The 72,089-nt window shown below is 40.4% G+C and overlaps 2 long non-coding RNA genes across 2 annotated transcripts; both read left to right on the top strand.

Annotated features, from left to right (window-relative positions):
• Nucleotides 1-27,912: 27,912 nt before the first annotated feature.
• On the top strand, nucleotides 27,913-48,242 carry LOC134420957 (uncharacterized). Its single transcript, XR_010028471.1, has 5 exons — nucleotides 27,913-28,039; nucleotides 35,659-35,714; nucleotides 37,592-37,650; nucleotides 39,135-39,268; nucleotides 48,040-48,242. It is a non-coding gene; the product is annotated as an uncharacterized LOC134420957 (long non-coding RNA).
• A 6,257-nt stretch (nucleotides 48,243-54,499) lies between these two features.
• LOC134420956 (uncharacterized) lies at nucleotides 54,500-60,290 on the top strand. Its single transcript, XR_010028470.1, has 3 exons — nucleotides 54,500-54,717; nucleotides 54,965-55,044; nucleotides 60,186-60,290. It is a non-coding gene; the product is annotated as an uncharacterized LOC134420956 (long non-coding RNA).
• Nucleotides 60,291-72,089: the final 11,799 nt, after the last annotated feature.

Raw genomic sequence — 72,089 nt, 5'->3', positions numbered from 1 at the left:
CAATGCATCAGGACGGAGACAAATGTTTAATATCCACGTCGCTAATGGTAAAACTGAGACACAGCTTGTTCTAAGTGGCCAAGCCCAAGTGTTTCAGGCAGTGAGAGATCTCCATGTGGCTAGCAGCCCTGCTGGGTCCCTGTCACACCAGCCCTTGCTGGAACAGCCCAACTCCAGCCCCTGCAGACACCTCAGTGCACTCATCAATGATCTTGGGTGTGCTCTCAGCAGCTACTGTGGTGCTGCATTAAATCCTGCTTGAGATGACAGGAGGTTTATTCAGATATCAAGTTGGATGGTGAACTTTTTGCTGCCTTGCAATGGGATTTGGAGTGGGGAAAACGAGCTGTGGGCTTTAGTGTATTTGTGGATACTTAGCAGTTGGAGAGAGGTGCATGTAAATTGTTGATAAAAGAGTAGAGTTGCTAAAATTGCACATAAGCTACAAAAAAAGGTGAGCTGAGGCCCTGGCACAGAGTGCCCAGAGAAGCTGTAGGTGCCTCATCCCTGGAAATGTCCAAGGCCAGGCTGGACAGAGCTTGGAGCAACCTGTGATTGGGAAAGGCGTCCCTGCCCATGGCAGGGAGTGGAATGAGATGAGCTTTAAGGTCCCTTCCAATCCAACCCATTCAATGATTTTATAATCAATTGTAACCTTTATTGCCTGTTTACACTCTCCATCACAACTTTCAGTCTTATGAAAAGTCACTTATTCCTCAACATCAAGCTCTCTTCTGTTCATTTCTGTATTCATTTAAACTGAGAGATGAATCCAACCACGGGTTGGCCTGGGAGCACTCTATTGTTGTTGTCCTCAAAATTCCAATTCAGTTTGTACTTTGTTTTTACAAAATCTGATGGTATTGCGTAAAACATTGTTATGTTGTGCTGTTACTAGATTGTGTCAAATCAGGAAAATAATTGGAGGCTGCCATTCATCTCAGAATATTTTAATTAGTGGATTTCTTTATCTGTCTTAAATTACAAACAACTTCCTCCTTGAAACTAGAAAAGTGTGGAGGGCCTCATTAGTTCTGTCTCTGTATTGCACTTGAGCACTACTAGAGATTTAAGTTAGTGACTGAAATATGAGTTTTGCTTTCAGTACCTTTATGTTTTAATCTCCCCCTTCCTCCACCACCCCCCAGTTTTCCATTTGAAACACAATGCTTCTCTCTTCCCTTTTCTGTTAAAGGCTGGTTTGTAATGATGGCAGGATTATGTGAATACTAATACAGGTATTTGTATTCTCTAAAGGGAAGGCAGCATCGGTTCTGGTCTGTAAATATGTACAACAGTTTATGACTTCCATGAAATATTGGAGGAATGCAGAGATGAGAAGTTTAGTAGTATGGTAAGAAAGCCAAAATCCAAACAATGCTTCAAAGGCTTTAAAAATAAATCTTTATGTTGGTGTTGACAAAACTGAAGTAGTGCCATTTGAGACAGATTTTTCCATTGAGAGGCAATTTCAAAAGAGCAATTATATTCGTATTTGGCCAAAGTGGTGTCCTATCTGAGGCCACCTAGACGCAGAGCAAGATGAATTAATGCACCAGCCTCTATCCAGAGCCAAGGGACTTCTGTTGCTTCCAAGGAAGATTCCCTTCTCACATGCAAGCTTGTAGAAGAGCTCATGATTTATTCCATAGTAAAAAACCTCCCAGATTCTCTGCGATGAATAAATTTCTGTATTTCTGCTTTGGACCATTTTGCTCACCAAAATTTGGGTATCTGCTTGGCTGATGCATTAACCCTTGTTTGATACCAAGGTCTGAAAGTCATTAATGCAACAAATTAATAGTTTAGGGCAAACTTTTGGGGATTTTTTTTTAATGATAGATTATTTCTTCTTCATTCTCTTTGAAATTTTTTCAATCCTTGGAAATATTAGTGAGAAAACTGAACTGACTCAGGTTTTTACTTGAAAAGGATGATCTGATAGGTCCAGCCCCTGTGCTCAGGGGATGCTGAATGCCCATCTGGGAAATCCTGTGATCCACCAAATAAGGTGGTAAATTTTACCTGCCAGCCTCACAGATTGCAGAAAAGCAGAAGCAATTGAGATAATCAATGAAATTGGAACAAAAAAAATGGGGAAAAATGTGGGAAGCAGAGAATTTCCCTTTCAAATGTAAAGCTATGGATTTCCATCCTTACTCGTGGGGAGAGGAAGAGGAGGGGGATTAGATGAGGTGGCTCTGCTCTGCTCTTTTATTCCCTGGGGAGGAGGGGATGCAGCATCCTGGACCTTCAGACTTGTGGCTGTTATGGGATGGTCTGAGCACTTTGGATATTTGGTGGGAGCAGGCAAATTTTTACCAGTTTTTGTTGCCAAGCTACACACCACAAATGTGTCTGTAAGCCCTGAGAAATAAATATGACTGCAGCTTTGTTTGTAAGTGGCATAAAAACAACAGAGACAGCCAGTCAACCAGCTTTTATAAATTATAATTTTAAACTGAAAACATAATTTGAGGTCAAGGCTGCTGCTCTGATTTCCAGGAATTTTTTTTTCTTTTAATTCCCTGATTTTTTACCTCTTCCTCCATCATGAACTTTTACCCATGTTCAAATATTCAAAGCAGAAATAAATGAGGAATAAGGAGTACTATTCTTAGAGGGTAAAAAATGAGGATTTCAAATTAAATTGCGAGGTATTTGAGCTCTTTGAACAACTTCATGTTTTCCTGAGGTAAAAGGTGTGCAGCCCTTCAGATATTGTTGCTGTATTTTGGGACTTCAGCTGCAGACGTGTTTGTGTGCAGCCAAAACAGCCTTTGCAGCACATCGGGGAACAAAGATTTCAAATCAGTTATTTAAATTTAAAAAACCCCTAAATTCCTAACACCGATTCCAATACTGCTGTAAAATTCTCCCAAAATGAAAGGTGTGGTGCTTGCATCACTGATATTGGTAGCAGATATAAGAATTTGTATGAACTTTTACTAATTATTCTCAACTGTTTATTTAAATTGAACAATATTTGCTTTTGTTGTTTATCATGCAGATGTCCTCTCTTTAGGCTTTTTTTTTTTCCCTTTTTAAGCTTTTAAGGCTTTTTATTGCTGCCTAATCCCTTCCAATGTACTGTATATCACATTTATGAAATGTATGGGTAGCAGAGAGCAGCAGACAACTTTGTTTTTAAACAAAGACCCCAGGATAAGGGGCAATGTTTTTCCCCTCACAGGTGATGGAGTACGTACAAAGAATGCAGCGGATAATGGCAGTCCTGTCCTCTGAACAGATGGTGATGGTCCTGTTGCTAGGATAAGGCCTGAAGAATTTAGTTTTTAATTCCACATTATTTGCCTCAGTGCCATGAATATCCCTAGGTTTCCTCGGGCAAAAATACAACAAATACACAGAAAGAGAAAGAGAAGTGACATGCGGATAGAAAAGGAGACAGAGCACGGGAAAGGACTGGAGCCAGGTCAATAGAAGCTTTTGGGAAAATGTCTGCTCAGCTGTCTGCAATCACCTGGGTTTGAAAGGCAGGCAGGAAGGAAGATTGGTTTGGCATGAGAACGAGGCCTTTGATGCTTTAGATACCACAGAGAAAAATACGCATTTCTTCCCATTAGAAGTCTGTTGACTTTCCTAATTAAGATAAACATGTTTCTGAAGAAGTTAGCTCTCACAGTACTACATTTGTAAAAACAACCATGCTTTTAAAATATATACACAGACAAGGACGTGTGCCAAGAACTAGTGCTGGTGTGGTCTTACAAATCACTTTACAGGAATATTTTTAAATCATTGCTTTATTTAAAAGTGAGTGGATTTCATTCCCTCCAGTCAATTAAATATCTAATTTCAACTCAAGTAGATAATAACCAAAGTATTTTTATATAAATGAATGAACAGTTAGAAAACTGTTAAACACACAGCCCTCAAGCATGAAAAATATATTCGTTTAACTGTTTTATTCTTTTATCACTAATTTACTACAGAGATTTTTGCACTTACATCATTTTCAGTTTTGGCACTGGGGGAAAGAAATCTTATTTAAAAAAATTAATTCAGATTGAAATTCTCAAAGATCCCTGTGCCACCTGAATTATTCCATCAACCATATTAAGGATGTGGTGGACAGTGCTGGTGGAGTTGTGATTTTTCCACAATGGAAATTTTGAAAAAAACCCCAAAACTATGAAAACTACCAGTGACCCAGTTCCCACAACAAAGCACATGTTAAATGTTAAAAAACATGTTGAATTCATAAAAAGACACAGTGCCTGTAAAATGTACAGTACCTGAGGTTTGGGGGATTAATTGCAATATTCTCCTCTTTCTAGGTGCCTGCACAAAGCCAGACTGTATTAAGTGATTTAAAGGAGCCCCATATCAGATGCTCTGGGATTGGTGAGTGTCTGATTCAAATTGTTGATTTTTCCTCTGTAGTGATTCTGGTAATTGGGATGTGGTCCATGCCATCCTCATCACGATTTATCACACAATAATGTAATGAGAAGGAAGTTACACAATGCAAACATCTCATGTTTTGTGAAATATGATTTGCATGAATATTTTGTAAAAATAAGTTGAGAAAAATGTGGATATGCCTATATGGGACAGAGAATGCACTGTGTACCAAAATACATTATATATGTTATTTTCATTGTGTGTGTTTATGCATATATATAATTTATATTTTTGCCCTCAAAAATTTGACAGAATTTAATTTTATCACTAATGGGGTGTTATGTTTCAGGCAGGGTTTCAAAACCAGCTCATTTGGAACAGAAACTTTTCTTGGTCTTCAAGCAGTTTCTGTTTTCATTATCTTTCCAGAAATATTATTAAGTAATCTAAAATGGATCAGAATTAATTGATATTCAGTTCTCTGTGTGTCACATTGCCTTGGAACCTCATAATTACCAAATAGGCAAGAAAATAATCATGAACACACTTTTGCTAATATATTATATTTCCAAGCACCCCTTTATTTTTACCTCAGTTTTTGGTGACATTGGTGATTGGTTCATAGAATTCCTTCTCCCTCATCTTCATCATCTTGAAAAATATTCAACCAGATTGTTGAATATTTGTTTTCTTTCTTAGCACCTCTAGATGTTAGCTGGCTGTTCTCAATTCTCATTTTGTTCAGGGCATAGTCACTTGTTCTACCACATTCAGAGCATTAATAGAATTTTGCTCAATATTAGATGCCCATCAGAGAGATGTTTTGGGTGCAGATGCCATCTGACTACCTGAGGGACACAACTCCAACCTCTACATGTCTTGGTGAGGCTGCTGAATCGATGTATTTTTCAGTTTATTGTACGAAATGATGGGGTGAATTTGGTTCACAGCCCTTCATGTGTAAATAAATAAAAATACCTCTGAAACTTGATCGGAGATGAAAGAAACCATTTCCGTCGGAGAGAGGCAGAAGTGGTTTCCCATGCCGTGTGCTTTGTGATACACACAGAAGCCTTTGTGGCTCATCTTGTTTATCCTTCCTATTCTGAGCAGGAGTCAGACACAAGCCTTAAAATGGGATAATGTGTCACTTCTGACATTGCTCTTTTGCTGTAGTTTGTGTTCTTGCCTAAATATTGGCTGTTCTTTTAGAAGCCCGTTGTGAAGGGAGTTGTATGTGCTATTCTTCTCAATTCCTGGTTCTTACACTATCATACTCTGTGATCTTTTCAGATTATTAGGGTGGAATTCAGATTAGAAAATGTTTTATGTTTTAATCTCATCACAATGGTACATAAATTTCCTCAAAAACCAAGTTTTCTTTGCTTTCTAATCTTAGACCAATTTTTTTTTTAATACAAAAGCAAAAGGTGCCAGTGGCACAGCTACCCCATGTAATGAAACACATAGATTTCTCTTCTACTTATTTTATTTCTCGCATTCATCATTCATATTTAATGCCACAGGCATTTGACTTCTTAATTCCCTATATTGAATTGAAGAGGCATGCACAGCATGCACTCCAGTTTAATGACTGGTAATTCTTCTTCATTGATGACACACTTTTTCACCTGGGAAACTTGTGGTGCCAAACTTCCCCTCACATGTGTGATGCAGTCAGTATCCTTAACAAGGTGGTGATGGCTGGAGGGTGGAATGACTGGAAAGTGTAAGGTCCTAACCTTAAATGCCTCTTGGACTGAGAGAACATTAGTCTAGAGGTTTTTCTGGTGACAGATATGTACATAATTATTATTTTTTCTATAGTTGAACGTCAGTTACTGTTTTCTCTCCTGCTGGCTCTAGGACATGCCTCTTTGCTTATTCATTCTCTTTTTGTGAGCCAAACTTCGAGTAATACACAACTTTCCTACCCTGAGATAATTAACATTAATCTAACAAGTAGGTTTGGCAATAATATTTCTAACAAAAAGGTTTTGTAGACTTCAGCAGGACTAGAAGATCATATGAAGGATAAATTACAGTGTCTGACGTCAGTATTTTGGACAAAGATATGATGGACTAAGCACTATCCTGGACATTATTCTTTATTTACAGACATCTCACAGGACTGTTGTAGTTAAGGTTCGTTACTTGTAAAAGCTCAAGATTTTGGAATAAAATATTCTGTAGAACTACAAAGCATTAAGGCCATTATAAGAACATTGCACCTTTCCAGGTTTTCAAAGCACTTTATAAGCATTTGCCAACCCTCATAGCACTGAAACATGGGAAGTCTTATCTTTTATTGATTTCCCAAGTGGGTTGACTGAGACATTGAAGAGTCCTGGTTTGCTAACTGTGAGCACTCTGATAGCCAAATGCAAAGTCAGAAGGAAAACAAAAAATGACACTGAACTTCCCCTCCAACTATTACAGGGAAACCTTTTGGAGAGCTTCCCTCAGGAAAACAGAGGGAAAGACACAGAGATGAAGTCGCCTGGTTATTCAGGCAGAGCAATCCTGAATAGTAGCAGGAGAATGTGGAGGGATTTTGCCGTTAAATTCAGCTCCAGAGTAGAGGAAAATCCTTAATTCAAAACTTGCCAACATGTGTGTCCTTCGTGATGGCATGGGGAGGGGATTTTTTTGGGAGAGGAAGGCTAGATAAAATAATAAGTCCAGTTTGGTTCTTTGTGTTGCAGGAAAGGTGGACATTTCTGATCCTTTTCCATCTGACATCACTTTTTCAGCAAGCTCCAAGAAGTGAATGAAGTTATACTTGAGTGAGTGCAGTGATCATGAGAAAATAAGTGTTATTCTGTTCATGAATTTAACTGTAGTCTTGGTAGATGCCTTGCAGTTTTCCTTTGGCATATATCCTAAAGGAATAAAAACTAAATTAATGGTACATTGGAAAGGATCTGCAAACATTTCAGCATAGAAGTACGAAGCTGATGTCTGGGAGGGATTTCAGAGGTCATCTAGTTGCAACTCCTGTCCCAAGGCAGGAGCAGCTCTACCTAAAATGTGCTTTGGTTGTCAGGTGGTTTTTTAGCCTTGGAAATTTTCCATTATTTTCATAACTTTCCAATAGTTCTCCCTTCCACCCCCCGCCCTTGAAGATCTTAATGTATTTAGTGTTCTGATTTCTCTTTAGCAGTTAGAAATGTCTCAGAAAGTGGTTATTAATAAATCATTAAAAGTTTGCATCTCATTTCATTTCCTTGGTGCTCTACTACTCTTTATTTCCAACCACAGTGCAAAGTAATTTTGAAAACAGAAGGAGGAATCTTTCAAAACTGAATCACATCTAAATGATGGGTGTACACCCAGAGATTTTTTTCCTTTTCCTGGAATGCTCTTTGTTATTCAAGTTATTTGCTTAGATTAAAGATTTCTTAGCCTGATCTTGTTTTATCTGGCGTTGGTGAAGAAGAAATAATCATGCATGCAAGGCTTTACAAGCTGCATATCTTAAACGTGGAGTCACTTCACCAATAGGGCTTTCCTGGGAATAGGGAATAGCAAGGTTGAATATAAGGCTTGATAACTACAGATATTTTCAGTAGCACCAAAGGAGGTATGGGAAGTGATGAAAAAACTTATGAAAGGTAAACGGACTATAATTCATACTAAATATCTCCCCTTGTGCAGAAGCTCTTTTTAAATTACTCAGATAAATGAGCTCATTTATGGAATATTTTGTACTGCATGAACTTATATGGGCACCTGTCATGTATATATATTTTTAATACTGAACTCATATAGATGGCTTAAAGTCCCCCTTGCCCTTTAGTAAATTTAAATCTCCCACAAAGCTGCTGTACAGTAGTCATAAAGAAACATTTATGGTTCAACATAATTTCCCTTCATTTCTTTTTCTCTTTCTTTAAAAAAAAAAGGCAGTTTAAAAGTAATAAAGCACTTCCTTCTGTAAATCTTTGATCTTTTTTCTTCCTAAGGGAAGATTAATTTGTAAATATGCTAATGGATTTGTATAATATGAAACCTTCATAAGAAAAACTACATTAGTTCATATGAATGAACACATCTATCTTATTCAATTTATAAACTAATGGCTGAGAGCATCAACAATGCATTCTGCTCAGTCTCATGTCCAAAATCACTGCCCGTGTTTCAAAGAGAGCACCGAATTTTGTGAGAAAAAAAAAAAAAAAAGTTTGGCCAATTTTATTTTCCCTATTTTTTTTTAATTTCTTTGCAATAGTGAGATTTGCTGCTGCTACAGCCAGGTGAGAACCCTGCTCTGAAGAAATCCCATGTGGTGGGAGCTGCGTTATGTGGATATAATGCACCCAGCTGCACGCCCTGCTGATGGATCCTGGTGGTTTCCAGCAGGGTGCTGAGCCTGTGACCACAGGGCTCCCTCAGATCAGGTTGCTCACATGGCTGAGAAGCTGACCCTCACCAACTCCTCACTGGGATCATGATCCTGCCCATTTCCTTCCAGCTGGAAGCCTTGGAGGATGTTGGTTCCAGCACTGCAGCCGCCAGATGCAGTGATCCTTGTGGATCCCTGCCAGGGCTGCTGTGTCTCTCTACTCCCCAAGCCACTGTGGCTGCACTGGGCCCAAACTGCCCTCTCTGCTCTGTGGCAGGAGGAGATGGGACATGGGCAAGGATTTAATGGGGGGATTCCACTCAAGCTGCACACAAAAGCACACAAAAGCGGTTCACTGGAAAGTTTTCATTCTCTGTTTGGGTCCTGGGTGCCTCTAGGCAATGCGGAGTTCCTTCCTCATTCCCCTTTTCACCCCAAGCCCACATTTCACCTCTCCATGTGTTTTTGCCTTTATTTGTATTATTCTGGTGCTTGGCTGAGAAGCCATGGAGGGTTGAGGTTTACTCCAGTGAGGTGGCACCTCTTCTGAGACAATGGAACTGGCAGTGGAGAGGACACAGAGAGGCTGGGGCAGAACCTTCTGTGTCCATCATTTCCTTTCTGACCAGGTCTCTCTACTATTTAATTCTCTCTGTGATTTTTTCCCTCCTGGTTTTCCTTGCCTCTTTTCTTTTCTGAATGAAACAATCCTAATAGAAACTCGACATTATTAAGTGAATGTAAAAATCAGAGTTTGCGTGTTGACTCAGAGGGGTGCTGTGCATGGTCATGCTGTGGCACCCCAACCCACAGGGGAAATGCTGCTCTTAGCCGTGGGCTCATCTCTCTGCTGCTCCACAAGGAAGAAATCCACATACTTTGGTTCATTCCCTTCAATCTTTTTATTTAAAAAGTCTATGTGGAGGATTTAAATTGATTTTGAATTACGCCCTAATTTTGATCCAATTTTGTTTGCAGAATGAAGCTTAGCGCCGGCGAAGTCCAAGCGTTGCCCTTGCACCTCTAAGCACCTCTAAGCTTTACAGGGTGATTTTTCATGCCTGGTTTATTAAGGTAAGCACAGATATGCTGAACTTCAAGCCAGCATAGCCAATGAAGGATTGTTTGATGTGCTGGGGGTACTCAGTGCTGCCGTCGTTAGCAGCCTCTTTTCCCAAGGGCCGACAGATTTGTGTCCAGCTCCGGCTCGTGGCTTTCATCCTGCTGCCATAAACAAAAGGTGTGCGTTTCTTCAGGCCTGGAGCTTACCCAGGCTCCTTCCCGCATTTGATGCTATCGTGCTCTGGATAAGAATGGAATTGCAATGTGCACCTTGAGGCTGGAGAGAAGGAGCGCAGGGAGGCAACCCACAGCTGATTCCTAATAGGGGTGGGTGGGAAGGAAGTGTCAAATGCTGCTCAGAATAGATGAATATTGCAAAGGGGTCTGGAAAGAGCAGAAATAACAACGATTCAGACCTTTTTTTCTTTTTTTTCCCTTTCTTTTCTGTCCAGGAAATTCTTTCCAGGACTTCTCAATAAGAGTGGGGATGGAGGATGAGCAGAGGGAAACTGGTGGGAGAGACGTGGCTGCTGTAATGAACAGAGCTGAGCCTGCCATGCCAGAGAGTCTGTTCTCTTTAAAAAAGAAAAAGGCAGGGGGTGGAGGGAGGCTCAGGCTTTTCTCTAGCAAACTTTTCTTCCCAACAGTCAAAAATAATAGAAAGTAGGCATAGAAGAGATCTGTTAATTGATCTTGTCCATATCTTGCCCAACACAGGGTTATTCCCTGCAGCATATTTACTAGTGCTGAGTTCAGCTTTGTTTTTGAAACCTCCAGTGACAATCTCCCGAGGGAAGTGGTGAAAGCCTGACTCTACAGCCTACTACATCTCCTTGTCGATCTGCTTTGCAGAGGGAGACTCTCACAAACCAGGAAATATTTTCTGACGTTCAGCCTACACCCCTCATATTCTTTTTTTTTTTATTTCTGTCTTATTAATTCTATTTATACTCCTCTGTATCATGCAAAATAATGTCCTTCCAGGAGCACATCACGAGTTCTACCATCAAAAGGTTATGTTCTTGAGAAAGAGGAGCTTTGCCTCATGTTGATTCTTTCTCAACCAAACTAAATGCATAATTTAATTCCCTGATCTATTGCTGGCTCATAGGTGGTTGTTAAACAACTGCAGGTAATTTTAGGTAAGTCTCTAAACACAAGATATTCTATGTAAAATAAATCAATAGGATGAATCCTTAACACTTTTTAAAATTTAATTTCTAAGATCTATATATATTTGTTTTTGCTTCACTTCATCAGTAGAAGCCTTTCTGCAAAGCATGTCCTTTCTCATTGCCTTTCCCCTGCTCCTAATCTTAGCACAAGATCACGATTTGGTCAAGGTCCTATTTAAATAGTTTTGGGGTTGCCAACATGGTGTGTTCTGATATTCAGATCTCATAATCCAATTTTGAAATTAAAGAGCTCGGGGCAAAAACACTCGCACAACTGAAATGCATGTTTTTGAGCACTGTGCCAGTGTTTTCTTAAGGATAATATACCAAACCTCCTCTTTCTCTTCCCAATTAATACAACAAATGTCATTTGCACAAAATCTCCCTTTTTAACTCGTGCCCCGTGTGAGCACGAGAGGCAGCGGAAATGTAAGCTGGGCTGTGGTTTCAGGGAAGGTATCTGAATTCCAGCTGAATGCAGAAAATATGCAGAAGAGCAACTGATTTATAGTGCCTCGCTTGCTGTCTTAGCAGAACGATGTTCTCTGTATTCCCAACAATAAAAGCAACAGCAAAGGAAAAAATAAGTCAGCGTGTTTCCCCCCCCATACCAAGGCTTTTTCTCCCCTCTGCCCAAGCCATTATTCCAAGTTTCTCAGTATTAAATCTAAAGGTTCATCAACTCACATCTTTACAGCTCTGTCTTTCTGTATACAGGACCCTGTCTGCCTGTTTCCTCTATTGCACTATTTTGTTTGTACTACTGTAATCATTTTGCTGGCCCAGATCTGTGTGGGTGTGCTGGCAGCTTTACAACAAAGTTACATGGGAACTGAGTTAAGGTTGAATATTTATTAGAAGAAGCCATCTGGCGTCAGGCTGTCTGTACAGGGGGGCTTATTTCTTTAGTAGTCTCTCCTTTTTCTCCCTAGCTCTTCCTCCCTCTCTCTCCGTTTCTCATTTACGTGCCGCATATATGTGAAAAGTGGAACACACATCTTGACATATTGATTTGATTCTTGATATTTATAGCAATTAACCCCGCTCATGCGATTACCCCTGTCGCCTCACCCCGTACCCCTCTCTCTTTTCCCCCTCTCTGTTCCCGTGGTGGGGGATGCTGGGGGTCTGTTCCCATGGTGGCAGCCCCCCGGATGCTGCAGGGCTCCCTTCCCTCTCGTGCTGCTTCCCACAGCTCCAGCTTTGCTCAAACATCTCCCTCCTGCTCCTTCCACACTTTCCCTCCTCCGGCTCGTGAGCTCATAAAAGAGTGCAGCTCTCCAAAAAAACTCCCGGCTCACCATATTAAACAAACTGGCCAGCAGAAGGGTGTCCGTGCTATTTCACCATTTGTATGACATCGCCAGGCTTCAAAGTGCAGCCCCAAATTGCCAAAAGATGTTTACTTTACTTGCTTAAGAGCTCCTCGTAATTCAATTGTTCTCTCTCCCGCAGTAGAAGCACACATGTATCCTGAGCCCTGCTCTTGTTGAGCTCCCACTGGTTATTTACCCACGGGCTTTCCTCCCTTGTTTTTTACACAGTGTTTGACTTTTTCAATTTTTTTAATTTTTTTTCTGTCTCAAGGTAATTTGTTTTTTCTGGGGTGCTCAACCACAAGGACCTTGACACATGCAGCTGTCTGGCTGAATTTTTTTCCCCCTCAGTGACAGAAAATTAGTGTTTTTTCCAAAATATTTTTTTTTTTTTTTGTTTTTTTTCTTAACATGAACAAAGTTGGACATCCAAAACTGTTGGTCACCTTGGAAGACCTTGACCTATTTTTCCTAGCAGGCCAGGGAAGCTGATGCAGTCAAGCTGGCAGCCCTTTCCCACCATTCCTGAATTTTGTAAGCTAATGTTCCGGCCTCACAGCCTTGCATAACCTCCCTGCTCGTCGGTGTGGTGGTTTTGGTGGCGATGCCAGGTGGGAGAAGAGGAGCACTGGGCAGCAGAGATTCTTTCCACTGACACAAACAGTGAGTCACTACTGTCCTGTGATTATTCCCTGCCCTTCCTTTGCCAGATTTGCCGGCGGGGATGAAAGGAAAGTCCTTTCCCCGTGACCTGTTCTGGGGGTTAGCAGCCTCCCAAGCTCTGGCACAGCACAACACGTGGGCTGGTTCTGAGCAGGGCAAAGCAAGGAGTGAGGGCTGGGAGCCATGGAGGCTCCGAGGATGTAAACTGGGAGATGTGGTGGTTCCCAGCCTCAGCCTCCCACTGCCTTTCTGCTGGCTGGGAGATTGGCAGCCTGTTGTCTCCTCCCCCAGGTAGTGTCTGTGGGCTTGTCGTGTCTTTCTGTGTGTTTAATCTGGGAAAGAAAAGAAATAAGGATGTTTCCATGTGGTGCGATAGGATGGATGAGCAGCAGCCCTGCTTGGGAGCAATGCAAGGAGAAGGTTGTGATGCATGGGTGATGAAGGAGGCTGGAGAGAGGAGATGCTGAGCTCACCTTCCTTCCTCTTTTCTGAGTTGAAATGAAGGAGGCTGCTCATCTTCACTAGCCTGAGGTAATTCTTTATCTGTAATATGAAAGGGGGCCAAGACAAGAACTCTGGTGAGCACCAGTGGTCGTAGCTCCTGATTCTCCATCAAAGTGGGAGATAGTGAATCATGGAATCATGCAGGCTTTGTTTTCCATGCTTTATACACAATGACATGAGTCAACCCTGGGTGTGAAGCCCACCAGAGTTCCATTGCCCAGCAGGCTGGAAGGGCTGTGTTTAAACCAGTGGGAAACAGACACTGACGTTGTTGCTGCTGTTAATTCATTTGTCCTTTGGCAAATGAAGTCATCTTAAGTCATCCTGCATGATGATGATGGCCTTCTACAAGTATTGCAAAGCAAAGGTTGATGTTGGTAGTAGAATTCTGTGAGATGTTGACAAGAAAATTTGTGTAAAAGTGTTTCCTTTTTCAGGCCCAGAAGTCTGGCAGTGATGCTTTCTCACTGGTATAAACCCTATTTTATGTACCAAAGAAGGGGCAGAACTGCTCATTACTGGTGTGAACAAAATATATAAAAAGAGGGTTGAGTTCAGGTTTGCTTTAAAGCTTTTTGCACTTATCAACTTTCCATGCTCTCTGGACAGGCAGCCTGAGTATTAATCTCTGGTGAAATATGTCAGTGCTTGCCCTGGGCTGGTGTTACACAGACCAGACCAGATCTGATAATGCCTGAGCAAGGACAGTGATGGGGCAGCAGCCTCTGACAGGGATGAGAAAGCAGCCCTGAGACAGGATGAGTGCTCAGGATGGAGCAGGACATGGGGGAACCTCAGACTGAGCACTTTAGGCGGTGGGTACTGTCACCAATTAAAATAACCATAAAAAGCCAGACATTCCTCACTGGAATAACTCATAACAGATCCCCAGCACTGAGTTACCTTTCAGCAGAGCTCTGTGAGGGAGCCCTGGCTTCTGCAATGTGTAGATCTGATCATGAAAAGAGGCAGAGAAAAGCTTTTTTCCCCCATCCCAGACCACACTATCTCATTAGTGTCACTCTGTGATGGCCCTTGTCAGGCTTTTTCCCCATTTCTGGAACCAGCATAGCTTTTCAGCAATCCATTTTTTAGTGTTCCCTTCCTGTCTAGGACAGAAGGGAATAGAAGCCAGGGAATAACCCTTCTGTCTGATCTGGGGTAACTCACAGAGCTGGTGACTGGCAGCATCACTTATATCAGGTCTCCTGTTCAATAAAAACAACAAATTTGGCCCATTGTGCTCCAGGCACAGACTGGGAACTCCACCAGAATAGAGGAAAGAGGAGATAGAAATGCAGACCAAGAAAGCAGGACCACTGATTAGGTATTTTTTAAAAAAATGACACCCAGAAATCCCCAGAGAAGTTAATCTAATGTGTAAGCACAAGGTAGGGGAGTGTGTGTCTTAATGGGTGCCTTCAAGTTGACAAGTAGCTTGATTTCCAGCACCAGAAGTGAGTAAACACTTTAGTTTTGTCTGTTCCCACCTTTCCAGGTAGTCATTACAAAGTTTCTGTTGAGCCTTTTTCCTGTTTGATCAAAATTTCCTCCAGCTAAACTTACTCCTTTTTGTTTTTAAACAAGAGTATAAAGGTGCTGGCATGCATTTGAATGAAAAATACGAGTTTAATAATAATAGCACAGCAAAATACAGACTTCAAAACATGAATCCAGGCAGTGTGATTTGTGTTGGAAGAGCTGAGGGTCTGAGCTGTAGTAGAACCACGTGGCCCCTGTGGTGGAGCGAAGCCTCCCAGCCCCACGGTTATTCAGGGAGGGAGCCAAGTGACACAGTTAAATAACAACTGTGCTAAAATCCTCCTTGCTTTGGTGCTTTGTGAAAAAAGATGGGGTTGTGACAAAAATGTGTCTATTTTGAATTTTTGTGTATGAAGTGTTTTGATACCAAACCCAGTCTGTGCAGTATCCATGTTCTGTTCTAATGGCTGTTTTTTACAGCAGTGAAACATCCTTGGGAACCTAAAACTTATTTTTTCAGATGTTAGAGTGCCCAAACGGGCCAGCTACAGATAAGACCCTTTTATTAGAGGGATTTTTGCTGCATCGCCCATCCCTCAGAGCACCCTGGCTGCTCCCATGGGGCTGCACAAGCCCCAGATACTCCACTTATGAAACAGAACATGGTTCAAAACCCAAACTCTTCTCTCTGCTGCTCATTTAGTCCAACAAAATGTGTTTTATTGTTGTTTCTTGACTTTTTCTTTGCAGACACAATTCCTCTGGGCTATTGTTGTTTCAACAAAAGAGGGGGAGGATAGGCTCAGAGTCACTCTGTGGCTTTCTGGTGAGGAATTAAGAAATACTCTAACAGTTTAATAATGATAATCTCCAAATAGTTCATAACGGCATTAAGGGTAATTAATGACATTTGAACAGTAAGAGTACTTAATCCCTAGGGAAATGTGATAACCATAATTTTATTTACATCTGAAGTTGTTTCAAAGGTAAAGGGAAAAGAGTAATCTGTTTTTAAGATGGTTTCGTACTTGCACTCTTTCAGATTTTTTCCTTAATTTATTGTAAGCAAATAAAAATAATAGGTTTTTTGGCCAATAATAAAAACTGCATTCCATGTTAGATACAGCATTAGGTTAAAAATAAAGAGGAACTCTTCTATGCTTCCTGTGGGATTAAGATTTTCTGAAAATTATAAATCACCAGTGATACTGTGGTTTACAAAGAAGGATAACCTCTTCTAAGAGACCCACATATTTACATTTTAAAAACATTTTTCATAGCCTTTAGAGCCATTAAAACAACTCAAATAATTTTGAGGATAAATGCTGTGTGCTTTACCTTTTATGTTTAAGCAGCACTTCTTATTTTCTCTGCACGCCGCTGACCTCCCTAAACCTTTGTAAAACGCTGTTACATCCTTTTACGTTTTCACATTTTTTACAATGAGGGGAAAAAGAACTCCTGTGATAGTTTTGGAGATAATACTAGAAGCAGCCTGATTCAGATGTTTAGCTTTGGAAAGTCAACAGAAGGAAAAGGCTTTCATTGACCTTGGGTTTTGAGAATAAATAGGATAACACCTGATTCAAGACAGGAAGCTTTGGCTGGGGTAAATATGCAGAGCAAAGCAGAGGGTGTCAATCCAGTTTAGCATTTGAATGCAGCCTCTGCTCTTTTGGTTATGCTCTTGAGCCTGTTTCTACTTTTGGCTCTTGCATTCCACAGAACTTCTGTAAAATCAGCAGGGACAGTGCTAATAAATTTATAATGTTGTTTTGTATTTCTGAACATAGTACCTCAGTAATTAGGTGAAATATTTATGATGAATATAAAACAATGCAAATTCATTTGTTTGCCTGAAAGCCAGCTTGTTATTTATTTAGATTTATCTTTGAATGATTCTTAAATTGAATCACAGTATGAATGAGGGTGATATTTAAAGCAGAGAAAATTTGCTATAGTGTATTGATGCATTACACTGTATTAGCTAGTGTTAAAGCTATGCAGAAGATAATTAAAAACAAAAAAAAAAAACCCAGAAACCAGAAAAACCCCACTTTGATCTGAGAATAATTCCTTTTTTTGTCTGATTTTTGGTAGGAATTCCACAAGCTGAATTAATTCCCTGCTGCTGAAATCTTTAATAGATCTTATGTTTCATTACAGCAAGCTGTACATACGTGAACTGGATCCTGAATTACAGGACAGGTAGGAGTAGGTTCAGCATAATGTGATCTAATTTTCACCTCAGCTGGCTGTGTTTTCCTTCATGGGCTACTACTTCCAGTAGTTTTTGTCATTTACTATTTTCAGTCCCCTAACTAATTCTAATCCAATGAATGTAGTGACCTATGAAAGGAAATGTCTGTGCAAAGTGTGTTGATGATTATGAACTAAATTGTTTACTTCGTTTGGATTTTTTTTTCCCCTTCCCTAAGTGAAAAATACCTTCCAAAAATAACTTCCTTTGCAAACATAATACTGTTGTTCTCCTCAACTTTTCTGCTTGACAGTCATCATGTCCACATCATGACTAAAGAAGGTTATCTTAAGGTAAAAAATAAAAGGAAAATGCGCGTATTAAGTTTGAAAAGAATGTTTTATTTTGATGTGAAAAAGTGTGCATCCACTAATAGGAGCAGCTATAGATTTTTATGATATTTTATCTAATTTTGGGTGTACTGCTAAGGTGCTGAAAAATTATAGAGGCTCACAGCTGGGAAGACTTCACTAATAAGCACTTTAGCAGTGTGCGATGTGAAAATATCTTCTGCTGCTTGCTTGATCTTGGTTTTGGCAAAAAATCCCTGAGTAATCAAAGGTGACCACCTTTTTTTGGCAAAAAATCCCTGAGTAACCAAAGGTGACCAATTCTTACATGAGTTGACCAAGCACATTTTCCAAAAGGTTCTGCCTCACTGTCAAATCTACAGCCACTACCTGTGTGTTTGGGGAGCATATGGCCATTACTTGGGAGCTTTATTTCTCGGTTTTATCATCATTTTATGTTTATTTTATGAGCATATAAATAGATTTTAAAATAGCTTTGCCTCATTACACGACGGCATCCGGGCTGAGATGTTCAGACCGAGAGCAGGGTTCCTGGACATAAGCAGGGAATGAAGTTTGTGCCTTATGGTGGCTCGTGTTGCCACCAAATGTGCTGCCACCAGAGCACATGGACTGTGATTCAGGAGCAGGTGGGGACAGGAATGAGCCCTGTGTGTCATCTGTGACACGTTCAGCCCAAGGTGGAGGTAGGCACCTGCAAAGATTTGCAGGTCGGAATTTCTGTTTTTTCGTTGGCTTCCAATATCTTCAGAAGGAGATAAAGAGGCCTAGAGAAAATGTGGGGCCTCTCTATAAGGAAATGGGAAATCTGCTTACCTGGGATATGGAGAAGGTTGAGCTTCAATTTTTAAAGAGGGGGAAAAAAGGAAGATGCTCAGCGAGATGATGGAGGGGATCCTCCTGAAAACCATGTAGAAAACAAGGAGGCGATTTGTGACAGCCAACATGGATTCACTACAAGCAAATAATGCCTGATGTGATAGGGTTAGAGTGTTGTGGATAAGGAAAGAGTGACTGACCTCGTCTACCCAGAATTGTGCAGAGCATTTGATGCTGTCCTGCAGGACACCCTTGTCTCTAAACTGGAGGGATTTAAAGGACTGCATTTTCAATAAATCACCCATGCCTGCTGCTCACTTTCTGGGCTCTTAAAAATTATCTGAAACACGCTGAAAAACATAGAGGAGTGCTCAGTAAATTTAGTTGGCTTGAAATGTGCTACTGTGTGTTACTATGAGAATGCTGTTCGGAGTCTCTTGCTTCCACACGCGCCTTTTGGAAAACAATTTCCTTTTTGGAAATGCAAATCAGGCACTGCGGTTTGATGCCATAGCAGAACTGGGAAGTTCGAGTCTGATACAGAAATATTAGTGACAGAAGAGGTAATTGAGTGCTGTGCTATGAAATTTGTTACTCAAGAAATTTCATTTGTGATTCCGCCTTAGAAAATTAAAACCCACACATGATGGGCAGTCCTTGTTCCTTTTCCTGTTCCTATGCTAAAAGGTCTTGCTAAAACTTCATTCTTTTACAGGCATTCCCAGAAAAAAGATGAAGTTGTCAGCTTGAGTAAGTACAGCAATGCTCCTCCTCTTCAAACCTCAGTGGCACGAAATTTTCAGCTTTTTTTCATTTTTAAGATATAAAAAATTATTTCTCCTGGTGAATTGCCCATATGGAGAGATTTGAAGAAATATATGAGGCATATTCATAGCAAAGAAGAGGCAAACATTCCCACTCTCTCAATTACTTTTGATTAAAAAAAGAGGTATTTTTGAGCAAATCTCATAATTTTAGGGCTGTCTCAAAGCTTCAGAGCCTTAAGCTGGCAATGGCACAGAGGTGGGGGGTGTGTTGTGGAATGGTATGGGAGGTGAAGTCCTGTGATCATTTTCTGTCCAGCTCCAGAAAGCAGGCTAAAAAAACCCTCTTTGAAGGAATATTTTGGCTAATGTTGTATTTCCTGATATTCCCGGATCACATGTGCCGTGGAGTCACGAGATTGTTCAAAAATCTAAAAATAGAGCTCAAAATACTCAAAATAGGACCTCAGTGGTATAAATAACAATTTAGATCAGGGTGCAGAAATAGCTTGTGTTATTTATTTTTGTGCCCCTGTCTCTGTGGTGGGGCAGTTTTGGCAGAGGTGCTTCAGCCCACTCTGCCATTCCTTGAGCTTTGCTGCTTCTCTGGGCTCCCTCATCCCTTTCCAGACCCCAAGACCACCATGAAACTCATGGTTATGGTTGGCCTTCACGTAAGAATAGCATGGTTTGGGTTGGAATGGACTCTAAAGATTGTCCTTGCAACCCCCTGCCATGTGCAGGGATATCTTCCACTATCCCAGGTGGCTCCAAACCCCATCCAGTGTGGCCTTGGACACAGGAATGGAGCAGCCACAGCTTCTCTGGGCAATCTGTGTCCATCCTCACAGTAAAGACAATTTTTTGCTAATATCTAGTCTAAACCCATTTTCCTACTGTTTGGAACCATTCCTCTTTGTCCTGGCTTTTTAAAATAGCCCCTCTCCATGTTTTCTGTAGGTTCCCTTCTGGTTCTGGAGTTAGGTCACACTGAGGATTCTCTTCTCCAGGGTGAACATTCCCAATACTCTCAGCATTTCCTCACAGAGGTGCTCCATCCCTGAAATTTGCTCTGTGGTCTCCTCTGGGTTTGCTTCAACAGCCCCGTGCCCTTCCTGTGCTGGGGACACCAGAGCTGAAGGCAGCACTGCCTGGACCCACCAGGGTGGAGTAGAGGGTCAGGGTGACCTCCCCAACTGTTTGGTCAATATAAATAGTAATATTTTATTGAGCAGACACACTAAGCCTTTGGCCTTGTTTTGCTGATGTCATTTTCGAAAAGTAGTTGGAAGTGGCCCATGAGAAGTTAAAAGCGCATTTATTCTGAGAAAAAGTAAAAAAGGAAAATTAAAAATATATATTTTTTTTATAATAACGACTTAAAATGTCAGACGGGCTTTGCCATTGAGCCCTCAGTATGTTTTTAGTGAGGGGGCTACACCTTCTCCCTCCACCCCCACAAGAAACCCACCCCAAACCCACATTTATGTTGTTAATAGCATAACTGCCTCAGCCCCAAGATGCGATTCTCTGCTGTGGTTGACAGTGCTGGGGAAATAGCTGGCTAAGTGATTCTTGGATTTTAAACCACAAAATGCTGATCATGAGTCCAACATTCACTTTTCAACTTTGGGAGGATTGGGATTTTGACCTCAGGAAAGGCACAGTGCCTGTACTCATTAACATCTTGTGGATATCTTTTTCTTTAAAGGAAGATCTATAGGAATAGACTATAAGACATAAAATAAATAAATTTTATGAGCTATGGGCTAGTAGTGAAGTCGTGGTAATAATGAAGAATGACAAAAAAGTAAAAAGGAGAACTCAGAAATCAAATTTTACCCAGAAACTGCACTGCAGATATTTTCACTGCTCTTATTGGCTTTCCAAAAGCCACTTCGTGCTAACAGAGTTTTATATCCATAGATTTAAGTGGAGATCAGATACTATGCCAGTAGCAAAAATTTGCTTTAATTACAAGATGAAAATAATTTTTTAGTGGAAATTGAAGTCGTTTAGGTCTCAATCCTGCAAAGAGTTTTATGCTTGTGTTTAATTAGTGTTAATGTCTCAAAGTAGTCCCATGATGAATCCTATTGATGAAAATGGTGCTGCTCAGTTTGGGTACAGCTAAACATAAAAATATGTCTTTGCAGGGTTAAGGCTTGGTTTGCAATTGCACAGATTGATTTTTTCACTCCAGGTCTTGAAAGCTTGAGTTCTGTGTTACAAATATATTTTGATTTTACTGTTTTATTGCCCTGGTCACTAAGATAAGGGCTGGATGTAGTAACCTGTTGATTCAAGTACTCAGCTGCACAAAATCTTGTGTTTAAGAAAAGGTTTTAAATCCTGGTCTGATTTCCACCCTCTCTTAGCCTGCCATTCCCACTAACAAAAGTATTTCCACTGTCCCTCAGAGTAAAGCAAAGCAAAAGCAAATTATTCAGAGTAGCCACTTGCTTCTGTAGTTTAGATCATGTAATCAAAGAACAAGAGCACTGCAGTGATGGAACATTTATTTCAGATAGCAAATGATTTTTCAGATTTTGAGAGGAACAGTGTCTTCAGTGTTTTGAGAAACAGTGATCCCTGCTTATCAGCTGGTTACCATGAAAAGGTCAAATATTCTGAATTTTTGATTGCACGCTGCATTTGCTGAAACTCAATACTTCCCCCAAATTAAAAAACAAATGAGGCCAGAAGATGTTTGTCCCATTAGCAATGGGTAAGTGAAAGTCTGCAAATAATTAGATATCTAGGATACAGTAAACTGGTAAACATCTTAAATTATTAAAGATATTAATAAGGAGCACTGAGGAGTTATTTTTCCAACTAAGAAATGATTTCCTGATGAAAGGGAGAAAAATTATTCGGTGTCAGTGAAAAATTTGTACATGTTGATGCTGAAAAGTCCATGAAATTAAGTAAATTTCCAAGTGATGAAACTTTTTTGTCCTAGAAAAATATACATATATATATATATTTAAGAGACATCTGTGTACACCTATTCTCATAATCTCCCTCAAACTTTTGAATTTCTGTTACAGTTTTCCTTAAAATTCAGCTTGTCAAAGTGGCTCCTTTCACTAGGAAAATGGGGATTGCACACACCAGGTTGGGAAGCTTTGGGTGGGGATCTGTCTCTGTGGGTATTTCATCATGAGTTATGCCAGACTAAAACCAGAGTTTTTCCCTACCTGGTGTTCTATCTGCCTTTGTTCTGCTGTGAACATGAGGAGAGATATTAACTTCCCTACATTTAAAAACAAGCCTTATATTTGGGTTTTTTTGAACTGCTTCCTTCTCTCTCTTTTTCTCCCAGCAGCCACCACATCAACCAAATCTACAGGAGTTCTTCAGAATAAACCCTTTCAAACATGAACACCATTTCATATTTGAAATTACCCTCCTGATGGACCTGCCCCAAATCTCCTAGTATTGAGGAAAATTGTTTCCCTTACAAAACTGCAGTCCTGCCACTGCACTTGTTGCCAAAATCTGAAGGCTTCCTCGCTTTTTCATGGGATTTTCCTGACCCACTGCAGCGTGTGGTGGTGCTGGAGAAGAAATGTGGATGTGCTGCAGAAACTCTTGCAGCTGAAAGGAGGAGAAGCAGGTGAAGAAATTGATGGTGTTTTCATCAATAGAAAGCAAAACATAACTGGAATTAAAGGCACATCTGCCAGTAATGGTGGAGGTAAAACAAAATTATAAATATTGACAAATTTTTGTCCTGCCTTGGCTGGCAAGTGAAGTAACAGAGACAAGAATTGTGCCATCAGCTTTGGTTAAGATGCTTCAGTGAACCTGGTGAAAAGGAAGAGGTGAAACTTACTTCAGTGCTGAAGACAAATAACCTTTCTTACCTTCTCTGGTTACTGGTAGGTTGGGAAGGAAATTTCTTTTTTAGGTAACTTCATCTGAAGTGTGACATCATCTGTAATACTTAAAAAAAATTCCTTTGTAGTTAGAATAATATATTGTAAGCATGAAGCATGTTGGATCTGCACTTCACTCTCTATTGGTTTATTTTAAAATACTGAGTTAAGTTGAAGAGATATGTGCTTTTCTTCTAAGTCTCCAACCAAGATTTTAAACCAGAATCAGGGTTTCAATCCAAATTTTTAGACTTGGTTCTTACATTTCAGGTATTAACCAGTGTCTATGGGCAGTATAGAATAAGTTGGCTGAAAATAGTTTGCCTTGGTTGCCAGTTTTCCATGGCTTCTACAACCATGAAAAAAACCTCCAAAAAATATAGAAGATAAATTTTTTAGTGTTTAATTCCTCAAAGTGGTGAAAATAGATATATCATCAAGATATTTGAAAAGACAAATATCTTGAGTCTTGCTGGATATTAAGATCCTTCCTTATGCAAATAACCAGCGTGTCTTCAGAGATAATTTCTGTGAAGGCCTGTGAAAAGGCTTTATCTCTCTTGACCACTGTTCTCCTATCACATCCTACACATCCTGTCCCACCTTTGCTGGCCACAAGGTATTTGAAATGTTTTTTTTCCAATATTTGTTTTTAATCATATTTCTCTTTTATCATTTCCTGGCCATTGTCTTCATTTGCTTGTATTTTCATGCAAGAAGACTCTCCACCAAGGGCTGAATTTGGTCCTCCACACATGGGACCCAGCCACTGCTGGATGAAATGCTCATCACCTCCAGTTTATCTCCAGATTATCAGTTTGGAGTTTGGAGTGGAAGGTCTTTGATCCCCATGGAGGAGCAGTGCAAGTGACACATGCATGGGCAGCTGGACGGCAGAGGGACCAGGAGAGGTTTCACCAGGAAAAGTTGAGAAATAGAGAAGGGAATTGTTGCACTGCTGGTTCTGAGAGGGAAAAAAAACCTCTCCAAAAGACAAAAAACCAAAGTTCTGCAGTTGATTTATATTTCTATTATAGGCTTATCCCGTTAACTTGTTCTTAGAGAAGAGCTGTTCCCTGAGGTACAATTTATCCTTTTTAGAAACTCTCCTCCCCCAGGAAAGTTGCAACAGTGGAAAGAACAAAAGTTGGGACGGTGTTTGAAGGAGGAATCTAAGAAAAGTGGTTGAGCAGCTGGATTCAAGGCTGCAAGCAAAGGAAAACCCTTCTGGGTGCAGTGTAAATAGCTGAGAAGCACTTGTTTCTCAAAGAGAAGGGCTTCATGAGAGTTGTAATGGTCATTTTAGAGGTTTTCACCCAAATGCTGTTAAGGTGGTGTTTTGAGAACTACAAAAAGAAAATTAGAAATTATTCTAACCTTTCAGATCATTCTGGTTTGCTTCTTCTCCATGGGGAACACAGAGGATGTAAATGTAGCAGGGGATTGGATGGGTGCAAGGGATATGAAAGAGAAAGTTGAGTGAAGAGCTTGAAGGGTACAGGAGATCTTTGCATCCATGAGGACTCAGCTGCTGAGTCAGGCCCATGGCTACGTGCACACTCAAGAAATGCACATGTGCTGATAGAAAACAGATTTAAAAGGTAATCGTGAAATTGCTTCAGAGCTCTGGATGTGTTTGGAAGGTTGTGACTGGTTGTCAGTGATGTCATAACCATATTTATTATAGCTCATAAATGGATGGGTCTGACTGTTTTCCTTATTTTAATGTATAAATTGCAGTTTATAATGGCAATAAAACACGCCAGGCTGTGCATTTCAGGGTGATTATTGCATTTCTCAGGTGGTTAAAGTTACTCTAACTGCCTTTTAGCTCAGATTTCAATAGTATTTGCCCAGTGTTCAGGCCATTTTTACTTGTATTTTTATGTACAAACCTCAAATTAAAGTGTTTTATAGCTTTTTAATTAAAATGTTGAAGTGTAAAGAAGGAATGGTCACAGGCAGATAGAGAGGCACAGTAGTAGGTGTTTTGATGTGAGAGGGGAGTGTGTGAGAAGGGAGATGGGGAGAGGAGAGTCTGCAGGGCCTGTCACTGTTTTTGGGTATTTTACAGGTACCCACTACTGGTTCCAGTAAACACGAGGCTGAATGGAAACATTTGTGAGCCAAAGGCATCGGTGTCTGCCTCGTAAAATCTCAAACTGAGAAATGAGGGATTAAATGGCTGTGAACCTTTAATTAAGTGCTCAGCACCAACGTGCCCTCCTGCTGGAGGCTGAGCTGTGCTGATTGTCCCCACACAGGAGCTTTTGGGGAGATCAGGCCCAAGGTGTTCATGATTTTCAAGGCAGAGAGAAGCGCTGTGCTCTCCCTCTCTGAGACAGATCCAAAACCAGTGGCAATGGTGGGTTTTTAGTGGAATGCAGTTATTCTGGGAGAAGTAAATTCCTGGCTGTGTGAGTGAATTAATTCACCAGTTTGGGCCGAGCGCAGGGTGAAGGTTCTGCTCCTGAAATCCTTTTGGGTGATGTCATGTCTAAGAGCCTGCAAATCACCAAGGTCCTGGTGTCACGTTGTGTGTGTGGAGTGGTAGCCTCTGTCTCTGTGTGAAGGGAAGGACAGACACACCAGAAACTGGGACAGGGCTGCTCCTTGTGATGGAGCCACCGCCATTCCATTCCTCCACACACTTATTGACACCACCTTGCTTCTCCTCTAACACCGAGCACTGGAACAACCCACCATGTGGGTGGTTTTAACAAAAGAGAGAAAATATTATCCCATAAACATGCAAGGTGGAAGAGACCAAAGAGGCACCAGATGGAAAGTTTAAGTTCTCACAAGAAAATGGAGGATATGATGGACAGGGTATGTAATGGAGAGCAGGTTAGGAGATGCTGTTGTTGCATTAAGTAGAAGGTTTGAAGGAGAACTGTAGGTAAAATAAGAGCCTCCATATACTGTCAAAGGAAATGAAGAGGAAGAAAGTGGAGGGGAGGTATTACTTGTGAGATTTCCCCCATTAAAAACAATGTAGAAGGAGGGTGTGCAGTACAATATGTAGCTGCACTGAAGTGTTGGGATGGCTTTAGGCACAGTCAAGTGAATTGGGATGGAGCTACAAAGGTAGAAGGGCTGAAGAAGTAGACCAATAAATTTGCAAATATCAATAAAAATAAGTAGATATAGGGCTTAAACCAACAAATTTTAACATTTATTTTATCACTGAAAACTCTCATACTTATCCTTGATGACCTAAGAGGTCTTTTCCAGTCCAAATGATTCCCTGGAATGCTGTCTTGCTGGCGGTGAGGCTCCTTCCTGCCTTGGTCCTGTGAGTTTCTCAGAGAGAGAGTGATGAAGATGTGTGGCACACCAGGACAGAGCATCCACAAGGCTCCTGTTCCTCTGCAAGGCTCTGAATCTGACAATAATTATGGCCATGTCTCAGGTTTGTGGTTATGTTTCAATTTTAGGAGTTTCCATCTTGAGGCAGGGCCATTGCAGCACTTTGGGTGTGTTGAGTTTTGCAGTCCATGACTGGTGAGGGGTTGGATATTTGTATAGAGAATTACAGAATCATTTAGGTTAGAAAAGATTTCCAAAACCATTGAACCCAGCCTGTGACTAATCCCTCACTTGTCACTCAGACCAGAGCACATCCAGTTGTTCCTTGGACACCTTCAGGGATGGGGAATCCTCCACCATCTCCCCTTCCAGTGTTTGGATGCTACACACAGTCCAAGGTCTTTAATTGAGATTATCTCTTCTCGTGCATCTTTACAGGAATGAGTGTCAGAGGGCTCTCGCTTGTATCATATTGGTACAAATTTAAATAAATTAAGAACTAAAATCATGACTATTCACATGGGTAAGGGCATGAGTATTATAAACTTAAATTAGGGATTGAGTCTTTCATTAAAGAGAAAAAACCCTCCACTCAAACAGACCAAAACCCAACTGGTCTTGCTGCCTAATTTTACACAAAAATGTACATAAAATATTTTTTTAAAGGCAGGGTTCCCCCCCCCCCCCCATTGTTTCCCCTATCTTTATTTCTATTTCTCCTGTGCAAAATATCCCTCTTGCTTACCTCCCCTTTCTTCCCATGCAAGAATGGAAGAAATGCTTAATGGGAACCAAAGCACATTAGGAATATTAAGGAAAAATTACAGTATATACACTATGAAATGAAATGCATCTTTTGTGAATAAATCCCCCCAGAAATCTTATATTTCCAGGCATCCACTTACATACCTTCATGTAACAACTTATACATTCGTAAAACATTCATTGAAAGCAGCTCTGCAGTTTTATAGAAAACAACATGCCAGGGATGCAAGAATCTTGCCAGTTCTGTGAAAAATGACACCAATTAAAGCTTAAATTGCTTGTTTTCTCATAAGGTACATATTTTCATAACTTTGAAATCAAATAATTGCTGCTTTTATATTAAATACAATAAAACAAAAAGGATGCTAGTTTAGAGGAACTGCTACAAGCATTTTAATATAATTTTCCCACCATTTAAAGTCACAAAATATGGAAAACAAGTCAAGTATGCAAAGTTCCAAGGAGATAGAGAAACTCCTTCAGATTATTACATCATTTGTCTTTTGTGTCAGGAAATGTGTATGTGATTTCATTGTTTGATTAAATGCCAAAAAAAAAGGCATATTGCACTTATCTAACTGATTACAGATTTTATTCATCTGAAAAAGTATTTGTTTGTACTTTGACATTAGAAGGCAATATTTTTTTTAATGCTCCAAACAAGCATTTTCAAAAAAATTATAATCCTAACTTCCCAGGCTTGCTTTTTATTTTGTATTAACAATGCACTGTACTAAAATTTCCCATACTGGAACACAGTCCCTAGTGGTTTTCAAGCTATAAACTGAGTAAACAGTCCCTTTCTTATTGAGTGTCTGTGTGAGTGCATGTTGTTTCTGGAATACATCATATTCATTTGCAGAAACCCTGTGTATGGATCTTTAACACTTTTCCCCCCTTTTTTTTTTCCGAGGTATCTAAAATAATGGCTTGTTAAGACAGTAATAAAGCCGTGTAACTTGTGGGGAAAAGCACACTGTGGCTCACAATCTGAATTAAACGTGTGTCATTGGGGGTAAGTTTCATTTAAAATACTTATTTCTGCTAATTATTTAAAATGCTAATGCTGTGCTGCTGTACTATCTCTGATTTGTGTTAGCATGTTTCTGGCAATGCTGCGCTAAGAATATAGGAAAATCGACTAAAAATATTTCTGCATTGAGTTCCTTGGGTTTTTTTAGTAAGAGCAGAGAAAGGTGGCACTTATCGGTGACATTTTTTGGACTCTCACCATATCAGGGTTGACAAACTAAGATTTACATAATGAAGGCACCTTAAAAAAAGCCTCAACAGAAATAATTTGAGGAGAAACACGAAACTTCATCTAGGGACTTCAAGGTCAGATACCATTGGCCTGGCCTCCATTAACCCCCACAGGAAATCTTCCAGAATCCTTATTTTATCTTGAGTGGGTGTTCCCAAACTATCAGTCTTTTTTCTTTTTTTTTAATTTTTTTTTTATTTTTTTCTCCACCAAAATAGAGACACAGTTTCCTTTAAAAGACATGAATTTCATCTTGTAGAACATTTTAACAATGTTTACATGCCACGGAGAAATTTGCAGGGAGAATGGTGATATTTTAAATTGCTCTATTAACAAAACTCTGCCTAAATTTGGAAGAGGGAAAAAGATTTGAGAACTTAGTAAGCGATTAATAGTAAGATATTAAAAGACAGCTAAGCGTTCTCAGTCACTGGGGAAAATAAACTGGGATGGTATAATGAGATCCCTACAGTCTTGTGATCAATCCAAAGTAGCAAGAATGTAATACCAATGGGTTAACTAATTATTTGTATATATTTAAAAAGTCTCTCAGTAGTCTGAATCATGTCCAATGTGAATGCTGAGGATTACATGATCTATTATTAACCCATTAGTATTGTGCTTTCGGTGTTCTTTGGCAACAAAAAGCTCCAACAGGAATAAACTGTCTAAAATATGTGTCTTTTTAATAAAGTGGGTAATTTTTTTTTTTTTCGGTGGGGAGGGAGAGTATATCTTATTTATAGTGTCATTTTAAACTCAAGTTACAATGTCTTAGATTTAAGAGACAGGCCAGCAATGCAGGCAAGGGTGTCTCCTGCAAGGAGACAGAGATTAATGCCATGTGTACTGATGATTCTCCACCACAATTTAGGATTCTGGTGGCGCCATGACGCCCGTTTTTTATGGTGGTTTGCCAAGAGAAAATTACTTAAACCAATTGTGAATGCATTCCTGTTATACTTTTACACAACCACATTTCTGTACATAAATAGCATAATGAGTATTTTTTAAATGATCTCTCGTTCCAGATTCACCTACTTTGCATAAAACGTCAAGCACAGGAAGGAGAGGAGTTGAGGTTTTGTTTGTGCTTCTCTTCTTTTTTTTTTTTTTTTTCTTCTTTTTCCTAACTGAGAAAGGTTTTCACATGGGAATATACTTTTTCCCCCCCCCTTCCTTCTTTCTCCATGACAACTGACCACAATTGAAGTAGATTCTTCTTAACATACTGTAATGTGAGAATTTTCTTCAGCTGGAGGGTGTTTTAGTTTCCTAAATTGAAAGCTGTTCTACTTCACTGCATAAAATGTGAACATGAATGTTAGGATCAGTACCTTTGCCAGGTGGGAACTGGGACAGGGATAGCTTGAAGGCCCTCAAAACCAGAAGTTTTTAAGACTTTACACATGCGAGGTTGAAGGCTGACTTGTTCTAAACTGAAATGTTCTAAGCCCAATATGATATCCTGATATTAAGGAGACTGTACATCAGGCAAGCAGAATATTTGAAAGTGCTTTTGCTAACTGCACAATTGCTTTTATCAATTTACTTGTTTCAAAATTTTGCAAAGAGTGCATTTATTCTTTTTTGCCCCAGTCTATGAAGAGGGGTTTCTGGAGCTGTCTATTTTACGGTGTTATTTTTGTGAGCCTGCTGTAGGTCAATAAAGCAAGATTTATTAGTGGCTTTTAGAAATGCTGGTATTCTAATAATTGCTGTATTTTTAGGAGTGAGTCTCTTTGTTGCCTGAGCCACTTAATCTGTCTCCATGAGCCTGATTCCTGGTTGTGTCCCTATTTGAAGGCAATTCTCAAGTGCAAGTGTGCTCATGCTGGGTGAGGGAGCTCGCAGAGCTGCTCTGTCCCTCTGAGGGTTTTGAAAACTCAAAATGAAATGCAAGTATCTGGAGTGATATTTAATGGGAGGAGGGCTGTGTGTGAGGATGATGGGCTTGGAGGCCGCCTCTGCTTCTGGTTCTGCTGTGCTCTGAAAGATTTGTAATTCTTTTAAAGTCAGTGGCTTCCTACTGTGACTGTGAGAACTATGGTAATCAAGCCTGAAGCATTTGAATGACAATGTTGTCATGTTTAAATATTAATCTGACTGGAGCAGATAGAGATATATTGCTGGGAGAGAATAATGTGTGTCTATAAATAAGGTCTTTGACCAAGGCCAAAAACGAGCACTCTCCCTTCATCCTTAGGCATGGAAAGTTCTTCCTGGTCTGACAGAAGGCTTGGAGGGGTCTGATAAATAAAAATCTTTAGTCAGAGTTGTAGTTTTCATGAAGAAAATGTCAATGTGTGTGCTGAGGAGAGGGTTTTGTTTGCTTTCTTACAGCCATTGCAACAAATAATGGAGTTCACACAAAACACAGCAAAGCAGCTGGTCTAACCATATTTCCATTTTTATGGTGCTCATGGAAGAGAGGTGTTTACTAAGCAGATCTCTAAAGAAAAAAAAGGCAGTCTCCAGTACACCTCTGTGTGTTCTTTATCATAATATTTGGGTTTGGAAATTAGAGATTGGTTTAAAATTGTGGCGCTTGAAAAAAATTTCCTCTTGATGTTCAATTAAGTTTGGTGTTTAAGCATAGCTTCAGTGTCAGAATAACAGATTTCTGCTGCTCTGTGTGGTTCCTGCAGTTAATGCACCCATTTGTATCAATATTGGCTGTTACACCCCTACAAATACGAGGGGTGGTCTTGGAAGGGCACTTGCTCTGAAAATTGGGGAAATACTCCAGGGAAAATGAAGAAGGAGGGTTAGGAGACTAAACAGTTTGGTAGTCAGGATAGAAGAGGTTTTCCAGCAATTTAGGGGCAATTACTGGAAATTATGAAGGCCTAGCAATGTGGAAAAGGAGAGAGAGAGGACTTTAGAAAAGAGATGGAAGGGCCAAGTACACAGGACAGAGAGGTCAAGAGGAAGATTGGCAGGACAGCCAAAGAGTTTTCCTCCAGAGAGAAGCAGAAAGGGATGACTTCCTAAAATAGAAAGCCCAAAGAGTATCATCAAAGGATTCAGCTGTGGGAAACCTGTCCAGCTAGAGAGGCAGCAAGCCTCAGATGTTTATTATTTTTTGGAATGCTGCAAGATGTAAAGCAGTCAATTTCAATTAAAATAAAAACATGTTTAGATTCAGAGTAACAAATTTGCCTTTCAGATTTTCTTCAGAAAACTTTTGCTACAGTTCAAAAAACCCAAAGTTATCTCAGGGTCTTTACATGTCAGAAACTGCCCAGTTATTTGAAGCAGAGCTGAAAATGGGGGTAGGGGACTGCTTTGCAGAAATATGGAGCCTTGTAATAAGAAAAAGTTATAATTTAAATTATCAAATATAAAGTGTAGCCCAGCAGCCCAGTATGACTCTTGTCACTAGGTGACATTTTCAGGCTCACTCATTTTTTAAGTGCTCAAGTACCTTTATGATCACCTGTCTTATGTGTGTCACTGATGTCAGCTTGAAAAATCAGGGCTTGCTGTTAGAATTTTGCAGCAACAAGTAATATCTGTTACTTTTTCCAAGTGTATGAGATAATACAGTGTACATCAACTGCTGCTGCTGGAGAAACATTGACTTGTGATGTAGCTATGCTTGATAGCTTAATTATTCATTGCTTTGTTCCTTTCTGCTTTTATAAAATTGGTTTCTGTCAGGTTTGAAGTATGTCAGCTCAAGATCCAAACATGGATCATACTTGCAAAGTCAGCTGTACAAAAGTCTTCACTTAATGAACGTGTTTGCTTTATTTTTGTGCTTCTATAAATAATGCATAATGTAAATTTCTGAGGTCTAGGGTCCCTTTCCCAGAGGGGAGGTAGTTCTGGTGCAGGAATTGAGCAAGTTAAAGCATTGCTGCTTCTGCTGAGGGCTCTGCAGCTTTATGTGAGATGTTCTCTAGAACACCTTACTCAAGGAAACTTACATTTTTGGCTGCCAAATGTATGGACAGGGCACAAAAATAATAAGGAAAGGGCTGGGTGTTTGTGGAAGTTGTACCCATATCTATCACAAAGCATTTTTCTGCAGGCCTCTAGTTTAAGGGGAACTTAAAAAATTCTGCCTCTAATGCATAAATGTTTGTTTGACACTTTGTCAAATTATCTGAGTAGCCCCATAAAACCTTGATGCTGTGGTTTTTATCAATTCTATATCCAGAATAAAGAGGAAGAAGTTACTATTTTGCCAAATAACATTTAAGCCTTCAGCCTTTTGGTGAGAGCTGTGACATTTCAACACTAGTACGTAAGCAGGAAAAGGAATCCAAAATGTCCTTGTAAGGAAGCATCTGTTTACTAATGATGCTTGGCTATCCCAAAGCCAGCCCTGTGTACTGGGCTGATTACAACAGGATTTCAGAGGAAAAGAGGCAGAATATTTGGATGAATTTACGTGAATTTAACAGAAGCAAATTTTAGTAGTAGAGACTGATGTGTTTCTGAGAGTTGTATGAGAACTGTGTTGCAGAACAATAATCCTACAACAATGATACCTAGGTTGCTTTCAGTGGGACCAAAGCCCACATTTGCTCAATTAATCTACATTTCTAATTAACCATGAAGTTTTGCACACCATCTCCCCACCAACCCAACACTGGTGTTAACCCTAATCATTGGTTATTTCTTGTTTGAGGAGCAGAGCTTTCAGGGAGGGCTCTGGGAAAGGAGCAACCAAGCCACACTATGTTCAGCTGACACAGCTGTTTATTGTAGAACCTCTCCTCCCTGCTTGGACCATTGCCACGGATGATTTAAGTGTGTTTGGACTCCTGGTGGGTGCAGGAGCCTTGCTGGGCCGTCTCCACTGGGACCGGTGACAGAATAGGGCATCAGTCGTGCTCGCTGGTTGGCAAACCCATGCAACGCCAAGAGTGAGGAAATTAAAATCTAATGCTCCTCAAATGGGCAGCCTGACGCATAATGGAGATGGGGCAGCGAGCCTGGGTATGTCAGGAACATCATTTTAACCCGACACGACACATGTAACCAGGCATGACACGCTGCCCTGCTGGCACGGGCACGGCTGCGTCGGGAACAAAGGCACTTTGCTGCAAATCAGATTCCCCTCACCCCAAACAAATTTCGGCTTGCAGGATTTCATGATTAACAGGCTTTCTAGGATATTTACAACTTTCTGGAGAGAGAGCACCTTTTTTTTTTCTTTTTTTTTTTTTGGTAAGAAAAAAGTGAAATGGAACACACACATTGCCTTTGAAATGTAGCCATAGCAAGGTCATATATTTAGGTGTTACATATTAAAATATTGATTTTTTTAGAATATAAAACCCCTGCTTACAATAAATACAATGCAAGTCATAACCTTTATTATAAAAATATTCCAGTGCTCCACAGTAAAGGGTCATTAACATTGCTATACTGTAGGGTTTGATCATTACTGGAGGATACTATGTTTTGTTTTTAATCAGGCAGTGATTTATATAGAAACTTATTAACAACCAAGATATGGCTCATTTCTGATCTCTGACATGCTTAAAAGATGTTGCAAATTAAGGGATTGATCCTGTAGATGGCTGAGCTGATAGGAAGAAATGTCAATAAGCAAAGTGCTCACTCTGTCACTGGCCTGTACCTTGCACATCAGTAGATGTGCAGCACTGAGATGCTAGAGCTGGTCCCAAAGTCCCTGTACTTTGGAGGGACTTTAGAAGCATATGATTCTTTATTTTATTTCAATTCTGGTTAGAATCTGGTTGAGACTTGCTTTTTCTTTGAAGTGGAGAAAGCCTCACCCCTAAGAATGAGTTGGGACGTTCTCACTTCACGCGTTGGCTTTGCATCCTCTGGTACTCACTGTGTGTGGGCAGATATTGTGAAGGGGAATGCAGAGCTTTGGGAAGGGCTGGTGGTGAAGGCATGGCTGTGAAGCTGAGGGACAGCAGGGAGATGGTGTCCATCACACACAGGTTCTCCAGCTCCTCGTAGTGAGGACAGGAGCTCACAGCCTCTTTAGTGGGCAAAGTGGACTTTGATGGGCTTCCTCCAACTCAAGATATTCTGTGATTCTCAGTGCTGAAAATTCAGCCTCACGCTGACAAGGACAGTTCAAACAGCTTTACGTGATCATTTATCATGCCTTTAATTAATTAATTTAAATTACTCAGGCTGCATTGCATCACCCTCCAAGAGTAGTTCAGCCAGGTTTGTGCTGGGGTACTCTTGGGCTCCTGCCAGCATCAGCAGTGCTCACAGAACCACTCTCAGGGATAAGAAATAGTGTCCCCCAGCAGTATGACACAGCCCACCTTCCTGGGATGGGCATGGCTGAAGCCTTTGGGATGGCAACAGCAGAGCCAAGGGTGCTGAGGGCAGGAGAGTGCCACATGGCAATTAAAATGACTGCTGGAAATGGAGAGCTCCTGGCTGAAAAAAGCTGTCTTCACATAAGTCCCTTTATGTGAGGAAATCGGTGATGTCGAATGTTACCCAAGAAAATTTCATAGAGGGGAGCAAAAATCTTCCTGTGCCAGAATGATCCTGCTGCACATGCATTACTTATTAACGTGGGTCAGTTTGGTTTGAGGGGTTTTTTAAATATTTGTTTTAGGTAGTGAATGTTTTCCATTATTTTAATTGGGAAAAGCCTGATAAAAGCAAATGTACACTTCACGTGTCGGGGAACACGCTACAGCTTTTTTATTCTCATGTGAAACCTGCTTATATGTCACTTTATATGATTTTCTTTTTAAATTTTATTAGCTGAGTTTTAGTGCTCTTTAAAGTAAAAGTGATAGCAACCAGGTGCATTATGGGGTGGATGACACAGCCCTGCCAACACACCTACGTGAATAATTCCCACATTTCCAGGCTCAGCCCTTTGTGCAGGACCAGGCAGATGTTTTGTGCTGCTGGTGCACAGAAGGCTCCCAGGCATACACCACCAGTCTGATTTCGAGACCATTAACTATATTTCACTCCTCTAAAGTGAAATACAGCAATTAAAAAAAAATTGTTGCTCACTGATTTCACATTTTTGTTAGCATAATTTTTTTCTAATATTTTTCAGTTCTGATGAGAATTTTAAAAATTGAACATATCAAACCTTCCTACTTTACTTGCTTCCCATGGCTACTCAAATAGAGAGAATGCCAGTTTGTCTCTTGAACAACCAAAAATAAATAAATGAATTTTTGAGGATAATGAGAGGCACTAACTGCACCCCATGCAGCCACTGCTGCCTGTACCTACACGAGCCTGTTACTGCTTAAAATTTTATATGGTTATTTCTTTTTAAACACCTCAGCAGATTGAAGCAAAGATTTTTGCAACCTGAGTTTAAAGACAAAAAAAAAATAAAAAAAAAAAAATAAAACCCAAAAAAAGCCTTATATTCTTTTTTCTTCCAGCCTTTGATCCTGGCTCTCCAGTCGTGGGAACCAGGAGAAGTCATCTCCTGTGAACTGTGAGTAGGAAGCTGCGAGGGAATCAGCAGATGAGTTTGAAGGTTAGGCCTTGTTTATGCTGGGGATTAAGTCATTTGTGGTCAGTACCCAAGGCAGCTGGGCTGCTGCAGGCTCCCAGCTCCCATCAGATGACATTCCTGCAGGGAGATTCCTGCAGGGCATTTCACTCTGCAGGGTGAATCCAGACCTGCTCCTGTCCTCGTGCTCAGATTGGAGCGGAGCTCCTTGGGTGAATGGAAAACTTCAGAGCATAAAAGGGTCCTGGAAGGGATTGATCAAAACCATAATTTTATGGGTGTGGCAATAAACAGCCAAGCCAAGCCCGAGCTGCAGAAAAGCTGCTCCGTGTTTCTCAAGGTCCTGAAGGAAAAAACAATCAGCAGATAGGGAAGTGAAAGGGGGGAAAAAACTCCTAAATTCCTGCAATGCTCTGTCTGTGCGACCATTTCAAATATCTGCCTACATTTGGGAATATCCTGGGTTGTGCTCTGAAAGTTTAAGATTTTTTTCCAAAGGTGATTTTATTGTCAACCACTATTAAGGTAGATTTACTTTTTTCTAGCAGGCACATGGTTAACATCTTTCTGTGCTTCTAAATTTAAACCCACTTCCCAGTAGTACTATCCAGGTCTCATTCCTCCTCTATTTCTCCTCCTTTTTTTTTTTCTGTTCCTCTCCCTCTTTCTCCCTCTGTCACTGTGGATTTGATGGGGCTCCAAGTTACAACTGGATGCTGTTGAGATCTGTGCCGAGTTGCACCAACGCTCTCTGTAAAGTTTTACTTTCGTGGAGCGCTATACAGTGACTTTTTATGTGTCTAAGAAATGGAAACATTTTGTCTCGTATTAAAAAAAAAAAAAAAAAAAAAAAAAGAAGAAATATTTTTATGCTGTTCTCCATTCACAGACCACATCAGAGGTATTCTAAGAATAGAATAGATCAAATATATTTTATGGAAATATAATGAGAAAAGGATGTGTTCCCAAAACTCACTCTGAACAAAGGAATGCAACATAGTCAGGAATACTTTAATGCGCCTAACAATTTTCTCATGTGAAAGGCTGAAGGAACAGTCTTGGTTTGAAGAAATCTTCCAATTCTCCCCAGGCACCCTGAACTTGAAATCAGAACTAGGAAAGCTATATATTACAAAAAAAGAAAATGTATGGAAAAAGTGACTGAGGGCATTAACCATAAAAGACGTTTTGAAAAGAAAAATAACATCAATATGAAACATTTTGTCATGTTCCATTTCATTGATCATATATTTATTTTATGTGCTCTGGAGCGCTGAAGCTTAGATGTAACTACATTTCAGGAGCCTCATATTAGACCTGTCATTTTCTTTGTGGTGAAAACTAAATAGCAAGGAAAAAAAAAATAGAATAGATTGCAATTATTAGATTTGGGTTGGATTCCATTGGATTCTGCTTAAAAATTTAAAAAAAAAAGGAGCTTGGAAAAAGAGACATTGCATTAACAGCTATTAAAGGCACTGCCTGTGTGACAGATAGAGAAGTAGGAGGTACACCTACAATGTAAAATAATGCATCTTTTCCACGGTAATGCAATATGTTCACCTTAAATAGGCTTGTAATTAAACCTGCCACTGTTGATTAGATCAACCATGTAGGAAAGATGCATTTGTATTAGTTCTAATTAAATCTCTTTTAAACAAGTTGGAGTTACGGATTGGTTTTTCCACTCCCCAATACAATAAACATGTATTTCAGATGCTGCACGTGGCTACCCTGTAGTAGATCTCTGCATAAAAGCCTTTTCTGTAGCTGGTCTCTGATCTCATGTTTCTTCTGCCTCAGGACTGAACTTCCTTTCTAGGCGAGGCCCTCAATGATTTAAATTTGGATTTTTACAGGAGCATGATGGATGGAATCAGGCCATTCTGAGCACCATAAAAAAATTGTTTTAGCGTTGGTAAGGAAAAAATATTTATTATAACTCAGGTTTTTCAGTCTCAATGTTTTTTCCAAGAAGCATAAGGCTGGTTTAGAAGTTCCTGGTGGAGAGAAGTGGGGTAGGGAAGGCCTGAGCTTGAGGAGCTCTGTCAGGTTCTGGCACTCTCTTGCCACTTTCTCCAGTGGTGGGTGGCATTACTCACACTCAGCGTCTCTGAATGTTGCTGGTCTAAAGCCCAGTGAGATCCACTGTGTTCTCAGAACCCCCTCTTAGAGTCTGACACCCTGTTAAAGATAAAAGTTATACTCTCCTTGGACTGTCTGGAGTGAGGATTTTGGCACTAAATGTAAATTTTCAAGTGTATCAAGCAATGCAGCCTATAAATGCTAACAAAGTCCCACTGTGGTGGTAATTTATTTTGGGGCATTTTGTGCAGTTCAGGCTTTCAAAGGAGAGAGTCCGGGGGAATATCATCAGCCTTTCTCTCAGTTCATCATCCCTCCTCTCAGGGTAGAGCAGGTTGTAGGTACACAGTGAAAATGGAAGGGTTGGAGACTTTGGGCTCCTTTCTGGTGCTTTTGGGCTTTCTCCTTGTCATGGTGCTGCTGGCTTTGTGCGGGCAGGTGCCACAGCCCTTTCTCCAAGGCAGGATGAGTCTGGAGTGCAGAGGTCCATCCCTGGGACTGTCCCCAGCATGGGAGGATGGCCAGGGATGCTGATTCACCTCTGGGCACAGCGTGGCTCTGCTCCTTTGGACTCCTCCCTTGCTGCCAGCAGCCAAGTGGGTCAGGAATTGTGATCGTGGCTCTGTGAATGCCAAACTTTATTTCTGAAACAGCCCAAGAGCACTGAAAACCTCCAGGAACCGAGAGTGCTCTGTTTCACATTGTAACACAACTGGAGAAAAAAATAAATAACTTGTGCTATGTTTTCATATTGATTTTCCTTCTCTTGGTGCAGCATTTTCAATTTAAATGGCAGCAGACTGAGGCACAGAATGAGAAGGAATGTTCTGAGCTCTGCAACTGGGAAAAGAGCCTGGTTTTCTGATTTTGTGTCCATGTTATCCAATTAAATTTTGTCACTGTCCTGTGATTTCATGTCCAGTGCAGTATTGCTTCCACAGAAAAGCTAATTACAGAATAAGATAAGAGTGACAGTGTCTATATTTAATTACTACTATATAATATATTCAGGAAGAAGACTTTTTTCCTTAAAACTTTTTTAGTCAACATGAAGGAAGAGTTTCTGCTGATTTTTATTGTCATAAGACAGAAAATTATTTCATGCTACCATTGAACTATATTTAACTTGCATCTTTCTATCTACAACAGAAAACTTGAAAATCAGTTTGTTAGATTTTATTGCTCCTTTTTATCTCATAAGCATTTTCTTCAAGTACCATTAAATAATGATGCAATTTTTAGAATATCAGTTATCAGATGGTAAAAGTTTAATTTTTGTTTTTATGTTGTGTGTTTTGTCCTCTTTGTATTTCTTAGCTGCGGGGGAAATCTTCTACCTTCAAGAAACCTGATATTTTGGACCAGATCCCTGTCTGAACAGGTTGTATGCTGCCCTTTTCAAAATCAAGCTATCAGAGGATGCCCTTCAGCAGAAGTGTTAAGAGGACTTGGTGAGCTTAACATGTTTCGCCTGCTTAATTTAATTTGGAAAAATTCAACCAGAAAATGAAGTTATTAACAGGTTGGTACATTCAGAGATAAGATGATGTCACAGGAAAGCAGTCAAGTGGGCAGCTTGTCAAAATATAAAATATGTATCTGTCAGAATCAAATGATAGATAAGCTGTGGCTGGGTGTAGGATGCAGTGAAAATAGTGTGCTAAAAATTGAAGCTGAATCCCACCAGTCTGGAGCACAAGTTTTAGTAACTATTGTGGTGAGCAGAAATACAACAATCCTGGGGACGTGAACTGTGCTGCTGGAACACATTGCTGTGTGCAGTTTCTGCCCAGTAGCCAGAAATCCATCACCAGGAGACCTCCAAGGGACAGCAGAGACCTTGCAAGAGTGGCTGTTCCAAAGATGGGGACTGAAACCAGCCATGGGGTCCCCAGTGTTGGAGGATGTGGAGCTGGTGGGGAGAGCCCAGAGGGTTCCATGGAGCTGCTGCAGGCCTGGAGCCCCTCTGGAGCTGGGCTGGGAATGTTCCCCTGGAGCAGGGAAGGCTCCAGGGAGAGCTCAGAGCCCCTGGCAGGGCCTGAAGGGGCTCCAGGAGAGCTGAGAGGGACTGGGGACAAGGGATGGAGGGACAGGAGCCAGGGAATGGCTTCACATTGACAGGGAGCAGGTTTAGATTAGAGATTAGGAAGAAATTCTTCCCTGTGAGTGCCAGGTGAGGGTGCCCAGAGAAACTGTGGCTGCCCCTGGATCCCTGGAGGTGTCCAAGGCCAGGTTGGATGGAGCTGGGATAGTGGAAGACATCCCTGCCCATGGCAGAAGAGTTGGAACAAGATGACCCTTAATGGTCCTTTCCAACCCAAACCATTCAATGATTCTATAAATGCAATTGGGACACCCCATTAGCTCAGATATGCCAAAATGAGCATTAGTAAATCTTTCCCTGGGTAACTTGGAAAGTTTTGAGGGCTTCAAATGTGAAGATGATCTGTCTGGCCAATGTAATGAGCATTTCAGTGTTGGAGAGGTCGGATGAAAGAGAGGAGCCTCCAGTGTATTCCCCAGGAACGTGTACACGTCGTGTTCCATCACAGTGCCCTTCCTGCCTTCTGGCTTGTCATCTCAAATAGCTGGCACCAGGAGGTTAGAGCCAATAAACTTGGGAATTTTAAATGGCAATTTGGAGTCTCGTATGAGCTAAACAGAATAGGCCACTTAGCAAGGAATGCAGTTGAAGTCCCAAATATTGTGATGGCAAAATGAAAGAAATACCATTACAATGAAAGTCAGTATTGTGTTATCATTGAATTTGGGAAAATGATCCTGTTTGTGTGGAACTTCTTTCACTGCAAGTTGCAAAACTGAGCTTAAAGGCTGTAAACTCTTGGGGACAGCTCAGGAAATGTGTCTGTTTGCTCGGGATCTTCCATGATGCAGAGTTTGTGATGGGAATTCTCAGGACTAACAGAATACAAAGAGTAGAAGCCCTAAATAAAATGCTGCTCTTTTACTTAAAGGTCAGAAGGGACTGGTCTGACCCCTTGATCTATAGGCCATAGTGCTTTTTTCACTAATTTCACCATGATAGTTCCAATTTATGCTTCAGCTTAGATAGTTCCTAAAGACTCAGCTTGAGATATATTCTTCCTCAGGAAAAAAATAATAATGAGGTTTTCTATTGTAAATATTTTTCAGTATAGAAAATATTTATCACCTAAATTTCTGTAGCCTTCTGACCTTCAGAATTTGATTCTTATTATTTATGCCTGAACAAATTTAACTTTTATCAAAATCCTTCTCCTTCATAAATGAAACAGGTGAAGTTTAAATCTGCAACAGCTCTTAAAAATTGTCTTTTTTGTTATTTTTTTTTCTCCCCTGAGGTAATTCCAACAAGTTTGCTAGGCATTTTATTGTGTTATTTGCAGAACTGAACATTTTTAGGTTTAGTTTGGTGGGGATTTTTTTTCTTTTTGTTTTCTAATAGTTTCCCCAGTGCTGTATACTGGGGAGACAGCAACAGTGTGCTGCTGTTATCCTCCATTTTATGTACTCAAGGATCACATTCTTCCTTTGGAACTTGAAGCTGTTGGCATTTTATGTGCTATACTTAGTCTATATCATCCTATTTTTTTATTTAGCAATAATTGTAATAGTGATATAGAATGATCTATAGTGCTGCTGTACAAATTTAAAACATCATAGATATGTATAAACTCCAAAAGTGGAACATAGAATGCATTTTTTGGTTAAAATCGAAAATAAATCACAAATATCCCAGCATGAGGAGCTCTGTTTTAGACTTGTGTAACGACAATGCTCTCGTAATTGAAAGAAAAAAAGAAAAAGGAAATTTGGGAGACTGTTAGTCTACATGTGGCATACTTTTTTTCCCTTGAATTGAAAAAAAAAAAGCCCATTGACACATTTGGACTGAAAAACCCTTTTCTGCACATGTTTTATATATGTGGGTTTATTACACAGATCATGTGTCTTAATTAGGTAATTTATATTGTGTGATCCAAAGAAGATGTTCTTGTTCAATTGGATACACAATGAAAGTTTCAAGAAAACTCATTAATCCTGTTTTTACAGAGATCAGAGCATGGCCATGGAATAACAACAGCTACAAATATATCTCTATATGCTGAGGCAGTTACCTATGAGATCATGTTCCCTGGATAGTTGTGTTTGTCAATATAGATGTATACACAACACAGGTAGGGATGAATCATACCTTTAGTGGGAATTTTTCTTCCTAATTCTCTTCCTGAAGCTAAATCTATTAGATTTATCCACTATGTGTCTTTTGAAGCAAAAATGTATTTACAAATCAAACTGATCTCAATGAGGAACTTTCAGTCGTTTTGTTATCTCAGACAATTTGAGCACTGATGTTTCAGTGGGGTAATGGCAACTTGAATTTGAGCTCTCCTGACCTGTGTTTTCCTCCTTCCCACAGAACCTGGATATTTCCTAAATGAATATTTTGTTTTCTTGTACTAATCTGACACTGTTCACCCAGAAACTGAATCTAGTTATCGCTGGTTAGGCTAATTAAGATTTCTTGGTTTCTCTCCCCCTTTGTCATTAAGCTGGATTTGAGCTTCACATACCCTTGCAATTACTTTGAAATTCCAAGTCTCCTTGCAAATACTTTGAGAAATCTGAAAGCTAAATGGTTCCCAAGTTTAAAATAGGATGTTCCCTAGTTGAAAGGCAAAAAAGCAATATTGTTATATTTGTATTCTGATGAAATTCATTATGTACAATATAATTTGTGTCTCCATAACAATCTACTCTTCTTCAATTAGGGATTAAGCTAGATACTGTATTTTCTCTAGATCTTTTTAGTAATTTTTTTTCATTGAAAATACAGAAGGAATTTGAAGTGTTTGCTACTGGCAGTAAAATATATGTTTGCCGAGTTCCTCTTCTGTTTATTGTAAATCAGCTACAGAACAGCAATCCATGGCATCAATCCAGGAAACTGAGATTATGAAGTTAGGCAGTAAAAAAATGAACAAAAAAATCATGTTTATAAATCTCCATGAACATCTTCCTTGCTATGCACTGAGGACCTGCTCCAGCTCCCTTTGAAGTCAACCAGAAAACTCCCACCAACTTCCAGTGGGATTTGGCTCCTGATTTCCCACATTTGTGTCCAGTTTGGGCTGGGATAGTGCAGGCAGAGAATTGTAACTGATGGGATTGGTGCAAGGACCAGTGCAGTGTGGAAGGAAGATGAAGAGATAAAGGTGTTTATCACACCAATTCCATTATTCTTGGGAACACGAGCATTGGAAATGGTGCCACATTGTTGGCCAATTTGTTGATGTGCTACCAGCCCTCACTGCTGTCCACAACTCCAGACCCCTGAAGAACATCTGAAGTGTAACCTCGGAGAAATCTGTTGTAATTTGCACTCCTGCTCTCTGTATTTATAAGCCTACAATATTGTAAGTTTTTGCTGTGGGTGGACAAGCAACATCCACTCATATCAAAGCAGATACAAGTACAGATAAATATAACTTTATACATTCATTTTTATATAACTTATGCAAATGTATGCACAAGTTAGTCACAGTCCCCAGGCTGGCAGCAGCTCTGATGTGGCCATTGTTGTAGCTCATTTTGGACACCAGTGTTGGTGGACAATCCTCCAAGCAGAGCTTTGCATGTGAGTTAGTCTGCTAGAGCAAGGTTTGGCTGGATGGAGACGGCAGGATGGGACAGAGAGGAGCACAGTCACGGCAATTCATCATCTCTCCAGCCAAGGTGTGGCTTAGGCAAGCTTCACGTGAAGGGTCCAAGTGTTTTTTCTCTTGAGGGCATTGCCAAGAGGGGTTAAAGTCTGAAAACTATAATCTGAGCAGTAGGGACCAAGTTATTAATGGATGTTTAGGAGGAGCTGGTTTGTGAATGGACTGCAGCCCGCACTAGCATCTGTATATTCACAGAATGATTTGGGTTAAAGGTCCCATAGATGTCCCATAGGCAGGGACATCTTCCACTTGACCAGGTTGCTCCAAGCCCCATCCAACCCTCAGCTTCATCTCCCCATCAGCCACCTCCTATGACAGCTAGAGTGCTGTTCTCCACCTTTTAAATTAAACAAAACATTATCTTTTACCCCATTGCAACACTGGTTGCTCCAGAAAACAAGAATTTTTTTTAGCGCTTGCTGTACTGACCATCTTAAAAAACAAATCAAAGGCTGTAGACACAGCAGCTTATTGTTCTTTTCTGTGTGAACTTATCTGCTCCCCAAAGACTAAACAGAACAAAAGGGACAGTTTTGGTATGCGGGCTTCAATTGTCAAAATTAGTATTCTTAATGTTCTTCCTTATTTTAAACACCCATGAATAACTTGGTCCCTACTGCTTAGATTATAGATTTTAGTGTATGAATTTTAATAATTCTAATTAATGGTGCTATCTTTATTATATTACTTTGTACTTGGGTTCACTCTTTCATCACAAGATCTCAAAGCACTCTATTAAGCTGCACCAAATCTTTGTAAAGTAGATGAATTTTAGCCTATTGAGTTTATGTATTGGATAAGTGTAGTAAAGGGAATGAACAGTTTTTCCAAAGTTCATTTCATAGCTTTGCATTGATTCTCTGCAATATTTAAACACTGGGAAAATTAGGCTCCAGAAAACTTGACTCCCACTTCTACCCGCTAAATTATGGATCTCTTTACTCCCCATTTTGAATTTCAAGTAATCTTTGAAAAATTTGTATTCGTGAGTCTTCAAATATGAATAGTGATAATTATGTCAATATTATTAATATGCACTATTAAAAGAAATAAATCTACATTTGCAAAGCTTTGATGTGCTTACAAAAACTGAACTTTTAAATGAAAGTGTGTTTTTAAATCATGTATGTATTACAGAAATCTGTTAAGACAGTCTCACAAAGATCTGCATATGCTCAGAGCAATGATTCATGTGCTCCTGCAGCTATGCCCTGGGAGCATCACAGAAATCTGAGGGAATGGACCTGCCCAGCACCTCACAGGTTTTTCCTCAAACCAGTTTTGTTGTGTTTGTTAATTATGGTAATTTTTAAAAATCAGTTTGAGATATATATATATATATATTTATAATTTTTTGTGTGATTTTTATGGTGTTGTAGTTATGTGCTGTAAGAATAACCACCTGGAGATTCTGTCTGCTAAATCCACACCAGATCTCTCTGGTGGACTGTTATCTCTGGTAATCTCCCCTTTCAAATCCACCTATCATTGTGGATGTTGTAGTACTTTTCTTAAAAGTTCTTTCTCTCCTTTCCCACTACTCTACACCAAGGAGAGAGCTGGTCATTCACCACATGGATTTCCTTCTTCTAAAGGAATTTCATATTTAAGACTTGTTAAATAGTTCAAACTGCTACATCATTACTCTTTCTTTTCCATTTGGGCATTTTAAGACACTTAGCTGGTTTAAAAATAATAAAATTGTGACCTTTAGTTGACATTCCAAGCTCGTGTTTTGAAGGCTGTGCTTATATTTTGAGGTTGCTGCCTAGGAAAATCAAGACTAACTGAACTAATTCTGAGTGCTTACCTCCTTTCAATGCATTTTTGGGGTGGGGAGTTTGAGTCTAAAGGAGAATGTTTAAGAGCCAGTCTCTGCCCAGGCTGCTGAAGGCAGAAGGTGCCTGAGAGTGAAACAAAAATGTTTTGAAGAGCAGGATTGGACTCCCTGTCTCTTCTGCACTAACCACCAACAGCTGGAGAGCAGGCTGCAAGAGGCAAGGGGATCACGTCTCATGGACACGTGAGCAAAGTTTCCTTAGAAAAGTTTCCAGGGGAAAGGTAGAGGTTTTTTGCCTGATTGTATTTGGATATGATAGAACTTCTACAGATCTTTGTAAAACATGTAAGTTGCAGTCCATGGACTTTCTGTATCAGGTAAGTGTGGCAATATGTGGGGTTTTTTTTTAGTTTATAGCTATTTTTACCAAATTGTTGAACAATGCAGCTAAGCAACAACAGGGACTTAGGTGGGAGGGGGAGATAAGAAAAGTTGAGGGAAAGACAAAAGGATGTCTGTAGGTGTCCAGGGAGTCTTCAGACTTTTGCACTATGACTTCAAACCTTGGCATCAGTGAATTCTGCCTATTCCAGCAGCAGTTTTGGTCAGAGCAGCAGTACATGGGAGGATGTCCCATTGCAATTTACAGTTCTCAGTAGTGATGGCACGGTGCCTGTACCTCTCTGGTTCCAGTTCATGTGTGGTCAGAATGTGTTTGATCTCCTCCAGAAGACAAGGAGCATCCCACAGCCACCTTAATGTCATCCACTCTGGCATCTGCTGAAACATCTGGTGGTGGCTGGTGCTGGAGACATCACAGTGGATGTGTTGGGAAACCCGTCTGGCTCAGGATGAGAGTTTTTCTGCTCCTCTGTGCTCCACAGCATTGGGGGATCTGGAAGTCCTTCACGCTGTGACCTTTTGGAAGTTGAAATGCTCGGTGCAGGGCTGGCAATGAAAAAACCAGCATTTCCTGCCTAAAACTTTGTGAGGCATATTTTTATTTTAATTGTGTACTTATAACCACTTGTTAAAAATGGGGTATTTTTAACTATTACCTTAGACCATTGTATTTTATTATAAAAACCCACTCTTTGTTTCTCAGTGATACTCTTTTGCAGAACGTAGTTATGTGGGGATAGTGTTGACTAGTAATTATTTACTTGGTCAGACTGGTTAGTTTACCCTCAAACCATGCATTTCATTTTAGCAGTGGCATCTTAAATAGTTATTTAGAGAAGAGCTGCAGAAGACAGCAACTTCACAGAGGAGGGGAAGAAAAAAAAATACAAATAAAAAAAACCAAAAAAAACCCCACCGCACACAAGTTGGAAGGGCTTAGAATAAATTATTGCATGTCATTCTGTGGGAAAATCTTCCCGTACGGATGCTGTGTTGTTCGCAATGCGAGTGCCAGATCCACTCAGCTCTGCTTTGCACTTCTGTCACCCTTATCACTCATGAGACAATCCTCCTCTACTGTAAGTGCTACCCCCAGCGGCATGTATTCATTTCTAGGGCTCGCATGCTCCTGCTCAAGTCAGGCACCCAAGAGGCACGGGATGAATTGACAGTATAGGCAGATGCTTTCAGCAAAGGAACCAGGATGTTAAAAGAGCTTTAGCGTGGTTATTGTTTTGCCAGGCAAATCCATGTACTTGTCATCAAGGTGTTCGGGAGTATTTCAGCCTCGTCGTACAAGCTGAATACAAGAGCAGTAATCAAGAGTTACATCATTTGGTGAGACAAGACCTTGAGGAATACAGCAAAGGGAAATGTGCATAATTAGAGCAGTTCAGTTACAAGGGAAAAGGAGCTTTGATAGTGTTAGAAATGCAGCTGAAACATGCAGCCTCCATTGCCCTGTCATCAGGCATTAGATGGTAGATGTCAACGGGCCAGGGGGATCTCAGGATCCAATGGAGGAGCGTGGGGTTCCCTCTTTCAACCTTTCCAGCCCTCAGGAAAACATCTAAGGTGACCATTTGCTGAGCCTCAAGGTCTCCTTATCCATTTGTGGACAAACACGAAACCAGAGATTTAAAAAGGAGGCACTAACTGAAAAAAGAAAAAATTAAAAAGCAGTTTGTTTTGATAGCTTTTCTCAGAAAAGAATGCTGAGAAATAGGAGCATGACCAATTCCTCTGCCACCTCAAAATTCCTGTAAGGGAAGAGGCTGACATGAAGAGGGGCCAGACGTGGTGACAGGGAACACGTCGCAGGTCGTGAAATGCCTTGGGGCCAAAGCACTTCCCATGGTGATTTCCACACTAAGAAAATTGCCAAAATCCTTCCTAGAAATTTCACTTGGGGGAATAAAAAAAAAAAAAACAAACAACTTTAGTGACACCCGTTCTAAGTATGCAACATCCAGCTTGCTTTATTTAGATTTTTCACATAATATTTATCACTGCCATAGTGATATCTATCCTAAAAAAAGAGACAGTGTTTCAAAGCAATTTGACCTTCTCTAGACCCTATCCAGAGACATCTCTATTCTTACACGTGTATTATTGGCAAATGTTTTGAATTTTTGAGTTTGTAGAGGAAAATGTTCAACATCTCAGGGATTCTTGAGCCATGGGAGACTGCTTTCCACCCACCACTGAGTAGGTTACCAGACAATACTGAATGTTTAGGTATCAAATATGTTGTAACTTTCCCTGGACATGCAGTGAATTAATTATGTTGCTTTTTCATTATTCTTTTTATTATAAGGCAAAGCTTGCTGGTGAGGCAGTGTGTCAGTGGGGCATTTCCAAGGAACACCACTCAGAGAGCACTGGAGGAAGGATTTCAGCTCTGATGCTCTTCCAAGACATCAGCACCAGCTGGCATCACTGGCATTCATCTTTTGGGTGAGACTCTGGCTGGAATCCTCTGTCTCTCTCAAAGCAAGCACTGCAGGTGAGTTCTTCTGAAATGAACTGATTTCATGATGATATAAAACTCAAGGTTAGACCTTTTTTTCCTTGAGGCTGCTGGCTGAGCCCTGCTGGGTGCTGTGGAACGCCAGCAGTGCTATGAAAATCAGGAATGCTAATAATGGGGTCCCATTTCTAACTTGGGAACAAAGGTTTCATTGCCTGCACATAACTTCCATGGGCAGGCATTCCTCTTGTCTTGCTGGATGTGGGGTGTGCCTCTGCGTGAATAACCCCAGTCCTTTAAAAGAGTACTGGAAGACAGTCAAAGAATTGTTTCTTTGCCAATAACTGTAGTGTGGGGAGGCGCCAGGCTCAGGTTTTAATCCTGCAAATGATTCCAATGCAGGGAAGGAGGTAAATATAGAGTGCAATCTGAGATCTTGGTCTTTGTTGGGTTTGGAGGTCTGTTGACTGGGGGTTCTATTGCTGTGCTCTTGAGGGTTTTTTTAAATTTCGTTTTTTAGTAGTTTAATTAATTTACCTTAATTTTCTCTAGACAATTCATAGTGTTGCTTGTTACTAATTGACTCCAGGGTGTTTAATGTGCTTAAGCCAATAGCAGAGGTCAGAGGAACGGTATCTAAAGACCGCATGGAGAGCATCTGCATATTTGATCTTGTTTGCACCAGATTCCTGGCTCTTGCTGTCTTAGGGATACCCAAGAGGGTCACAGTTGTCATAAGTATGTCTTAAGTGGGTGCCTCAGAATTGCCCTGGGATGGTATCGAGCCAATGCAGCAGCTTCCTCGCGTGAAGTATGCGCAGCGGAAGAGGGAGCAAGGGAGGAGGAATGCGTGGCATTCCCCTCCGTCTCTCTGGCACAATTGTCCTGGTGGTCCTGTTTCAGCTGGTGGAATCCAGAACAGCCCCGTGGCTGTGCTAGGGCGCATGAAGCTCCTTTTTTCTGACCCTTATATGGCACAGGATCGCAGCACGACTTGCTTGCAGCTCCTTCTCCTCTCTGCTCAGCCACAACGACCCCAAACGTGACGTGTTTAGGAATCTGGCCCTATATTTCCAAACTCCATGCAAATATGGTAATAATAGCTAAACTGACATTTGCTTTCACTTCTGTATAGTATGTCTTTAATATGATTACTACCCTTAACATTTAAAGGAACTTTGACAGTTATGTAATCCCTTCAACATTTAAGTACAACAGGAATTTATTATTAAGTGCAGTGGCTGGAAATGGAGCACTTTTTTCATTCACACTATAAACAGTTATGTTGGATTAGTAATCCTGCTTGTCAGAGTTGTTCACTGTTTGATATTAATCAGTAGGTTTATGAAAGGTGCAATAGAAGGCAGAAATGAGCAGTGGAGAAGTTGTAAACCTTGGTTCCATAAAATCAGACTCTATGTATTGCTCAGATTCACAACACTTCTTGCAGTGACCTCAGACTGAGGAGAAAGGAAGGGCTGCATTATGGTAGTAGTGCGTCTGTCTTTTGGTAAACATATATTTAGTTCCTTGTTATAAAAATGCAATAGCTGGTAGTGATAAAAACCCAGTCTTTTGAGAACATTTTTAGGTTGTTTTGTAAAGAGTGTGTTTTTCAGATTGTTGTGTAGATCGAGCATGATACAACCTAGCAAAACACTTAATGATCAAATATTACATGACAAAATGAATACCGTCTCCTTTTGGTGCTTATCCACTATTAAAATCATGTGCAAATCACTTCACCTGAATATTTCTACCTAATTTGTGGGTTGTTATCTTTAAGCTACATAATTAATTTCTGTATCTTGCAAACACTGTTGCACTGCAGGTTTGTTGTTGATTTTTTTTCCCTTTTCTTTTTGAACACTTCTGAGTCTCTAGTACATATTCATGCAGCACATACAGAGGAGCCAGGTCCTGTGGTTGGAAATGTCATCCTGTGAGATCTTTAGATGATCAAAGTGACAATGACACCATTGTAATGCAACATGTCTCCAAACAGTGCATAATAAATTACCATGATTGGTTAATGAACATGCATGATTAATGAAACAAAATATAGACATATAATAAAGGTTTTTTTTTAAATGTCAGTCATCTTCCTTGTTCAAATGCTTCTGGATATGTCCCTTATGCACCTTGCAGAACAGTTGACACATATATGTTTGTAGATATACTGTAGTGAAATCAAGATACAGTACATAACCTTCCACTTAGAAGCGAAATTTCACTTGAATAGCATATTTGACAGATTTCAATGCCTAGGTTTGTTTCAAGTTAATTTTTCCCCCTTATTTCTGAAATCTTGCTTATTACAGCTTTGTTTTGGCATTGATAAAAAAGAAATCTTCATTGAATAACATTGGACTTTGTTAAACTATGTATATCTTTCGCTGATCACTTTTAAAGCAACGTGGCATTAGCTTTTTAAATTCTTGGGGCTAAATTTAGCATTTACTTATGGTAGGATCAAAAGTGTCAGAAATCTGCATCACTGCCTCATTATCAATCACTGGGATATTTTGGGAGAAGCAGTTTGATTTGCATTGTCGGACCTCCTACCTAGCATCACAGAAGGCTGTGCATCAATAAAATTAACTTTTGTCACTCAAACTAAATTGGGCTGAGGCGCCCCTGCCAGAACAGCTCATGTGCGTGCAAGGAGCGCGGCTGATCCCGGAAACGCTCGAACCTTGTTTGGGAAGGCAGAATAAAATAATTAATCCCCTTCTGGGTGCTGTCCCAGAGCTTTCTTTATGTCTCAAAAGAAATCCAGCAGGAAGGTGATAGATCCCCCTCACGCAGAGCCAGGAAAATGAAAGGTCTGGATCCAACCAGCCCGGCGATGGGCTGGACCAGACCCTGCCTGCTCCGTCGCGGTGTGCCCAGCTGTGCCTCACCTGTGGAAGCCTTGGAGCTGTGATTTACAGTGCAGCCGCCCTTTGCTCAGCTCCCCGTTGCTCTGGAGGAAGTTGCTGCAGCTCTTTGCAGAGCAGAACATACCTCTCATCTCCTGCCAGCTCTGCAGAGCAGAGCCGTTCCCGACGGCAGGATCACCACCCTCGTCGCCTCCTCCACCGCTCGCCAAGCGGGACGCGCTGCTCTTCCAACATCTGGAGGTCTGCTCTGCAGCGTGGGGTGCCTGGGGTTCACACGCTCCCCTTCTCCATGGATCTAGCTCCAGCCATGCTGGGAGCCTTTCCCAGTGAAGCCCAGCATGGCTGGCTGTCCTTGCTGCCAGCGGGCCACGGCGGCAAGGCAATAAAAAGACAAAAAGTCACAGCCTTCCTACAACATCTATTATTTTGTGCTGGAGGTTGCGTGAGCCAGAGTGGAGGGAGGTGAATGTGTCCTGCCTGGCTGCATCCTGCCTTGCAGCCAACCCACACAAGAGACAGAGTTGACTTTTCTTGGGCCTTTTGGCAGAAGAAACAGTTCTGTTAAGTCTTACCCATTCTGAAACACTTTGTGTGGTTTCAAGATAAAAGTGTGTTCTAGGCATCAGCTTCTAAATAACAGATCATCATTCAGTAACTGCTTTTTCCACCTCTCCTCTCCAAAATTTCTTTCAGGTGCTCAGCACTGTGGTGTAATTATGCATGATATCAGCTGCTAAAGATATGTCCATAATGCATCCAGTCTTCCTTCCTCCTGTGAATTCATCCGTAGCCCACTGATAGGTCCTCATCCATGTTTACTGATAGATTTTGTTATTCTTTTGTTATTCATGATGAAGAATGGTGGTTTTCTGTGGTTCTGGGGTTTTGGTTGATTTGTTTGGGATTTAAGTTGTTCCGTAGCTGCAGTTTGCCCCAGGTACTGAAGAAACCACTGAGCTTTTTATCCCCTCAGGAAAAAGGTAACAATTTTTGGAGAGACTGCAAAAAGGCAGGATTAGGGGATTTCAGAAAATGTAAACCTTTTCCTTTTCGTGTTGTACAGGCCTTTCCCAAGATGTCATTCCTAAGGAAAATATGCTACTGTAGCATAGATGGATGAAAAGTTTAAATTTGAGTTTGAGCAAAGTCAGTACATGTACTCTCTTTGTCATTTAAATAATTGTTTCAGTATCGTCTCTGAAACAAATATTTAGACTTTGATCTACTTTTAAAGCCAGATAGTTCTTGAAAATTTTCCTAAGCACTTTCCCCATTTCCTGAGCCAAGGAAATGATTTTTCAAAGCCTAAGTCAGCTTGTTTTATCTCAGAGGAAATAATGTTATTTTAGTGTACCTGGTAGGGCTAACTGATATATTAAAAAACCTAAAATGCTTGCTTCTTGGGCAAAGACTTCTAAAAGGGTAAGTTCAAACAGGACAAAATAATTCCTTTTAAACCATTAAGCAAATGAAATGTATAGATTTGCACTGTTTTTTCAATAATATTCTTCAAATTCTAATTAACAAGTAAACCAGGCCACATGCAAATTCAAATGAAATTTTATTAAATTTTATCAAATTAATGGTATTGGACATGAAAGGATATAATCTTAAAAATATCAGCAGAACACTCACTAGCAATAATGCTAATTGACTTTTTTTTGCTCTATACTACTGTGGGGGCTTGGACAAATCAGTCAGAAATAAAGAGATGGACTTGTATGAATTGCACTCTGTGCTGGGTGAGAAATAGCTTCAAGAATTTAAACTATTTCATGGCAAGATCTAAGCCAAAATATTAAGAATGGCAACTTTTGTTAAACCAGCTTTCTCTTTTTCAATGCTTACAACTATCAAGCTTCAGTTTGACATTACCAAATAACCCATATTTTTCCAAACTTTTATAAATTTAAAATTGCTTGTTAAATTAATTGCAGGAAGAAAAATGGGATGCTCCATTAAAAAAAAAAAAAAAAATAATTGTTCACCTCTGTGGTCCTGGTGTAGGTCATTTTGACTAATCATGGGATGAGCTCTGCTGGTGTTTGGAACCAAGTTCCAAAGATGAATTAGTGGCATCACTTGGAAACAGATTTTACAACTGAAAGTAAATAAACTGCGAAAAATCTAATCCCTAAGACAAAATTAATTAGTATGAGAGCAATCTATCAAAGCATCCATAAAAATAGGAAAGCTACCACTTGTTTGAAGCAAACAGTCCCTTCCTTCCCTTTCACTGTTTAGCCTTCAAAATAGTAGGTAATTTCTAATAGTTGCGCACTATGTTTTTTCTTTAAATTTATTCATTTGTAACTGACTCTGAGCAGTCTTTCTGTCTAAAAGGCATTTGTAACACCACCTAATTTCTTTCTACTTTTTTTCTAGGTTAAGAGTATCCATAGGTATCCATCCAGGACATATTTATTCAATGGTTAGAAAGTACACCAAACTGTTGTCTAGTGTAGACTTTATTTCAGGAGCAAGCATAAACACGAAGAAACTATAATCCTGGTGTAATGTAGGAATCTAATTAAGACTAATGAGGCAACATTAAATTTAATGTATGATGCATTTTATATGCCTTACCATTAGAGCTGCAGCAAGCTGTTTGTCAGAGCGTCGAACTTTGGTGAATAAGCCCCTCAAGGCATTGTTAAACAATTGGGGTTCAGGCCTTCTCCTGCCCATTAGGTTGTGGTGGGCTTGGAAAAATCTAGATATAAATGGAAATTTGGGTGGGGGGGGGAAGAAAAAAGGGGGAGGCCTCAAGAAGTTCTTGCCCATCTTTGAATGGCTCAGCAAGCTGATAAATGGGAAGATAAATGGATGGCTGCGTGTGACACCCTCGAGGAGGTACCAGGCTGGGACAGAGGGGAGGAGGGCCAAGTGTAATGTGTGAACTGCTGTTTGAGAGGCACCTATAGCAACGGGAGTGGGCAAAGGCTGGGATTTAAGTGACACACTTTATCAAGAGGAATTGGCGTGGTGATCGTTGCTTAACAGCTAATTAACAGTATGGTTTATTATTTTATCTTTTTTTTTTTAATTCTTATTAAATTCAAGACGTTCAGTAAGTACTTAAGTAAGTACTTACATGTATGTAACTGTACAGAAAAATAGAAGTATAGCTCCAGATATTGATTTTGCTCTCCAGAATCTTTCCTCCCAGGAGAAATTGATGACTCCTCCAACAATACAAACAAAACTTCTAACAACGATTTATCACATAATCCTTCATAAACTTTAAGTCCCCATTACTGGAGGGATTTAAGACTTGTAGATGTGGCACCTGGGGGCATGGGTTAGTGTTGGGCTTGGCAGGGATGTGCTAACAGTTCAACTTGATGATCCCAGAGGGCTTTCCCAACATAAATGATTTTGTATTTTCCTTAACATGCAGGGAAGTATACAAGATACAATGAAGGTAAAGATGAGTTTAAATGAAGAATGGTGCTGAAGAACGGGGAGATCTTTGGAGGAACATGTAATGAGCTGACTTCATGGGTTTGCAGTATAAACTGATACTATGGTGATGGGTCGGAAATGCAGGCAGAGCTGCAGCTTGGACAAGTTCATGGGCTCTGGTGTTAATTGGTGATTGCCAGCTGCTGTGAGACTGGGCCAGCCATGGGAAGAAGGTGAGGTAAGGAGGATTTAATTGGTGTGGGGAGAGGGGATGGGGAGGGCTGGTGTCAAAGTGCACTTCAACCCTGCCGCTCCGAAAGCTGAGTTTCAGCCTACTACATCCTGGAAATTCATTCCAGTTTATATTATTGCATGTGTTAGTGATGGCTTGAGTGTTTGAGACTTTGAAGTATTTAATCTACACATGAAATTGGAATTTTTTTTTCTTTCTTTCTTTTTTTTTTTTTTTTTCCCGTGGAATATAGCCATGGAAACCTGTAGTCTGTGCTGGAAAATAAGTGACTGGGAATGTTCCTCGGTGGCTAACTTGCTGCAAGACGTTATTGTAAGTGCAAGCACCAAGTTATACTTTTGACAACAAACAAATGTCATGTGCTGGGTTGGAATTAGAGATTCAGCAGTCAAGCCGGTCTGAGGAAAAAGAAGGAATGTCAGGATGACTGGCAGTGGTGCTACAGGAAAATTGCAAAAGTACCTACTGCACAGGTTTGGGCTGGGGGAACGAGTTATTCCTTGCAGAAACATCAGAGAGCACCATGAAAGCTCAGCTGGGGGCAGAAAAGAAAACAATGCTGCCAGAGGGGCTCCGGGGGGGTGGGAAGGAGCGACGTGTTCACAAGTGTTTGGGGATTGACCTCACTCAGCTGCTATGGAAGTGTGGGTGGGGGGCACGGCTTCAAGGGCAGCAGATGTAGGCTGATGCTGAGAGTTTTTACAGTCCCCTGGTGTGTGGGGGACATGCTGGGACCACCCCATCGTACCTGACGCAGCTGCCTGAGAGATGGAGAGGAAAAGCACAGGCAAGAGGGGGTGGTTTTCCCACCACAACCTGCTCTGCTCTTTCCCTTCCCAAAGAGAATGCCTTTGTACCTGTACAAACCTGAGTGAGGTTCTTGCTGTTGTGTCTGCTCCTTGTTCAGTGCTGAACTGAAGGTAGATGGAGAACGAATTCAAGCAGGGAGATGTGAAGGTTTATGGAAGCAGACAGCTCCTGTCACCCTTCCATTCCTCTTCCCTTGTGCTCATCTATCCATAGGAAAAAAAACCCCAGAAAACCACAGAAAGTGCAAATTTTTTGCTAAGGGAGTGATTAATTTATTTTCATTTTATTGTTCTTTCTCCAACATCCGTCTACTTTCACTAATACCAATTCCTGATCTTTTTTGTGACTGAGCTTGAAATATGCACATTTTTGAAAGGTATAGATCATATTTTATTTCCCTTTAGGATTTTGTCTTTTCCTTGACCATGTCACACTCTGCTCAGCTTTTGCCAGCTGGGTGCTCTCTTTCTGTGTTTGGATCCTGTGGATCAGAGTTCTGGGATGCACTCCCACCTTGGCCTCACTGATCTGGCCTCCAGGGCAGCCTGTGCCCCACTGAGGTTTGTAACACAAAAGTTTAAACAAATATTGCAACCAAATCAGGGCTAAGACATTTGCAAGGCTCCTTAAATCCCACCACTTGGTGTTTAACCCAATTCTAGGGAAAATGTGATAGATAAACCTACCTGCCTCCCCTAGTTGTGTATGAGTGTTGTTTGGATTTAGGTCAAATTCCTTGCATGAGATAAACATCCTTTTTATCTCAGCATCCTGTTGCAAATGGCTTTTCCTTTAGGAATGGATTCTCACCCTCCTCTGCAGCCAACTTCCTTCTGCTTTCCCACTGAAACTACCGTGGCATTACCATAGCTTGGGATTTCTGTCTGGGATGTTAGGACAAACAAGGATGCCATAAACTTTGGGAAGTGTTTGGTCTGCTAGAAAAGCATCAGATGAGCCCCAAATAGGATTCATAAATTATGCAGGGATCTGGTGGTTGTCAGAAGTCCTTAGGTCTATTTACTGCCAACGTGGCCACAATGCAGTGGGAACTGCTAACTTTCCTGGTGCAGCGTTTTTCCTGCTGGGGTGTGGGATGTGTTCTCCAAATCCATCTGGCCATTACTTGTTTCCCCGTCACAACAAGCAGTCAAGGTGGTTTTTACATAACCAGCCTTCTGATGGAAGAAAAGAGGTGATTCTTGCCCAAAACGGTTCCAGGGCTCCCTCCATCCCTGCCGGTTTGGCTGAGCTCAGCTCCTGCAGGCACTGAGCTGGCTCAGGGAAGGGTTGGTCGGTGTCTGCTCCCTTGAACCTCTTCCCTCTGTAGGGAGCCTCTTTTAAACGCTAAATCACCAGCGATGATCTGGGAGAGGCTGATCCCCCTCACCTCTTCAATAGGTAAATTGCCCTTTTAGAAGAGTGATCCATGCTCCTGTCCTCATTTTTCATATCTCACTTTAAAAAGAAAAAAAAAAAAAAAAAACAGAAAAGAAAAAAATAATCTTCCAGGGACTTTGACTTGAGCAAAGGCACTTTAGAGTCTTTTTCTAATGTCATTCTAAAGTTAAAAAACAATTTGACTTCAAGGGAGATACAGCCCAATTTTTTAAAAACTTAATAGGATTAGTCATGGGAACTATTTTTAGCAAAAGTTCAACTTTATCCATGTATTTTAATGTGGGAAAAGTGTGTCCTTTTCCCTCTGCTAATGTTTGATGTATTCCAGCCCTCCTGCGAGTGTGTTTGAGTATCTTAGGGGCTCTGGAGTGGAGGAGAACTTCCTCTCGGATTCTCTCTGTTTTCTTTCGTGAAAATGACATTCCTAAGCTGTTTCACTTTCTGACAGGAAATGGAGCCTTGCCAAAAATGATTAAAGTCCAAGAAAGCATAACAGTTCCAAAGCTGCAGCAGTTCTTTAGGAGTCCCGAGTTTGACATTGTGTCAAACAAATGTGAAATATTGTTTAATAAATTTGAATAATACAGGGAAAGGGAAAAATGGTTCTTGGCTTATAATGCTGGTGCTCTTTATTAAGTCTGTAAAGGCCTGCCTAGCTCTAATAAATTGAAATATATACATAAATATACTTGTGCATGGATAACAGTTTAATATTGTAATATATAATGAACGGCCCACAGGCACCCCCCACATGCAGACATTGATTTATTCTTGCTATGGCCATATATATATTGATATGTGTGTGTAGACTCCCTCACAAGTTTGTATATATTTATACACGGAATTACCATTCGCAGGCAACTCCTGTGCCTGCTTCATATAAGAAATATCATAAGCATTATTTATAAGGTGTGACGTGACATTATGACTTTATAAAAATACTAATCTAATGCTGGATAAAATACAATTGTTAATGGTTTCTCAATGGTTTTTAATTCTGTGTTTGTTTAAAGGAATTATTTTGAGGCCTTTGCAAATGCCAAATTACCTTATCATGTAATTCCAGCGTTACTAGAAGGGCTGTGCTGAGGCTCAGGAAAGAGGTGGGAATTCTATGGCACCCAAGAGCCTGGCTCTGCCACCTCTCCCCATTTAACAGCTCTCTCTGCCAGGAGGGCTTCCAGCCTCTGAGAGTTTGACAGTTTTCAATATTAGGGTATTAACGCAACAGTTCTATCAAAATGAGCCAGACTTCTAAGAAATTCCTGTACTGTCAAACCCGAGTGTGAAAAAGTCCTGCCAGGCTCCAGTAGTCCTAAGGTTACTTCTCAGAATCCACAAACACCCTTCAGCATTTGTAACTTGGCTCCCAATTTTATTTTGGATTTTGGTTGTACTGCGTTCACAAAAACCACATTTTTAAGTTGCTTTCTGGCCACAAGACCAGGAATTTAGTTTTTTCTTTTTCTTCATGATTTTAATATAAGAGTTGGATTACATCATCACCAGATTTCAGGAGCTCTGAATTTTAAAATTAGTCTAATGACTTAAGGCTCAATAAAATTGAAACAGTTGGCAACTTTTCTAGAAAACATGAGAAGTTGCTTTGTTGGTTCTTGCAAGAAAACTTCACTTGTTCCCCCTCTGTCAGATACATTACTTCTCCACCAAAATATATCAAATATTCAGGAACGTATAAAATAATAAAAATGTTCCCCTGACACGGTCTCGAAGGCAAAGCATTCTTTAAGTGAGGTACGTTTCAAAGCAAAGCTGTGGGAAAGGTTTCTATTTTTCATCCTTTGTATGGAACTGTCGTGCTATTTGATTAAAAGGAGCCCTCTTTAATAGTTTTTCTAATGGCATTTGAGATTTCAGGTCGGTGAAGTTGAGCCGGCACCGTCGGTGCCGCCATTCACCGAGGACAGCGATTCGCGGCCGCTCTTCAGACGAGCTAAATTGATCAGACAAGTCAGTCAATGTCATTGAGCACTATTTGTCACTTCATAAGCAGCTACAATCTGCTGCTCTATAAATGCAGAAGGACCGTCGAATAAATCACATCAACCAGTGGGAGTAGATAGTATCCCTTCATCCATAATTGGAGCGGTCCTCTCCTGTCACATTCGCTCATTCCCCGCGATTCCAGCGCGGATTGACACTGACAAAGAAAGAGCAGCCGCTGTCAGAGGAGCTGGAGTCTGTCTGCTGCTCTGCTCTCCCCACTAATAGATATCTATCATAATATTGTATTAACATCACAAAAAATCAGACTTAGAGCTGCGCTATTTTGGTGTATCGATGACATATGTAGGGGTTTCTCCTGGGTTGCGGGGAAGGCTGATTGATGCAAAAGGAAAGCTCCTGATTGAAACCACTTACCAAATCCATCAGCCACAGGAATATTTACTGCTGTGTGTGCTGCTGGTTTCAGAGACAAAAATATGATTAAAAAAAATAAAATAATGAGAATGTGGTTTGTTGTAAATAGACCTTCTATAAATGTGTTAATTATTATTTGCTGGTGAAGGGTTACGTTGTGGAATTGTTCCTATGAAGTGGTTTCATGGTTAAATAGTTACCAAAATAATTAAGGAAATGGAACACCTTGAAAAAATATTATTGTCTGTTTAGCAAAAAAAAAAAACAAACAACCCAAACTTCTCTCCGGTTCCTGCTTGGTTTGGCAAATATGTATTTTCTAAGTGAACAGAAGAAATCAGAACAGAGTATTTATTACAAAGGTGTTCCAGGCTAGGAACTTTTTTTCCTGGAGAAATGCTGGGTGGTTTTTACCAGGAATATGTTGGATTAATCAGCTCTCTCAGTCCTGGAGAGAAATCACAGTGGAATACCCAAACTGCTGTGTAGTCACATGTAAATCTCTCTGACAACCTGGAGGCACGGATCATTTGCTCAGCGTTTGGTTCCAACAACAAGCTCGTGGAGGAAAATACCTTGTTTGCTTATGAAAAGATTGTAGCTGAATACGTAATTGCTGAGAACAGAGCAGTGGGATCCCAAATCTCCAGGATGAGGATCTGGATTCTTTATTTTGGGGCAGAAAAATCCTTAAGTCAGTTTCCCTGTGTGTAAACAAAGCTTCACGTTGCGTGTCTTGTGGGAAAGTAGTGAAATTCTTTCTTTTTAAAGGTGCTCGGTGTAAATGTCATGTTCCTGGCTGGAGTCTTTGCTGGGCCCAAAGGCAAAGCCTAATATCAAATGTTTGCTACAATTTTCAGTCTGGGACGCCTCTTGACCCGTGTGCACAGATGATGAACAATTTCTCCTTTCTGGGTTGGCTTCTTTGCCTCTTGGTGCAGAAGTTGTCCTGAAAGCATGCCAGGAACCTAAGTCATAGGTAAGCAGTAGAAATTGTTTTATCTATGAAAGATGCAGCTCTGTTAATATGCACATAAATTCCACTAGAAGTACAGTTCAAAAGAAAACTCAAAGCAGTAGATCACAAAAGTATTCATCATTAAATACAAGACTTTGACTTGTTTTTAGATGGAAATAATAGAAATGCTACACTTAAAACCAAAATGTGAGACAAATCCACGTGCATCGGAGAACTGAGCAGCATCCAGAGGAGGCAGCTTACACAGGAGCGCATTCATTGTCAACATCTGATACTGAAAAGGTCAATAGTTAATTAAATAATCCATCACCTTAGGATAGAGAACCGTCCTCACTTCTGACAATCAATGGCAGAAATATTAAAAGGTCAGAAAATGAGTTACTATATATTGTGTTTTCTTACTGTGTGTTATAAAGATGTGGCCTGTGTTGAATGGCGTGAGCATGAAGACAGGTGGGAAGAAATATTAGCTGTTGCCCAAATATTTTCTTAGATGCTCTTTTACCAGGCTTCTTTATGTGTGGGCTTCTGAATCGATGGACCTCAAAGATGTAGTAAACTTTTACAATGACAATTTAAGACTGTATCACAGAATTTATAACACGCTTTCTTTAATTATAAGTGTCTTTTCAGGAACATTTTTCTCCTGCACTTCTTGAGGTTATGCTGGGTTAAACTCGGTGAGCGTGCTGATATTCAGGTTTTGTTTAGATATGGGGTAGAGTTACTTTGGGAGCCCAAGAGGCAGTTTTTGGTGTTTATTTCCTATATCTGATGGGTATAGCAAGGTAAACAAAGTCCACTCAATGACTGCTCATTGTGTCATTCTGCAAGTGTGTACCTGGTTCCAAGTTATTCTTATGAATAATTGTATTACTTATTATAGGGTAATGTTTTTGAACAATGAGTGTTTATAAGTATTTTAAATTATTTAATTAATGTGTTGCCATAAATATGTTTTGCTTTTTCTGGTCGTCTTTGGCAAAAAATCTTTTCCTCCCTGGTTGTGGGGCTACTCCTGCGTTGTGTTTGTCAGATGATGTGTGTGGGGGTCTTGGTGCATTTTTCCATTCCTTTCTCAGGATAAGCTGAAGTTTTCTTGTTTTCTGAATGGGAACTGGGTTTTCCATATGAAGGAAAAAAACTGACTGATGTTTCTGTGCCCAACACAGCTGGAAGGGGCTCCTTTGAGTGATGTTCTTCTCACCCTCTTCAACAGCCCCTCTATGTTGGGACCCTCCAAAATAAAGGAAGGGCTACAAATGCACCAGGACAGGGATGTGCTTCCCTCTTCTCCCTCAGTGCAGGAACAATATGTGTTTATTAATACTCTCTTCGTTTCTAAATATTCTTAATTTTACTTTCCTGGTACGTAGCTTTTGCCCTGAGTGTAAAAGTCACAGCGCTGAATTCCGGCAAGCGTTATATGATTATTTTATCTCTCACTATAAAGAGTTTTGAAAGACTTTGTATGAGAGGCAATATAAAAATAAATTGAATTGAACTATGGCTTCACCTCCCCACTTTTTTAGTGCAGAAACCTTTAGAGCAAAAACTGCAATATAAGGACAAAGGAGGAGATTAAGGCTGTGTCATGAAAGAGGTGACGCTGGGTGACAGGTCCGACCCTGCCTGAGCAGTTTGGTGGGTCTGCAGTCGGCTGTGTGTTAATTAGATTTTAAGCGTGTTCACAGCTGGGGAAAAGCCTGTTTGTATTTTTAGTGGGAAGGTTATTTTAAGCCATGAGAAAGGTATTAGGTATTATCTACTGTGGTGCATTTATATAAACAAAGGTCTACCTGATGGCTGTGCAAACATCTGTTCTGTTCTTACCCAACATTGCACGGTTCATTAACACTTACCCTGTTGGCCTCTGAAAGGCCAGTCCTGGAAGCACATAATCTTACTTACAGATCCACAGTTGCAATAATTTGACTTTTAAAAGAAAATATTCTTAGCTTGGGGGTAATGAGGGGTTTCTTTGCTGTTTTTTGTTTGTTCAGTGTGTGTGAGTCCCACAGTAAAAATATGATTTTATGTTTTACAATGCCAGCTCAATAAATTACATTAATAAATGACGCCTGGTTCATGAGAAGTGCTGTATTTTGACAATATCAGCCAACCTTGCCATTTGTTTAAGCAGGAAAAGTGGGGAGCCAAAATAAAGCTGTTACAGAAGAAATCTCAAGAATGTTTATGAAACTTTGCTCTAGCTACATTTATTAGGAGTAGAAGAGTAGTCTTAATTTGTCATGCAGAATTCCAGGGGAGTGAGTAATTTCTAGAGCTTCTCTAAATGCCAGGACTTAATATTTTTCAGCAGCAATTTGTTTGTAAACAGGGACTAAATTGTATAGGTTGCAATGTGACAAAAAGGTGTCTAGGATTTGTCATCTTCTGCTAACAGCTGTTGGGTTTATTTTATAGGATCTCATGGGGTTTTTTGGATAAATGCTGTGCTGATGGCAAGCAAAAGCACCCTGAGGATCTCCAATGGTGGGCACGCACAAAGTTTAACTGTAATAAGCTGTTTGTCAGGGATTTGCTCTCCAATGGATCTGCTCCCCAGGGTCGCAGCAATTCCCACCAGGGTGTCCATGTGTCACCTTCAGAGAAACCCACACTGAACAGGAGGCAAACTCCAGGCAAGATGGCAATCTCCCTTCTGGAAGGGAGAATTTTATGATGTGAAGAAGGGAATCAGAGCTTCCTAAGGAGGATTTTTAAGGGAATGGAGCTCATGAATTTTACTTGCCAGTTTCCCTGGTGCTGCAGGAGCCCAGGATATTTTTTTTGTCACTCCCAGCTCTCTTTGTTGTCTTGTGACATACTGTAGTTGTGGGCTTTGGTCTTTTATTTGGTAATCTGAGGCAATATCTTTGTTTGTGGTGTGCATGCAGAGCTGGGTTCATGGTTGGACTCAATGACCTTAGAGGTTTTTCCCAACTTTAATGATCCTAGTGAGCAGTGGAGATGGAGCTGATGCTGGGGGCCTCAAATCAACCCCATTTGTTTTTTTGGAGCTGGCCTTGGACTGGATGTGTCCCATGGACTGACTCCCTGGCACTGATGGACTGCTTTGGGTTTGCCCTTGGTGTGCACCAGCATTTTAGTGCCATTCCAAGGACACCCAGCAAGTGGTTTCCAGACACCTCTTTGCAGTGAGATGGTCAGCAGGGACTGGGAGATGTCTTTCAGAAGTTCACTCTTGACTCAAGAGAAAATTCCTGCACAAACACACACCTGAACATCAGACAATGTTTTGTGGCCTTCCCTTACATAGCACGATGAGCTGTGTTCTCAAAATCTTCAATATTAAATGTTTCTGGCTTGTTTGAAATCATTCCCATGCCTTCACTCAGTCTTTGTGTAGGAGGTGAATGTCTCCATAGGTGCCATCAGTGCATCCCTAGGCTGAACATGAGCACAGCAGAAACCTCAGCAAATTCACGGAAACCACATTTTAGGCACATTATTACCTCGGGAAGGAGATGAGCCTGCCTTGCACTAAACATGTGCTTTCTTGGATCCTTTCGGAGGTTTTTCATATGTGAGTAATGTGGCAGTGACTGAAGCAGCAGCACATCAGTTCTCATGGTCCCCTGCTCCCCAGATCGATTACACCCTGTCACAGCAGCGCAGCACAAGTCATCGTCTGAGGGGAAAATCCACTCCTTTCTCACTGCATTCCCGGCCCCTTCAGAACCTCTGCCAGCACATGCTAGCCCTGATAACATTTTAAGATACTGCTCTGCTGAAATGAAAGCCTTGCTTGCGAGGCCACGCTGTCTGAAGTTCTCCCATCCCTCATTTAAATCCAGGGTAATTAGCCCAACTGCAGACCTTGTTGTTATACATGCTGAAGTATAATGGCTGCTATTATAGCAGCTTGCAGCGGCAAAGATATATGATTTTGAACGATATGTCAAGGAAAAATAAACATGTTTCATTTCTTCATTAGATAATGTTTATTTATAGCACAATATATATCTACCTCCACTGTACCATTAAAGTTTTGACTGCCTTTTAACTATAAAATTTGATATTGTTGTGGCAGCTGCACTACTCAAATGATTGCTATAGTACAGCTGTTATCAAAGAGTAAGATTTATAGCTGCCCTACATGGTGTAAAGATATGTACATATTTACTTTGTGTTTTACTACTTGTGTCCTATATTTTAATGACACAAGGTGAGATGAAATAGTGAAATAATAAACTCTTTTTGCTGCCTCAAAAGCAAATGGCACTATTTGTTTAAAGTTTGGTGCTAAATTATCTATTGTGCTGTGATGATTTTTTTTCTCTACTTCTTTGGTTTATTTAAATATATTTTACATGTTAATAGCAGTCTTAGTTTTTTTTTTTACTCTTTTTACTTTTCAGAGAAGTGCTCTGGAACTGGAGTGAGAACGACATGCTTGATGAAACATGTCAAGCTACATTATATTGTAGGTAAGGATCAATATTTTAACCCTTGGGTAGGCTGTTGGAGCACAGTGAGCAGCAGCTTCCCTCATTGGTGCTTTTCTAGGAAAATCTAGGAAAATCAGATGGATGTGTGAATGGGGCACCAATATCCACTTTGTGAGGCTGCTGCCCCACATGACCCTATTGCAGCAGGTCCCTGAGCAATACACCACGTATGGAAAGAGGCTCAGAAATTCTCTTGGCAAAGGAAGGGGTGAGAAACTCTGTCCAGCCCAATGGCCAGATGCTGACCATCAGCACAAATCATTTATAGCCAGTGCTGAGCTCTCCTGCCCAAACCCAAGGCTGGTTTCCATGAGATTCCAATTTTCTAACCACAGCATTTGCACAGTAGGCACCTTTGGCTGCTGTTTTGATTTTTTAGTGACCAATGTCTTTTTACATATCCTTATTTTTTTTTCCACTGGTTGGATCTCACTCAACAAGGACTGCCTAATCAAAAGGGCCTGCAAGCAGAATTGGGTTATTTTATGTAGGCTGAAGTCCTTCAGCAGAAATGTGGCATAGATACAGTGCAGTGGATAGTCCTGTGCATAAGAGGAGAATTTTAAATTCAAATGTTCTCTGAAACTCCAAAACCAGAAGGAAACAAAAGGAGAAATCAAGCTACAGAGGAGAGGTGAGTGATAGACTTTACATTCTTATTTAATTTGAATGACCTGCTTTGTGCACTTTTATTTGGTTGATGTTGAGTCCAATCCTGTCTGTGTGAAATTCAATTATGTTGCATTTTTTTGAGTGGGGAAGTGCATTTTTTTCGTTCCCCCTTAAGAAAATCCATAAGGCAGTATTCCTCACTCTAGTCTGTGTTGAGTCAGTCATGCATTTGTGTTTCCTACCAAACTCTTTTATGTATTAAATCTATGACATTTATCTTTTTCTTACAATTTTTCTTTTTTTTTTTTTTGAAACAGGAAAACATAAACTACAGCAGATTACTTATCTGCTCTCCTTTGAAATCACTCCTGCCTGTTGCCTTGAACATTTCCTATGCCTGTAGCAGGTACTTTTACCTCCCCATCATGATTTTAATATATTTGAGTGAAATTACGAGAGTGTTTCAGATAGCTCCAGCTGGAAGAGCTGAACACTGGACAACTGAATGTCCACAGGTTCTTGCTGAAGATGCAGACTGAATATCATGGACTCTGACAGGTTCTAATGCATGGTACCACATCTTTTGATTTGGTAGGGAAAGAAACTCCTCATGTTTTATTGATTTTTAGCTTCTGTACCTTTTTTTTTTTTGCCACTGCTTACACTTTGAAAGCCATGTAAAAATGTAGTGCAAACAGGCTTTCTCATGAAGTCTCCTTTCCTTCTGGATTTTCTCATGTCATAAGTCCAACAACAAACTTTTGTCTTGATATTTTGGTATTTCTATTTTTTTTTTTTTCTGACAGAGGACAAAATGTCTATGACAAATTAAAACAGAAAAAAAAAAAGAAGAAAAATGAGAACTTCATGTCTTGTAAAAGATTTGGCTCTAGGTTTGAGAAAAGCTCCATGCTTCCTATTATTTTACTCAGCCATCCTTACCATGAGATTACTTTGCCTTAGGGTGATGGCTTGCAGGATTTACTCAAGCATTACTTCTTATCAAAACTTTGACCAGCAACTTGGTGATCACTGGGGTCCCCAAGCACAGGCTTTACAGGGAACTCACAGGCTCAGTTAAAATCCAAATTACTGTTAATTAGACAACCAAGCTATCAGTAAAGCAGATATGGCAAGTGAGCCGACATCAGGTAAAGCAGAAGTGATAATTAATAACCCAACAATTTGGATGGGTCATTGGCCCAGCACTGCAGGATCAATGGCTGCTGTCTCTGTGTATTTTGGCTGAAGCTGTACCTAGAAAAAAAAGGGCATTTATGTGAAAAACCCTTTGCCCAGGACAGACAGATGTGCCCCACCACATCTATCCTACCAATTCCAAGCTTTTTGAGGAGGTAGGGCCAACTCCATAGGTATGGAGACCAGTATTTTGGATTAATTCACCTTAAATGAGCTTAGTATTAGTTTTCAGTCCTTTCACTGCTTTTTTCTCTAAAACCCTGCCAGATATTACTGAAGATCAGATTTTGCAATTACAGAGTAACCACATCCTAATCCTGGGTTTTCCTGCTAATCAGAAACAATTTTTCTCTTGTCGGTTGTGTTCGCTTAATTCATTTTGTCTTAACTCTTTCACTACACTTAACAGAAGATAGATGCCTAAAATTTTCACCTCTGCTCACATGGGGAGCTCTTACACTGACCAGACACCAACAGTAACTTCAATATTATGTTACAAAAATATTCTTTGAGCATCTTAAGCACATGATTCTTCGAGGTCCAGGAAACAGGAATGAAAACCAGTAGCTCTGCTATAAAGACCTCTGCATCATCTGTTGAGTCCATTTTCCTTATTTAAAGTAGACAGGAAAAAAAAAAAAGAGAGAACCATAAAGAAGATAGAAAATAAGTAGCTGAAAAACCCACTGAAATAACACACCCACTAAAATAATGAAGTCATAAACACAAGGAAAATTTGTGTTAAGGCTACAAAAATACTTTACCTCAGTTCCCTTGGGGCTTGTCTTTACAAGACACATGGCCCTTTTCACTTTATGAGAAGAATCCAAGACGCTCAGCTGTATTTCCAAGGCTGGGCAATGCTTAAAGAAAATACTGTAAGACTGCTATGTCTGGTCTGACCCAGGACCCTGCTTGAAAAACTTTACAAATATGCTAGAGCAGAGGTTTGACTTGGAGTATATCTGCATTAGCTGATTAATTATAGAGCTAATCCCTTAATGAGGGTCCATCATCCCAGAGCATCCTTTTAAAAACTCAAATATTGAGTGTCTCAACTGAGTGACTCTTTCTTTGAAGCTGAACAAAAACAAAACTCACAGAGAAATAATTTTTTTTATCCTTTCTCAGGCACTGTGTCACTGTTTTGTGCTTCATAAATACGTTCCATAAATATATTCATAAATACAGAGAAAGTTTTGGGTTGGAAAGGTCCTTAAAGATCATCTAAAATAAAATCTCCCTCTTTCTCTTTGCCATCTCTTTGCTTCTGCATATTTTCCAAGGGATACAAGTCTACCTCTTGCTCCCACACACTGATGAGGTGATGCAGAAGAATTTGCAGAACTAGCACTGACTCTGGTCTGCATCCACTGAAGCTGTAGTTATACAGTCTTAGGTAGCTCTGTCTTTGCAATATTTATGCCATGGCTGTCTCCTAGGTCTTAGAAGTCCTTCCCACTGTCACATAAAAATAATTTCCTGTGATCGGAGTCAATAAAATTATTTATGTGAGTAAATACTACTGATTATGAAAAACAATTGAATATTTCAGTGATCATGGCCATATTTTGACCAGAAGCATTTCGACGCTCCAGCAAAGCGCCAGATTTTCAGCAGGGTGTGTAGCTTAGTGCCTTTGATTTTAAATCTTGTGGCCAGGTTTTCATTGTGCTGAACACCCAAGGAGCTCTGAGCTCTGTGCTGGGGAGGGAAGGGAGGCCCTGGGGGAATCCTGCTCTGCCTTGGGCAGCCTGGGCCGGGCTGATTCCTCTGTCCTTCAGCCATGGCTGCACGTGTGGGTGGCACAAAGAGGAGTTTGGAATGTTTTTTAGGGAAATTCCTTCTTTCTTTATGTGTCGCATTAGACAGGGCTGCAGCATTATCTGATAGAGCAAATCTCAGCATCTCTTTGAAGAGAACGCTTCTGTGAGAGGGTTTTTGCAGATACATAAAGCTGGACTTGTGTTGGAAACCACAAAGAGGGGGCTGGAAACAGCTGTAGAGGTGACACAGAAGTGATTTCACAAGGGCTCCATCTCCCCCTCCGTGTGACAGCCAGGATGTGTTGCACCAACAGCATCCCTGTCCTTCTTCCCACGGAAAGGTTTCACCTCTTCATGACCTCATGGCAGGAAAGAACCTTTCTGACTGACACTCACTAGGGCAATGGTTCTCCTTAGAGATTCAGAGTGAAAATTGTTTTGCCTTTTTTAATCACCTTTTAACAACGCAGCAACGCCATTCCTAAGTAGAACTGAAATTATTTTCTTATGGTCGCATAAAAGAGGGGAAAAGTGTTCATATTGTCTTTGGACACTCTTGCTTTAGTGACAGTATTGGATATATATTATTATGAAAAGACATTTATAATCTCTTAAATTCACCCTTTCTCTATCTGATCTGGCATTTGCTGCCTCTATGCTGGTGACCATATGTGTGAGCTCTAGATCAGTGTGCATGTGTTGCGTGGAAGGGGGAAGAGGGCTGACCAACTAAATCCATCAGAAACAAATATGATACAGCACCAATCTGCTGCAATGCTTTTCTCAGTGCCCAGAAACTCTCCTTTCCATCAGGGCCTCTCAGTTCTGCTGCGTTTTCCAGAGCTCTGTTTCTGTTTTAAAAAATTTGTTTTGTTTTATACATATATATTACATATATATTACATTTCTATTCTAAAATTTTAAGCTTTAAGTTTTTACTACATGTTATTATATATTTTGAATTCAATTATGTATTTGTAATTTTAGAGTTATAAATTAATTTTGGAAAGGTTTTTTTATGGCTTTAGGTTAAATGTAGTGTTTTCTTGGGGGTTGGAATTTGTTAGTATAGAAAGTCTAAATGTTTAGCATCTGCGACTAACATATTTCCACCCTGAAAGAGGGGTGGATGTAACAAGAAATATATTTTTTCATAACAAGAAATATATTTTTTCAAGGCTGGTTTGGGAAATATTTTGATGGTTGAGTTCAATTTTCTGTAAAATTTCTCTTTGTTCTGCTTTTTTTTAAAATTATTTGTTTAGCTGTCTTTCTGTTTGTGGGGTTTGTTTATGGGTTCTGTTTGGTGCTGGTTTTCTTCCATAGGTGAAACAGGACAGGAATTCTGTCTCAGACAAGGGGGATGTCCTTTCCAAGCACATAAGGAAGTCTGTTTTGCAGCAGCAGGTAAGATGATCCATGGCTTGACACTGCAGAGGGTTATCCAGTGTCACACAGGTCAAGGGGCTGAGTGTCCAACTTGTAAAATTTCTCATCCGCTCCTTTTGCACTGGAGGGAGAGTGAGTTGGTGTTCATTGCCCCTTCTGCTCTGTAGGATTTCTGCTAGAGATTTAAAATATGCAACTTCTCTATTTCTACAGAAAATCCAGTGCAAATCCTATCTCAGAGATGTCTTCTGCAAAAAATAATGATTAAAAATCCTGCTATAACTTAAAGCCCCTTCCTAACCATAGCAATGGCAGCATTTTCTTTACTGTTTCATTTTGATATTTCTGTCTGAAGTGGCCAGTGGTTTTAATGGCTAAAAGCCCCAAGAAGTCACATTTCTGTCAGTTTTCTGACTTGCTGTTCAGAGGTCTGCAGCTTTTCCATAGCACCTGGAGATAATTTAAGATGTTGGTCCTTTTCAGTAGGTGCAGGAAGTGTGTGTCAGTTGTCAGCATCTGTTGCTCTGTTATGTACAAATGCCTCATTCCTGGGCATATAAAATTCCCAGCAGTTTTTTTTTTTTTTAGGTGAGACACAGGTGTAATTGTGAAATCATTTAGACTGGAAAAGACCTTTAAGACCCTTAAATCCAGTCATCAACCCAGCACTACCGCCATGTTATCCCCTAAACCATTTCCCCTAATGCAATATCCATATTATTTTTGAAAACTCCAAGGATGATGATTCCATCCCTTTCCTGGGAAGCCTGTTCCAATACTTTTCAACCATTCCCATAAAAAACATTTTCCTAATCCCTAACCTAAACCTCACCTGGTGCAATTTGAGGCTGTTTTGTCCTGTCCCTTGCTACCTTGGAGAGGAAACTGAGCCCACCTCACCAAAATCTTCTTTCATAGGATTGTAGAGAGTTATAAATGTCCTCTGAGCATCCTTTTCTGCAGTCTAAATAGCTCCAGCTCCCTCAGCCACTCTTCATCAGACCTGTGCTCCAGATCCAAACCCTACTGTCTTAAATTAACATGGAAAAAGGAAGGGAACTATACACTTTTCCACAATGACTATCATTTATTAAAAAGCACACAATTTTCTAAATATTTCACATGATTTCTCATTCCAAATCTACTGTTAATCAGTGGGATGGAATTCAAAATAATCTGTTTCCTGGTTTTGCTGGGATGATTTATTGTCCCTGGTCATGTGAGTTGCAGGGAATATGCAAACTGGAATTTGAGGCAAGGATGGTATAATACATTTCAGGATACACCTTGACAGAGGCATTAATTCAGTGCAGGTTCACTCCACATGGAATCTCTGTACTTTTATGACATGTACACTTGGTTGTAATGCCATACTGGGTATCATGTATAACATCAAGGAGCTAAGTAAGTATAAAGGTATGTTGTATTTCTTCAGTTCATGTCAACAAAATCCTTTTCAACTTTGGATACCTCTTGCTTAAAATCTTTAGCTTGTCTTGCTCTTTTATTTGCAGCATTTCTGTCCAAAAATAATATCTGCAACAGGAAAATGGAATGACTAGGATATCTTCTTTTTTTTGTTGTTTTTCTTACAGTCTTAAATTATTTAACTCTTAGGTGCCCTTGGAAGGCAGACAAAAGTCTACCAAATAAAGTTAAGTTCTTGGAGCTCATCAGCTTGCTTTCCACGCTGTCATGAAATTGTTTTCTTAAATTGGGCTGCTTCCCAAATGAAATTTTCCTCTACTGAGATAACGTCCCACAGCAGATTTTCTGAAGCCTTCAGAGATTATTGCTGGGCCAGGATTGCAGGCTTTGCTGAGTGAACCAGCAGATGGTTTTTTTGTGAACCAAGCAAGGCAGAGAAAAGCCAGGTGTGACCTGGGAGCTGTGGAGATGCTTTCACACAGAATGTGAACCCAGGGTGACAGATCATCCTGAGCAGGAGGGATTGCTCTCAGTGGCATCCTCTGAGCAGTAACATGGGTAGAATAATATAATCATAGAGTGGTTTGGGTTGGAAGGGAGCTTAAAACTCATCTTGTTCCAACCCCTGCGTGGGCAGGGACACCTTCCACCAGACCAGGCTGCTCCAAGCCCTGTCCAACCTGGCCGTGGTGGTATCTGAATCCTTCAGGAACAGGCTGAGTAAAGGAGTCTGGATAGAAATGCCCTGCTGAAGCTGAGGTGAGGGGTACATTCGTGGGAAAGGTGTGGACAGGCCTGGATCAAACCCCTGTATTCTCTTCTTCCTTCGGAGGTGACCCTGAAATTCCCCAGGCAGGAATGATGGGGCTGCCCTCCCCAAAAGAAGACAAAGGGGATGATTGTCCAACCTTTGCC

The sequence above is a fragment of the Melospiza melodia genome, chromosome 8, assembly GCF_035770615.1.
Source record: "Melospiza melodia melodia isolate bMelMel2 chromosome 8, bMelMel2.pri, whole genome shotgun sequence".
Taxonomy (NCBI): domain Eukaryota; kingdom Metazoa; phylum Chordata; class Aves; order Passeriformes; family Passerellidae; genus Melospiza; species Melospiza melodia.
This window is presented reverse-complemented; position numbering and strand designations above follow the sequence as displayed.